At 46.3% G+C, this 72,089-nt stretch overlaps 1 long non-coding RNA gene across 2 annotated transcripts; it reads left to right on the top strand.

Annotated features, from left to right (window-relative positions):
- Window positions 1–31,728: 31,728 nt before the first annotated feature.
- On the top strand, window positions 31,729–38,263 carry LOC111093005. Of its 2 annotated transcripts, none has more exons than XR_005380620.1 (3): window positions 31,729–32,470; window positions 35,381–35,484; window positions 38,112–38,263. It is a non-coding gene; the product is annotated as an uncharacterized LOC111093005 (long non-coding RNA). The 2 variants fall into 2 exon arrangements; XR_005380621.1 differs by lacking the exon at window positions 38,112–38,263 and adding an exon at window positions 37,732–38,095.
- The last annotated feature ends 33,826 nt before the right edge of the window (window positions 38,264–72,089 follow it).

The following is a 72,089-nucleotide window of genomic DNA, read 5'->3' as shown; positions in this document are numbered from 1 at the left end:
GCCCCTGCATACATTCTCTTTTGCTTCCAAAACCACCATATGGAATAGGCGGTATGACTACATTTCACAGATAATCAGGCTGAGGTTCAGGAAGAGTTGGTACATTTTTCACCCCAGTCCCAGAGCTGGGGGTCCGCCCACTGTGCCCCTCCTGAAAGCTAGCATTTCTCGAGTTCATAAACTGCACCCTGAACACTTCGTCTAACTTTCTTCATTTCCTCTTTATAAACAATCGTTCTATTATATGGATCAAGAAACTGAAGCAGAGAAAGCTCAGTAATTTGCCCAAATGGGTGGCAGAGGCGAGATCTGAACTCGATTCCAGCCGGGCCCCCCATCAGACAATCTGCCCAGGGGCCCTCCTAAGTTCTCCCCGAGCCCCTCCCTGGATAGCCCGGCGGTGGCCGGTGGCTGAGGTCGGCTGCGCTGCTCCCTGACACGTGTGGCCCTCCCCACGCGGCCTGGGCTTCTCCACCTGCCCCCGCTGGTCCCCCCCCACACTCTCCTCGGACCCACGACGGCTGTCAGGCGAGCAGATGACATTGCTGACACGCACCTCCCGCCGCTCAGACAGGTGTGCTTTGTCAGCTCTAAGATCACACAGCTGGTAATTGGCAGAGCTGGGCCTTGAACGTGGGTTCTCTCCACAGAACCTCGTTGCATCTCTAAGAGATTTGCAACGGGAGCCTCTGAAAGCCCGAAAAGCCCTCGGGTGAAAAGAAATGAGTAGCAAAAAGGGGAGAATTTGAGGCAGGATGACAGGCCACACGGGTGGAAACGCTCCAACATCTCAAACCCCCGGAGGTTGCCCGGCCCCAGTCCGCACTCTCAGGGGTCCTGAGAAAACCAGCCCTGTTTCCAGAAACATCAGGGACTGTGTCAAATCAGGTGCCTTGGTGATCACAACAGCACATCCGTGCTGCGTTGGCCTGTTCTCGTTTACTGCCCGCTTGAAATGAGGAGGCGACATTTGGTCGGTGGGCAGGCTCCCTGGGGTGCGGCTGGGACACATGCCTGCAGGAGATGTGGGGGGCAGTGCTCCTCCATCGGCGCCAGAGGGGTGGGAGGGAAGTGGGGAGCAGTCCCCCCCGACGGAGAAGTTGAGCTGAGGTGTAGTCGCAACAGAGGCCTCCGCTCGGCCCCGGGGAGCTGGGGAGTGGGGACGCCCCCAGTGTCTTTCTGAATCCAGACAGGAGGCTGCCAGCAGCTGAGCGAATAAGCACCCCAGTTCTAATGAGGGACCCCGGGGGTGCATCACAGCATCCACTCTAAGTAGCCTTTCGGGATGTGCTTGGTGCAGGCACACAGACACACCCCCAGCTCTACCCCGGCTCCTGCAACCCCACCCCAGCCCCTCAAAATTAAAACTAGCGGGACACCTGGGTTGCTCAGTGGTTGAGCACCTGCCTTTGGCCCAGGGCCTGATCCTGGGGACCCGGGATCGAGTCCCACGTCGGGCTCCCTGCATGGAGCCTGCTTCTCCCTCTGCCTGTGTCTCTGCCTCTCTGTCTCTCTCCATCTCTCTCATGAATAAATAAATAAAATCTTAAAAAAATTAAAAGTTGCAAGAGCACTCTATGAGACATCACCCTTGGAAACAAAATGAGAGACAGAGAGAGAAAGAAAGAAAGGGACAACTCTCCCAAACTCTTGTTCTGCTAACAGCTAAAGTAGAAAAAGCGAGAAAGCAGGGGTCTCCTGAATCTGGAATGGCTTTGGCCTGCCTCACCACCATTATGATGGATTACGTTGTTATTCGATAACATAATAGATGGTTGCCTAATTCACCCAACTGTATATAGATTTTTTTTTAAAAAATCCATTTCCCCCATAAACAAGAGCATAATTTTAACCAGCAAACCACTCAAAATCTTAACCCTGAGCCGCCTTATTTGCATTTTTTCCCGACAGAGCTTACATTTTTTTTTTTATTTCTTTAATTGGACAATTTTAAGCATGAAGCCTGACCACCAGCCGTGCCGGGTGATAACATCCTTATTCTACAGCCGTATTACCCCCTCTCTCCCCATTTCCAGAATTAAAGGAATGTTTCATGGCCTGTGGCCACTTCCAAAGCTAAAAGAATGTTAAAAAGATTTGGGGCTCAGTCTGTTGGGTCCAAAGAGGATACAAATGAGAGTGTAGGTCTCCTGAGCCCCTTCTCGTTGTGGGCATCTGGAATAGTTGCCACAAATGTTGGGGCTCTTAACCTCCACAGGCTTCCTTGCTGGGGTTCTGAGGGCCTCGGCAACCTTTACAGACCATAAGAAAAACAAAGGACAAAGGGAGGTCATCTACTAAAAAAATCCATCAAGTGCCTCCCAAACTGCATCTCCTCCAACTCTCTCCTTCATTTAATTAATTACTCACCTTACAAAAAGGGGCAAATGTGACCCAACATTTCCAGGCCCAACCTGGTCCATTTCCATGTTGACCAGGTGATAAATTCACATGGATGCAGTCATCACAACAAGCATAGATGGCAGATGTACAACAAACCAACTTAAAAATCTTTTTAAAAGATTCTCTGATTGTTCATTTTTCTGAACTTTGGTTGGTTTGTTTTTGTTTTTATTATTACTGCCATTGCTATTTTTAATCTTCTGCATTCTTGAAGAACCCTTCTCTGGGGGCAAGGTCATTGGGGTTCTTTGATGCCAGGGTGGCTTTGCACTTAACTTGCAGCCATGGTACCACTCAAGATCAAAGAGGCAAGGCGGGATTAATGGGAAAGAATTGCTGTTTCTTTGTAAGAATTTCTGGATGTTAACCATCTCTGACCGTGTGTCAACTCCTTCCAACTTCATTCATCAGTAGGCTCTCTTGAAACCTCACGGATCCCCTGGCCTATAATCTTCTTTTGTTTCTGTAATGAGATGAAGGGAAATAAGTTCTACTGAAATAAGTTCCAATTAATTATGCCTCTGAGTAAATCTTTTGGATCACGATAAGTGGCTCACAGTAAGAAGCGCCAACTCTCCTGGAATATATGTGTATGTGCGCACTCGCTTTTTGTTTCTTGTTTCTTTACAGGAAGTAAGGAAATCAGGCGACATTTCAAAACTCAAAAATTGATTGCAGTTAAAGACTTTGGAGGATGATCCATGATTTGGAAGACAAGACGGTTATGCCTTCATACCTTCTGGAAACACTCTTTGGCCAGGAGGAACTGGACTCGTGTTTTTCTTGTTAAATCTAAATCTTACAAAATTATCTGAAATTCTCTACCTGTGGAGATTTCTAGTGGGGATCGGGAGTGGAGGGGTGGGCAGAGGGCCAGGGAATAGGGGATAAGCTGAAACTCACATTGTATTTTTTGATGTCAGATAAAAGTTTGATTATAAGTGTGGATTTTTGCAAGGGGGAAGGTTAATAATTTGTTTTAAAAGTCATTTGATGGCTTTGGATAAAAGTTTATGTAAGCTTCTAAACTGAGATATTATTGGCCACCAAGTAATGATCTGAGATTTATAAAAGTTTCGTATACACAGATTATACAGGAAACCGGCAGTAGAAGATAGTGCACAGCCAGTTGAGCAGTCATTCTCAAAGAAAGGGAGGCCAGAGTAAAAAAAAGAAAAAAAAAGAGAGCTCTGGAGAACACGGTTATTTAAGAGGAGACAGGGTACAGACCCCAGGACAGGTCACTAAATCACAGGAGCCATTCTTAGTGTGTTTTTAGAACCAAGGACTTCTCAACAATAAATATTAACTAGACCCACTTTTCAGACAGTAAGACCAACCCTCAAGGTCAAATACTAGCAAACAAAGAAGCCAGGATTTAAAGCCAGGCTCCACAGTACAAGCTCAAAACCCCTGGACTCTACTGCAGACTGAGGAGAAGGAAATTCTCAGGGACCTGGAGAAGGGAGCAAAAGAGGCAGAAGTTGCAGTGATGCGAAAAATAGCATTTTATCTGAAATATGCAGAATAAGAAGGTTGAAGAATCAAGATCGAATCTGACAAGTAGGAAGTTTTGTTGGTTAATTTTATGTGTCCACTTGATGGGCCACGGGGTGCCCAGATATTTGATCAAACATGATTCTGGACTCTTCAACGGTGAGGGGGGTGAAATTAATATTTAAATCAATAGTCGGAAAAAGCATATTGCCCTGCCTTGTGTGGGTGGGCCTTGTTCGATCAGTTGAAGGCCTAACCAGAGCAAAAAGGCTGACCCTCCACCAAATCAGAGAGTGTTTAAAATTTATCTATGCACAGCAAAGTTTCACTGAATTTAAAAGTAAAAGAGAAAAAGAAAAAAAAATAAAAGTAAAAGAGGACCCACTTACCCCTCCTCAGGTCATTTATTTATGTGTAGGCCCCATCCCACATGGCGGATTTTCTAAAAGATCTGTAGACTCTTGTGATGCCACATGACTGATACAGCCTTGGCCCTCATGTGGCTCACAATCTGGTGTGAGAAGGAAAAAAAATGCATATGAAAATAGCTTTCACGCAGGTCGGCCTTAGAACCAGCTTTGAGCGAAGTGCAGCTTTACAGGGGTACTGTGCTGGGTCACGTGGGAGGAAGAGGAATCCAATGTTGTTCATGCCCCCACTCGGCACCAAGAACCGTATCTCATTTACTCTCAATTCCTTGAAGAAATTCCATCCCCCATGCTTTGAGATGAGAAAACAGAGGCCCAGAGGATATGCAGCAGTAGGAGGGATAGGGAGACAGTGGGCCACAGTGAGGAAGGAACCACTATTCTCTGGAAATGGGGGTTTTATTCTAAAAAGAAGATTTTGAGGAAGTGATATCAGCCCCGTCTAGGAGAGTTCTTGAACACATTAGCACACTGAAGGCTCTGAGAAGTCCCGCAGCAAGACTCTTGCAAGAGCATTCTCCACATTGACTTGACCACTGAGCCATTTTTTCACATGTCGCCTGAGTCCTCTTGGAACCGGGCAACCTCACGCCCCGTTCAGCACTTTCTTCTGAGCAGGAGAGGTGGAACACACGGAGAGCAGCTCAGTGGAGGGGAGCTCATGGAGTCTGGGCAGGTGCAGGAGAGGGGACAGATTACATTGCCCTTTGTGGAAATAGCTGGAACACTCCAGCCAGCCTGCAGAGTGCCCTGAATGAAGCCCCCTGGCCCCCGGCGCAAGTGCGGAGGTCTGAGGACCTGTGAACCTCATCTCCCCGCGGCTGCAAGGATGCTGAAACACGGAGGCCACGCGGAGAGCCCAAGTGACAGCCAAGTCAGTGACAAGTTAATTTCCCCAGTGAGGATTTGAGCCCGTGTGGCCCAAACAGGCACACAATTTGCCTAATTTTCCCTCAAGGGACATGTCTTCCCTCCTCAAGAAAACCACTAAGGAGTTTCTCACTCTCACTTGTAAACAACCGTGGATAATGTCTTCCCATGATCTCTCGGCAGCGCTGGCCTTTGGACGCTCATTTAACCTAAACTGCTGACAGCTTTGCCTGCTCCCTGGAGGCCTACACCCGCTGGAGAGGCAGCCCTCCCCAAGCCCCTGCACATCTTAGCTCACCGAGGGCCTGGGCCGAGGGCGAGCAGACTCCAGCACTCGCCCCCTCTAAGAATGCTCTGTGGATTCGGATATGGGGCTTCTAGGGAGACAGTCGCTGGTTAAGCAAAATTAGGGGAAGTACATCAGCAGGTGCATGTCACACATTTATCCTTATCATCCACGCCCTTGGGGGTCCGCCCTGGGTTTGAATCCTCCTCTGACCTGTACCCGCTGCAGGTATGGACAAGGGACATAAGCTCCCCCAGTCCAAGATCCTTAGCCAAAACCAGGAATGGGGTGAAGTAAGAGGATGGACTTGAAGCACCAGGGACCCAGCCTGGGAAACAGGAGGTCTCCCCACAGCACTGATGATGTGAGTGACTGAAACGTGGACCCTGATTACAAGACTCTCTGTGGCTGGAGAGAAAATGAAACAAATGAAGCCCAGTGCAGGACTTTTCCTCCTAGAACCTCCAGTGCTAACTGCAGATGAGCCCTAAGAAGAAAGGTCCAGGATATCAGCACAGACAAAAGGAAGCTTCCAGAGGACGTGCAGTCTTGAAATAAGGGCATGATCAAGAGGGAAGGAAGGAGAAAAGGAACAGCACGGGCAAAGGGCCAGAGACCACCCAGCGAAGTATGTGTCAGCTGCCCCAGAGGAGAGGACCCCCACCCCCACCCCAGGCAGACAGAGGAGGCCTGGGGCCAGGGAGACCAGGAGGGAGCAGGGAGGGACCACTGTGGGAAGTGCTGAAGGCCAGGCTGGCTCTGCTGACGCCACAGGACACAGAGCCCCCAAGGCTCCTGGGCTCTGGCACAGAGAATTGAAATGGTCCCCGGAAGAGATATATCGGGGCCTGTGTGTAAATGGCCTGAGTGGAGGAGGGAGGATGTCTAGGGACAAGAGAGAACAGGCACAAGGCCAAATCGCAGCAGATTTCACCTGAAATTAATGGAAGCTTTTCTGAGAAGAAGCATGAAAAACGAACAAGCACGCATGCAAATCTCAGCCTCCTCCCCTTGACCATTTGCCACCATCCTTCCAGGACCACTGAGGCGGTGGGGAGAGGGCCCCGGGACCAAGGAGGGGGTGTGGGAGCGCTGCTCCAGCCTTCTGCGTAATGATTTAATTGAACTAATGCATTATTTGTGTAATACAAAATTAATTGAAAAAAAATATCCTAAGGTTTCCGTCATCCCAGCATTCTAAAAGAGGATTCCTCTTAAGGATTCATTTTTTATTTTTGGATGGAGAGTTCCACAAATTAGCCAGATGAAACACCGACATCTCTGGGAGGATTTCTTCCCGAAAGCTGCCTACATGCCCCTCCTCGGTGGCCTGGCCTAAGGGATGGGGGGTGGGGGTGGTATCTTTACAAATGTTTGCTGAAAATGAACCATCAAGGGGGCAGAGCCAGGGGTCTCCTTAGTCTGTTAGCTCAGGACTTATCGACGGCTTCTCTGAGGTTTGTTTCTCCAGCCTGCCTCCTCCAACACCACCTTTCCTTCGAGAAACTGCTTTCTCCGTACAGTGGATGCTTCCGAGCTAAACTAGCAGAGTGGCAAGCTTCCCACTGGGGATGAAGTTTCCTGGTGCATCTTTGGCATCTGGTGGAGACAGGGACGTCCCCAAGCCAGAACCTAGAAAACCAGTTGGAGCCCCATTTTACACTGTTGTCCCCCACTGCCTTGTCAAAGGTCCCTTCTGTCCCCTACCATCATCAGGAGAAAAAAGACAGAAGGCTGTGCTGGCTGGGCAGTGATCAGTGGCATAGAAGGCGCCAAGGGGGAGGAAAATATGCAGCATTAATATTTAATGCCGCTTTTCCATTTTCCCCTAATAAGCTGAGCGCTACGGCGGGGAAAGCTGATTTATTTTGTCAGCAGTGGAAATATTTCAAGTATGATGCATGTCACTGGGTCACACAGAACCCATCACACAAAAACACACACTACAGATGCATCCAAGGGAAGAATCTTCTGGACTTGATCTCAAAGACTTTAGGTTTCGGGAAGTCTTGCAAACAGCAGGGGATTTCAGCAAGAACTTACTGCAGAGCCAACAGTGGGGCAGGCATGAGGCCACATGTCTGTCCCCAAGAGGATTTGATGAACATGGGGGAAGGAGCAAAGGTTTTGGAGGCAAAGAGCATTTGCGTGCCACCCTTGCCCTCGGCCCTTGTCCATTCCTTTGGCTCCAATGGCTTCCTATTAAAAGAACCTGCAACTCGTTGTGTGAGGGTTTCTCCAGCCACCAGAGCTTACTCTGCCCATTGGCAGGGGGGCTGGAAGAGCCAGGGAGTGAGCATTTTGGAAATAGCTTGAGACCAGTATCAGATGGAAGTCAGTGGATACAGAGTAGAGCTTCTCCATCTGACGTGGGCTCTACACCGTCACTCAGAGGTCCCCGTTTGGACGGAAGCCCAGCTGCCTGCACCACTAACCTGCCCATCAGTGCACCTCGTGTTGGCTCCTTCCCCTCCTCATCTCACAGCTCCTCTCTCTTCCCAGTTCTTTCTGGAAGCACTATCCAAATTAACTTGCAGTCGAACTGCTGTCTTAGGGTCAGTTGGTCAAATAATTTTTTTTAAAGATTTTATTTATTTATTCATGAGAGACACAGAGAGAGAGAGAGAAGCAGAGACACAGGCAGAGGGAGAAGCAGGCTCCATGCAGGGAGCCCGACGCGGGACTCAATCCCGGGTCTCCAGGATCATACCATGGGCTGAAGGCGCTGCTAAACCTCTGAGCCACCTGGACTGCCCTGGTCAAACAATTTCATTCTTAATCTTCCTGCATGTAAAAATAGTGGCAGTGGCAGCCCTCCTGCTGGTGGTTTCGAGAGCCAAGTGAAATCACACCTACAATAGCACCTGCGTGGTGGGAAGTCAGTAAGTGCAAGATTAACTCATGGCCAATGAGAATGTGGGTTTCTTGTAAGCCAGGCACCAAAGCCTGATTTAGGTATTTCCATCCTGATGGAAATAGTAATGCAATTCCAGTGGAGTCTTTCGTTATTTCCCACACTTCGTACATTGATGAGAATCAAGAGAATTGGAGAAAGTGCTTAGAAGATGATGGTTGCAAGCACATCTGCCTCTAGGCTGAGCAATGGGCTGAGTTGTAGCCCCCCAAAAGATATGTCCAAGTCTTAACCCCCCATATCAGTGAATGTGATCTCATTTGGGAAAAGGGTCTGGGCAGATATGAATAAGTTAAGGAGGTCAAGATGAGATCATCCTGGATTCACTGGGTGTGGATCCTAAATCCAACGACAAGTATCCTTATAAGAAGAGGAGAAAATACAAAAAGGAGATACAGAGAGGAGGAGCCCAGGCCATGTGGGGACAGAGGCAGATTGGACCGATGGGGCTATAGGCCAACGGATACCTGGCGCCACCAACCACTGGCAGCGGCCAGGAAGGCTTCTCCCTCAGAGCCTTCACAGGGAGCATGGCCCTGCCAGCACTTGGATTCACACCTGGTCTCCAGAGCTGGGAACCAGTTTCTGTTGTTTTAAGCCACATAGTTTGTTACAGCGGCCCCTAGAGACTAACACAGAGTGTGAGGCTGGGTCCTGCCTTCACTACTGAAACTTGGTTGGCTCTGGGTCTCAATGTTCTCATCACTGAGGCAAGAGCTTTGGAAGAGATGGTCTCCAAGGTGTTTTCCCGCTCTAACAGTGAGCAGCCTTTGGCCAGAGGATGCAGGAGAGGCAGGGGGAGAATGCAGTAGTAGGGATTCCTGGTTTCAAACTGCGGAAGCTTAGTGTCTATAGATGTACTTTGTTTCATCGGCTGGCTTGGGCAGAAAATAAATCTGTTGGAAGACTGTCAGAATGTGCCTGTTGGTCTGGAAGGGCTAACTGCTGTAACAAACAACTGGAAATCACAGTGGCTTAGTACATACAACTTCCTCCCATGCATCCCAGCTCAGTGGTCATGCAGGGGTCAGGCTCCTTCCATCTTGCGTGCCTGCCCTCCTCCAAGACCTCCTGGTGCTCTCCCGGTGAGGAGAGACAGCTGGAGGATGACCCAGGAGGGCTTCTTTGTTTTGTTTTGTTCATTGGGTGTAGTAGGTTGGTATGTCCTCCCCGAGCTCCGAAAAGTTGTGTCCAAGTCCTAACCCTCAGCACCTGTGAATGGGACTGTATTTGCAAACAAGATCTTGCAGACACAATGAAGGTTCTTGGAATGACATTATCCTGGATTTAGGGTAGGCACTAAATGTGAAAACTGGTATCCTTATAATAGAAAAGAGGGAGATTTAAGACAGAGACACAAGGAAGTCATAGAAAGATGGAAGCAGAAATTGGAGTGATGCATCTAGAAGCCAAAGGATGCCAAGGATTTCTGGAGCCACCAGACACCAGAAAAGAAGCAAAGAACAGATTCTCCCTCAGAGCCTCCAGGAGGAACCAACTCTGCTGACACCTTGGTTTCTGATTTCTGGTCTCCGGAACTGTGGGAAAATTCACTTCCGTTGTTTCAGCCACCCATTTGTGGTCATGTGTTACAGCAGCCCTAGGAAACCAAGACTTCGGGGAAGGGCAGGAAGTGGGGTGTCTCAGGTCTGCCCACATCCAGGGGCCCCAATTCACCCACATGGCTCCTTGCAACTGCAAGCCCGGGATGCAAAGCCTGGAGGTGTGCCAGGAAAGCACGTGGGTCCGTGAGCCCGACGGTCTCTGCCAGATCCACAGAACCAACTGCCAAGAAGCTGGGCGGCCAGAGCAAGCCAAACTCATGCCAAAGGATGAGCCTGGTTAGGGCACAGCTGCTGCCTCCACGGACACAGATGTGTCCCCACTGGGCACCTCTGTCTTCAACATCAGCTACACATTAGCGTCACCAGAAGGGGTTGCCTTTAAAATACAACTATTGCTCTCGATCCCCAGCGATTCCGATTTAATGGGTGTCAGGTGGGACTCAGACTTCAGTACTTTCTGAAAGCCCCTGCAGTGATTTGAAAATGAAGCCAGGTTTCAGAGTGACTGTCCTAAGCTGTCTTAAGAGCTGGTGTTCTTCGAGAAATAATTTTACTGTAGATTATCTACCCTGGAAACTCCACACAGCCCTAGGAGCAATGATGGGCTCCTGTCATTAGCCCCATTTCACAGATGAGGAAACTAAGACCCCGTGGCGTTATAAGGATTCTTTCATGAGACTCAGTTACCAGGAGCACAGCCGGGATGTGGACTCTGGTCTACAGTGTTAAGTCTGGTGTCCTCACAGCAGAGCTCTTCTAGAACTAGACGGTTGGGTATAAAACTTACCACTCCTTCATTTTAATGAGGCCCTGAGCTGAGGGGGAGGTGTTTGTGAGTCCTGAATTCAAAGCAAAATGACTGTGTCCTTTTAATAACAAATCACTGGCATCTAAATTTTTTTTTTTTTTTTTTTTTATTATTTATGATAGTCACAGAGAGAGAGAGAGGCAGAGACACAGGCAGAGGGAATCACTGGCATCTAAAGAGAGGTTCGTCCAGCCTGACACGACATGTGCCAGGCCTTCATATATGAGGCCATTTTACCCATGAGCTGCTCCAGGCACGGTGCCTGGGGCCCACATTCTTTGCAAGGGCTCACACAGATGCTTGAGATCTGAACTATCATTGGCTCCAAGCCCCTAAAAGCAAAGTGCTGACTAAAGACAAGTAAATGCTTAATTGATATATACAAATGTCATTACTTGTTAAGTGTAGAATGCATTCAAATTTTACAGCATTTGAATGCAATTTGTAGGTTAGGTTTTCTTGCTTTGCCATGCACAATTAGCTTCAAAACCTGAGAAACCATGACTAATTACAAAATAAATGAGTTACTTGGAGCCGTATCATATCAAAAGCAAAATCATAAGAATCTTTTGAAGTTCCTTTATAGCAAAAAATAAATTTTGCTATAATGTGACTGCTTTTAATATTTTTGACGGGATGTAAGGTGGGACCATCAAAATCAGAGAAGGCCAAGGGCAGCGGAGGACTGGGAAGGCCCTGGTACTCACCTCACCCACCTGAACACACACTGTCCACAACTGCTGGGGACAAGACCACTGGGATCATCACCCCACAGCTGGCCTTGCCCATCTGGAGCAACAGATCCCAGGGATCCCCACAGCCCTTGGAGAGACAACAAAACGTGTTCTACAAGTATCACTTCCTTAGCTCTTTATCATAACTGAATGATGGAAGTCCCCACTGGGCATTGATTTTGTCTTGAATATGCCAAATTCTTAAAGTTTTGTTAAAACAGAACAATTTTTAATTTAGTCTTTACACTTTCCTGCCCAGCCTTCCCACTAGTCCCCTTGTGTTACTTACTTCCTGTGCTCTATTAGACCCAACTGGCTTCTTTCAGCCTGGTCTGGGGAGCTCTGATGAGTTGCTCCTTCCCCTCCTTGGAGAGACAACTTCCTTCTCTCTCTTCCTTCTTCCTCCCTCACTTTCTCCCTCCTGCTGTTTTTCCTTCCCTCTCTCTCTCTCCCGTCCTTCCATCTCCCTCCCTGCCTCCTTCCCTTCCTCCTTCCTTCTTTCTTTCTTCCACCTTCCTTCTTTCCTCCTTCCTCCCTCCCTTCCTTTCTTCTCCCCTCCCCTCCCTTCCTTCCTCCCCCCCTTCCTTCCTCCTATTTTCCTCCCTTCCTTCCTTCTTTCCTTCCTTCTTCCCTTCCACCCACTCCCACCACATCCACCCTCTCAGGCTGGTCATATGATAGATACTGGAAATACAGTATTTTAAAAGGCACGGGACCTGCCCTTAAGAAATGGAAATCTAATGGAGAGGGAAGGTGAAGAAAACAGACATGTCAATAAATATTTAGAATTCAGGGACATGAGGATATGCCAGTGGAACCATAGGTGTATACAAGAAGATATAGAAGCAACAGAAAGAAGTTTTAAAAAGTTTTCCCGAAGAGCATTTATGTCCAGGAATGTGATGTCATTCTGATTCCATGTTGTTTGAAGCTGATTTGAGAGAATTGAGGGGAACGAGGCACGAAATGCTGCTGTGTGAAATACTTGTGTGAAGTTCCTGGTCTTTCTGTCAGGTTAGGGAAGATGATCTTATGATGTTGTTCAATATATGTTTATATAGGCACATTTAATAAATTCTTCCAAATACCGAACCCAAGGAAACGCTTACCTTTTCATGATGAATTGGCACCAGACAATGAGAGTGAGATAGTTCAACAGATTTCCCTTTTTCCCTTAGCTGCCAGGAAGCTCAGAGATAAATTCCACAACTATTAGCAGGGATTATCTCCTCCCTAGTCTCTGATGGAAGAGATCACTCATGATAGAAACTGCTATCTTCTGAATTCTTAGCATGGCCCAGCCCACTGGTTGTGCTCATGTCTTGCATAGTGATAAGGCTACATTACCTTTTTTTAGAAAAGAATTATTTTGCTGTATTTAATCACTGAACTATTAGTTCCATGACGTCAGGGACAATGCTGTCTCATGTATCACAATAATACCATTATGAGGGAAGATTTGGCAAAAAGATTGGTGCTCAACAGGTTTTTATTGGGTAACTAAGTAGATGAATAAGTGAATGAGAGAGTCATGGAGAACCACATTTTGAAATGTATATTCACCTAATGTTTTTCCCTGCCACCAGTCACTTGCTGATCCTAGCACCCAGTGATGCCTGATACACTTTTCACATTACACCTCCTTCCACCTCTGCCAACATATACACACATATCACTAAGCCTCATTCCTGAGTTTTCCATGATTCCTCTTTGCCTTTGAAGATTTATTTATTTATTTGTTTTTATGATAGACACACAGAGAGAGAGAGAGAGAGAGAGAGAGAGAGGCAGAAACACAGGAAGAGGGAGAAGGAGGCTCCATGCCTGGAGCCCGACATGGGACCCGATCCCGGGACCCCAGGATCGTGACCCGGGCCAAAGGCAGAAGCTAAACCGCTGAGCCACCCATGGATCCCCTCCCCTTTGCCTTTGAAGTTGAGGTAGTGAACATCTCTTTTTGTGGATCTATTCTGCATTCTTTTCTTCCTTTGGGTACTGAGTCCTTGAGTCCAAACATTTTCTGGTAGGAATCTCAGGCTCACAGTTCTGTTCCCCCACCCCATGAGGTAATTCAGGCTGGTCCCTTGGTGGGCTTATAATCCAAACATGGCACACCAAGATCCTTCGGGGAAATTTATATGGACTCTGGGAGACAGAAGGTGTCCCTCAAACTAGGACAAGTAAGAACTATGTAAGTGTCATTTCTGAGGGCCAGTCTCTCCAACAGAAAGAAAGAATATGCCAGAGAATGAAATCAGCATAGAGAATGTAGGGTAAGAGTTAGAGAGAGAAGAGAGAGAGAGAGACTCCCCCTTAAACACCTGGATCCAGTTATGCCTTAGTTCATCTCAGTTTTGTCAGCTGACCTATGCCTTTTCTTGCTTAAACTACTTGATGGGATGAGCACTGGGTTTTATTCTATATGTTGGCAAATTGAACACCAATAAAAAATAAACTTATAAAAAAAAACTACTTGAATCGGGCAGTTTTTTTCTTGCACCTTTAATAGTCCTGACTAAGGATATTATATGCAAATTCTAACTCTTCTCTTTAATCTCTTAAAAATAAATCTGCAAGGCATTGTAGGCATTCATTGTTCATGAATAAGACCACAGGGTAAATCCCCATGGTCTTGCTTCTCAAACTGTGTGAAGAATCTTATTTAAAATTTTTTTTTATTTTAAAGATTTTGTTTATTCTTGAGAGACACTGAAAGAGAGGCAGAGACATAGGCAGAGGGAGAAGCAGGCTCTATGCAGGGAGCCCAATGTGGGACTCGGTCCTGGGACCCCAGGATCATACCATGAGCCAAAGGCAGATGCTCAACCACTGAGTCACCCCGGCATCCCTTATTTTAAATTTTTAATTCCACCTATTCCATCTATTTTTTGTTCCATATATCCAACAAAAGTACAATATCCAGAATATTGAAATGACTCCTACTCTTCAATAAGAAAAAGATTGAAAATCCAATAGAAACCCAATAGAAAAATGGGCAAAACACTTGAACAGCCACTTTTAAGAAATAAGATACACAAAAGGCCATTAAACATAAGCAAAGGAGCTCCACTTTAGTAGTCATCAAGAAAATGCCAAAAAAAAATTCACAGAATAGATAGTCCTGTTGGAATACACAAATGAGAAAGAGCAGTTGAGTTTAATCATAGACCAATATGTGGCCCTACCCCACAGCACTCATCGCCAGCTCCCACCACATGCAACTTGTCACCCAAGGCAACAATACCTGAATTGGTCAGTTCTCTGTTCACTAAGACAAGCCTTCTGATCACACACTGAGATGCCACTTCATTGTCAGATTGCCATACATGTGTGTAAATATTGAGTCTCAAATTCTGTATCTATCTTGTGTTGAAACTCTACCACGTTATGGTTGACACTGGTCCACAGACCACACTTTGAGTAGCACTGACCTATCACTAATGTTGCCAGGATTTGATGGTCCAGAGTAGGAGGAACTTGGTAAACAGATTTCTTTGCAGAATGAAGGCTTGGCCAGGTTTAATTTAGTGAGGTGGGTGGCATATTAACCAAGAGTTTCCCTCCTTTAAACCAATAAATAAAGAAAAGACTTTTAGTGCAAAATTGCTGAGAAAACTATACGGCAACGGCTGTGCATTTGAGCAAATTAAGAGAGAGCTGCAGTGTACACGGAAGATGATTTTGTACACTTGTGGAAATGTGAGGTGATGTCCCAAAATAACAGGTCTGAGGACTGTTGGCTGCAAAGAGGTCGGCTCCTGTATTGATAGCTCTTCCCATTACTCTAGATCTCTGAAAACATTATTCGTCCCTAGAGAATGAGTTTTTACACTCAGAAGGTGTGTTTCCCTCCTCTGGGGTTGGGAGGTGTTTGTCTTTCTAATTTTCTAATTTCCAACCACCTCTTCTTCTTTTTTTTTTTTTTTAAGATTTATTTATTTGTTTTAGAGGTAGAGTGTGAGCAGGGGTAGGGGCAGAGGGAGACAAACTCAAGTAGGCTCTGTGCTGAGTGTGAAGTCTGACACGGGGTCCTATCTCACAACCCTGAGATCATGACCTGAGCTGAAACCAAGAGTCACATGATGCTTAACTGATTGAGCCACCTAGGTATCCCCTCCAACTGCCTCTTCTGATCATCCTTCCCCAACCTCTTTCCTTAGCCTAGTGATTCTCAATCCTAGCTTCACAACAGAATCACCTGGGAAGTGTCAATAAACACTAATGCCTGGACCTCACTTCCTGAGATTCTAGTTTATTTGTCTACAAAGAGGCACAGATAATTCATAATTTTTAAAAGGTCTCCCAGGAGAATACAATGAGCAGATCTGAGATCCTATGCCTTAACTGAAGGAGCTCACTTGTCCCTCCATGGGCAGTTGAGTGTAATCAACCCATCTATCATCAGCATTTTCTGAACTCCTAGCGTGTTCAGGGGCTGCAGAAGATATATTTACCCTGGGATTCTCCAGATCCATGTTCACAAAGTGTTGTCTCTGGCTCTAAGAATCAGCATCAGCTGGGAGCTTGTTAGCAATGCAGATTCTCAGGCTGTACCCCAGATGGACTGAATCTGAAATCTGGGGAATCAGGGCCAGGAATTTGTGTTTTAATTTCTTAGAGGAAATTGTGTTTCCTCCAGGAGCAGAAAAATTCATAGAGATAGAAAGTAGAATGATGGTTGCTAGGATCAAGGGAAGGAAGAAATGGGAAGTTATTGTTTAAGGGTATAGAATTTCAGCTTTGCAAGATGGAAAATGTTCTGTGGATGGATGATGGTGATAGTTGCACAACCACGAGAATGTACTTAATGCCACTGAACTGTACACTTGAAAATGGTTAAAATGGCAAATTGATGTTATGTATATTTTATCGCAATTTAAAGAATATATATTTACATGTGAATAAATATGTTATATATAATAAATATATATTATTTATTTACTTATTTATCTTTTATTTACTTAAAGTCTATGAGGTGCTTCTCCTACAAACTAAAGTTTGGGGGAAATGTTTGACATCCTGAGGACTGACTATTCATTCATCATCATCATCATCATCCTTTATACCCTCTCTGTGCCAGAAGCTGTGCTAAGCACCAGATGAACATAACCTCTAATCCCTTGGAGCTTTTTTTTCCCCTTGGAGTTTTGAATTCAGTGGAGAGGCAGACACTAAGCAAATAATTGCACAGCTCATTATTTAATTACATTTGAAATTATACCATGAGAGTAACATGAGAGAATGTCACTCTCAGGAGAATGTTGTAGAACCATATAACCTAGCATGAGGGAGGGCATTAAAAATATTCCCTAGGGGCCAGAGGGGAAGAGAGTGGAGGGACAGGTGAAATAGATAAAGGGAATTAAGAGTACACTTACCCTGATGAGCACTGATAACTATATAGAATAGTTGAATTATTATATTGTGCACCTGAAACTAATATAACATTGTATGCTAATTATATTTGAAATAAAAAATATACTCTCTAAGAAAGCTAAAACCTGAAAAATGGTTAGGAATTACCCAGAAGAAAAGTTGTGGATATAGCATGATAGGCACAGAGAACAGCTTGTGCAAATGTCCTGGGATGGAACAAGCCTAGCATGTGTGAGGAACTGAGAGGACAAATGTGATAAAGCAGAGAGCATGGTGGAGAGCAGTGAGAAATGACCTGGAGCAGGAGGCAGGGCCAGAGCATGCTCTGAACCTTATCCCATGTGCAATGAAAGGTGAATGAATATTTTGCAAACAGGAGACACGGGAGGAGAAGTGCCTCCAGCTAATTAATGCTCTGTACATTTCTCAAGTGGGGGAAGTTTACAAGTTTGTCATAGGGTTCTGGCAACTTAAGCTACCAGTGCCAGGGTAAAGGAATGGGTCAAATAGTTTGGTCATTCTCTGTCCTCGAACCTTTTATATACAGGTTGAGAAGACAGAAATTATTATCATGCTTAATAACAGCCTTGATATACTTGTGATATGTATTAGTTAGAATGGGCTATGGTACCTGTGATTTAAAAGAGGGGGGTGGGCGCCTGGTGGCTCAGTTGGTTAAGCATCCAACTATTGATTTTGATTCAAGTCATGATCTCAGGGTTGTGAGATGGAGCCCTGCATCAGACTCCATGCTGAGGATGGAGCCTGCTTAAGATTCCTCTCTCATTCTCTCTCTGCCCCTCCCTCCTCTAAAAATAAATAAATAAAAATTTAATTTTAAAACAAAAAACCTCAGTGGCTTAACATAAGTTTATCTCTTGCTAATGCTACATGTCCAAAGGAGGTCAGTAGAGAAGTCTGGTCCACACAGTCACTCAGGGACCCAGACTGAGGAGCTCTACCATCTGTATGTCTCTTTGGTCACTGCAGGAAAAGAGAGTAGTAGGGAATCAGGTACTAGCTCTTAAATGCTTTGACCCAAAAGTGAGACACTTTTCCTAATGAGAAGTCACTTTGGCCCACAATCCGTTGGCCAGGCTGAGTCACCTGACTAGCCTAACTGTAAGGAAATATAAGGAGTACACTGTAGTTGGTGGACAACAAATGCTTCTATCATATAATAAAACATGCTAAAGACTGAGGATTGTTACAAAGGCAATGCTGAATTACAAATATCCTACTCGTGACCAACCCAGACGAGTGATGAACTGAGCCTGACATGCCCTTGGGAAAATGAGGTATGCCAATGAGGTTCAAGTCTGAGTTTACCTGAGAGCCAGATGCCTCACTGAAGGGTGGGGGTGGAGATGATCCCTCCTGTGTTGAAGGTACACATTCCCTGGACAGACCAGAGGTCCCTCTAGAGCGCCACAAATCATACCACATGAACACTTGGATGGATAAGGCCTTCAAAATCATTTCATCCCACTATCTCATTGTGGTAGAGGCACCAAAAGCCCAAACAGGGGAAGTAACTCGCCCAAAGTAATACAAGTAGTTCATGACCACACTAAGAATCAAGCCCTGTCTCATGGCTCCCAGTCTTCTTAGGTAGGGGTCTTCCTACCCCCAGAAGACAAGACATTTCTAAACTTTAGGGGGGAAAAAATAAGTTGAACCAAACTCAAAAATCCTATCCTAACACACACAAAAGCAAATGACGAACATCAATTTATGGATAGTTGAAAACATGAAATTAAGTGTCAGAAAGAAGTCTAAACATATGCTTGATCTCAATAAATGTGAATGGACAAAATTTTTTTATGGAGAGTCCAAGAATTTCAGATTTTTGAAATCCAGCTTGATGCTGTCTGCGATTCAAACTGGAAACAAATGACACAAAGGTTAAAAATTAAAGGAATGATAAAAATGGAGCAGGTGTGGTCATATTGATATGAGACAAAATAAGAATTTAAAGTTGAAAGAATTAAATAAGATCATCTGACTGGGTGGCGGGGAGGCCTGGCTGTTTTCTTCCCTGAAACAGTCATGTGGTCCTAAAAAGTCAAAACAGATTATCTAAGGAACATCAACATGGCAGAGGTATAATGGAAATATCTATGATGTATGTGTGTATGTTGGGGTGTGTGTGTGTGTAAATGTACATATATGACTGTGTGATCAAAATGCTTCTGGACCCTGCAAATCCATCCCACTTCCTTGGAAACACCTAGCATAGTACTATGCTGGGCTGGGCCTTAGCCCTCTGCCCCCCTAGAGCTGACCATCTAAGCTGGGCACCATGGCACAGGTCCCTATACAGAAGAGCACCCAACCCAACAAGCTAGGAATTCTGCAGGCCAGGAAGCAGCACATGAGAATTTGGTACATGAACCAGTCTTCGGGTCGCGGAAGTCCCTGTAAACACGGAGTGATGACTCCACTCTGTCTGGGGGAGTGGCTCACGGGATTAATATTTGCTCCCAATACCCCAGTCACGGCTGCCAAGTCCTCTCCGAAACCCCCCGAGCTGGTGGTTACCCTCCAGAGAACAAGCGGCTCCCTGGACACCTGGCTGGGTGCTGGGGACCCCTGCTGCTGAAGGGTTTTCACAGACCCTGTCGTGCGGGGCATTTCCAAAGCAAATATCCCCAGGCCCACTAGGCACCCGACTGGGGCAAGTCCTATACCAGTTTGTTAAGAGCCTCACTGAAGGGAAGAAAAGAAACAGCCTCCTCAAGACACCCAACTGGTCCTGCTCTTGCCCATAGTTTTATCACCAAGCAGGGCGGCAGAGTCAGGCCATCTGCTAACAAGGGGGTCCACGCTCTCTGCTGCCACCTGTCACAGCCCCAGGCCACAGCCTTAACGGGGGGCCGTGCTAGATCCTGGGTGTTTATGGCTTGCGCAGCTAGCCATTGCTGGTTCTTTATTTCTAGAAGCATCAGGGAGCCTCAGAGCTGGCTACTCAGGCAGCTCTGAGGGTGGGAGGCCCTGGGGGGTGGGAGAAGAGGAGCTGGAGGTGGAAGTCCATTCCCACGGTGGATGGGTCCCATCGGAGCTGCTGCCACTACGGCTGGTAACTCAACTGGTCGCGACTGGCCCTCCCGGGGCCTCCAGGGGACTGCGGACCGCGCCCCGGCTGGGCCTGCGTTCATTGATCTGCCAGCCAGAGAGCCGCCGTGGAAAGAGGAAACTGTGCCACCCTCGCCCAGGGACAAAGGGGGAAGAAGGCCCCGACTTGGAGGGCTTGGTGTCCAAGAGGGAGCGGCCTCTTTGGGGTGCCAGCAGGCCCTTCCCCGGGTGGCTCTTGGGGTCCCCGCAGCCGGGCTGGGCAGGAGCCCCGGGATGGGGAGCTGGCTGGGGCTGCTCCGGGCTGAGGCTTTGGGCCTGAAACAATCAGGGCCTGTTTTCTGACAGAGATGACAAATGGAGGAAGTGAAAGGGGAGGCGGTGAGCCTAAAGAAAAGCCTGGACAAGGGGAAATACCAAATGCAAATTGCTGTAATGAATCGTGAAGGCGGGTTCTTGAAGGCAGGGGCAAAACGGGAGGAGTGTCCCCAAGCCCGGGCCGGGACCTGCCTTTCCATGCGTGCAGTGTTAGCAAGGGACCATCGGCCTTGGCAAGTGACCATCGTCGTCGTTGTCGTCGTCGTCATCGTGGCTGCGGAGGTGGACAGATGGCTCGGGATCTGGGGAAGCTGCCCCCGGAGCTGGCGGAGGCCGGGAGCCAGGGCTGGGTCCTCTCTGCGTGCTCAGAAAGCCATGGGCTGTGCTCATCCTGGCTGATGTCTGGATCCCAAATATCAAGTATAATAGGGAAAGAGGGGGAAAGGTTGCTATTTATAATACCAAAGAGATTCTTAATGAAAAGAAGGCCCCTTGTTCTGCTGAGTGCCGGGATCAGCTGGAGCACTTCTCCGGAGAGGAGTGGGGGGTAGGGGGAAGCTCAGCTGCTCTGTGCAACGAAGGGAAAGAATCTGGAGCCCCCAGCAGCAAACATAGGGGAGGGGATGGGCGCTGAAATGGAAGGGGCCCGAGGGCAGACCCAAGCTCAGGTCTTCCTGGGGCACCACCCCCCACCTCTGTGAAGTCAGCCAAGCCCACGAGGCACGCCTGGTGAGAATGGGTTCTGGGGAAACCAGTGAACATCTGTAGGCAGATGTGAGGCAAACAGGCCATGTGTGTGCACACGCTGGAGGCACATGAGCCCCGAGAGCAGACCTCATCCAACTGTTTTGCGGGGGGTTGCAAGTCCGCGTCTCCAAAAGGCAGGGAAACCTCACTGACCGCTGTGTCACATGAGGGTCACTCGACAGTGACAGCCCCCACTCTTTGGCCAGAGGCCTCTTCTCAGTTCCCTGTCCACCCACCTGAACACCCAAGTGTTCTTCGTGTCCTACCCCAGCTCTCTCAGTTATAACTTACTAAACACGGTGAAATCCACCGTTCTTAGTGTACAGTTGCACAAGTTTTGATAAATGCTTACTGATGCGTAGTCTTTATCATAACCAAAGTATAGAACATTTCCACCATTCCAGAATGTTCCCTCTTGTGCCTCTGAAAATCAAACCTTTCCCTCACCCCTAACCCCTGATCTGTTTTATGTCCCTACAGTTCTTGCCTTTTCCAGAATGTCGTATAAATGAAATCATACGGTATCTAGCCTTGGAGTCTGGCTTCTCTCACTCAGCCTAATGCACTTGAGACTCATCCAGGTTGTTGTGTATATCAGTTGTTTGTGTCCTTTGATTGGTGAGTACTAGTCCTCTTGATGGGTGTATCACGGTTTGTCAGGTTATTCCCTAGATGAGGAACATTTGGGTTCCTTGTTCACATGTCCCTTTGATCTCATCTTTTGTGGGACATTTTACTGGTGGGAATTATAAAAAGAAGAAAAAAAAAAACCCACGATTATCCTGCCAGACTTGAGTAATTCTTCTCCTTCTCAAGGGATCTCAGCTTCTTTAGGTCTATTTCCTCATTTTAATATCTGCCTCCCAAGCTTGATGTCAATGACTAGTTTTATAACTTACAAAAAAGACTCTGTTTTGGTTTGTTTGGTTTGGTTTTACAGCAGCTTTCCTGAGATAGAATTCCCATACCATCTAATCCAGCCATGCCAAGTGAACAACTCCATAGCTTTTAGGATATTGACCGAGCTGTGCATCTGCCACCTGAGTCAATTTTAGAAGGTTTTCATCACTGTGATTTGTAAAAGTGCACACCCTTTATCGGTCACCTCTAGCCCTGATCAACATTCGGCCTCTGAGGACCTGTCCACTTTGACGTTTCATAAAAACGCGATCCTTCAATAGGTGGTCTTTTTCGTGTCTGGCTTCTTTCACTCAGCATAAGGTTTGCAAGGTTCATCCATGCTGCAGCTCAGAGCATGACTTCATTCCTTTTTTTTACTGAATAATAGTCCATTGTGTAGATATACCGCCAGTTTATTCGTTCATCGGTTGATGGACATTTGGGTTGTTTCCATTTGGGGGGCTATTATGAATAATGCTGCTATGAACATGAACCTATGAGGTTTTGTGCAGGCATATGTTTTCAGTAAATATCTAAGAGTGAAACTGCTGGATTATAAGGTAACTTAGTGTTTAGCCATTTGAGGAACTGCCAAACTTTTTTTCCAAAGCAGCTGCAGCATTTCATATTCTAAAAGGCACTTTGAAAGTGTCAAACACAAATAGGTTACAATTTAATATTATTCATTGAAATGGCAAGAACGATATTTGGTCGTGGTAACAATTTAGACAATACTAAAGTGTCTACAGTAACACTGCTCCCCCCCCCCAGCCCCCAAGTCCCGCTCACCCCCACAGAGAAGCCCTGTAACCACTTGGTATGAGTCATGCAGGCTTTTTGCTTTGCATAACACATATACAAAACTTACTTTCTTTTGTTACAATGAAAATGCATTTTTACTATACACATGACTCTGACTTTCTTTTTAAAAATGATGGTAAAATATACATAACGTAAAATATACCATTTTAGCCATTTTTAAGTGTATATAGCTCAGTGGCATTTAGTACATTCACAATGTTGTGCTACCAGCACCATCATCCATCCACAGAACTTTTTTTCATCTTGCAAAACAAACTCTGTACCCATTAAGCAACAACTCCCTCTCCCCTTTCCCCCAGCCCCTGGCAACCATCACTGTTCTATCTGTTTCTATGAAACTGATCGCTCTCAGCACCGTATATGAGTGGAATCATACAGTATTTGCCCTTTGTGACTGGCTTATATCACTTAGCATAATATCTTCAAGATTCATCCACATTGCACCATGTGCCCAAATTTCCTTCCTTTTTACCACGTTGTGATTATCCGTTCACCCCTGGGTAGACACCTGGGTTGCAGCCCCCTCTGAGCTATTGTGAAGAACAATGCCACTAGGAAGGCGGTTGTACAAATGTCTCCTCACATCCCTGCTTTCAATTATTTTGATTATATAAACTCTAAGCCTTTTTTTTAAGTAGACTTTTTATTGAATTATGTCACTTAAGAAAATCTTCACAATGTCCTAATGTAGGTCTCCTAGGTCGCTGAGTCATCTTCATGCTTTAAATTGCTCAGTTTTCATCCTCAGTCTGGGTATCTCATAGTCGATTTTACCATTTCCCTTCATGATATATTGAATAGGTATTACTCCTGGCTGTTTCCCATGACTGGGCACCAGGCATCGTGCACAGCTCTCCATGGGCACTGAGTGATGGGATCCTCCCCACAATGCTGTGAATTGGATACACTCATTAGGTCCGTCTTAGAGACAAAGAAACTGAGGATAGAGAACATAAGTAATCTGCCCAAGGCTGTTCTGCTGATAAGGGTTAAAGTTAAGAATCACAGTTTGTCCAAACCCCAAGCTTAACATCAGCATCATAACTAATGACATTCCCGAAGGGTCTTATTGGTCAGCCAAGGAGTGGCCTGGAGGGAGCAGGGAGGGGACTTGAATGTACGTGGACATGTGCGCTCCAGGAGCCATGAAACAGACTCTCCAAAGAAAGCAGATCTGCCTTTAGACACTGAGCGTCTCTCTCAGAGGTCAGGTTTCATGGAGCCTCGGAAAACCCGAGTAGCTCCCCACTTCCTAATGAGGGCCGTTGGGTCATGTTGTCTTCTGCTTCCTTTCCTCTTCCTCTTTGACCTCTCACTTGCTCGATCCCACCTTCGCCTCTGACCCTACTCCCACACTGTCGTCTTCCAGGCTAGCCAGGTGCAGGTGACAGAAACCCAGCTCAAATGAGCTCACACAAACAAGAAGAGTTTTTTGACTCATTTAACTAGGAACATAAGGGTGCATCTGGCCTCAATCGTGACTGGATCCAGGGGATCAAGTGAAGTCATCAGGCTCTTTCTCTACTTCCCAACTCTGCTTCTCTCTGGATGATAACCTAGTTCTTTCCTGTGGCGGACAGGCTTTCTCCATGACATAGAAAATGCTAGCCACCAGAAACTCCAAAACTACAGCTTCAAAGCCGAGCTATCGGACCAGAGGGAGGGCCCGTTTCCTGCTCCCAGCATCCATATGTTTGTCTCAGGGAAGGATCCAATTGGCCCTGCTTGAGCCATATGCTAACTATGTAACCAATCATGGCCAGGAAGAGGCAGTATTAGAACTGATGCAGACTTCAGGGCACGGAAGACAGTTTATGACACCAAAAGAGAGAAGAGGAGAAAGCTTATGTGCTAAGCAGAAACAAAACCACTCTCACCCTTTGCCTGCCGTGGCCAAACAGCTCTTCCAACCAGCAATAAACTCCCCACATGCAGCTCCTGCTGTTACTGCCAGCCATCACCCTACCCCTCCACGGCCAGAGCAGATCCTGAGCACTCTGTTTCTAGAATGCAAACCTCACGTCAATGAAGGTATCCAACCCACTCAGCCCCGTTTCCCCCATGCTGGAGGAGACACTGCTCTATCCAAACATTTTCATCATCCTCAGCTCCTTCCAACTCACTCCCCAGGCTTAGCTCATCTTTCAGCAAGCCTTGTTTCCTTCCCTGCTCTAAGGTACAAGAACATGAGGTGCCCAGATGTATTGGCTGTTTACATTGCACGGAGCATGAGGCTATGCGTGTGTGGCTCCCTGCTCATCCCTGGACGCTTTCTCACTGCAGGCCTAGGTTCTGATGATTGCTCTGGACACTTTCTCGCTGCAGGCCTAGGCTCTGATGATTGCTATAAGCCAAATGGTCATGCTCAAGCCCGGTCATTACGCTGCCTCTTCTCCTTGACTCAATGCAGACCCGACTACATGAAATATTTGGTTTCTTCATCATAAGGAGGCCTAATGTTTTTTCACCACTTGATTGACTGTTAAATGAAAGCCAGGCCCTCTTGTTTGGTGTGTGTGTTGGGGAGGAGGGGAGTTGTTTGTTTGGTTTCTTCAAGCATGTCATGATTAATTCATCCCTGGCCTGACTCATGGATAAACTACAACACTTGGCACTTTCATCTTCCTCTCCTTTGTCTCCTCTCCCCTACCTACATCCCACCTTGGTGAAAAGGTTGTCTTCCCCCTGATGTCATCAGATACTCTTGCTGATAGTGAACTTGGACCAATATTGCAAAGTACTAGAGTCTAGGGCTTTCAGAAACAGTAACACTGGATGTTTCAAACAGTGGGACGCTCCTGATCCATCGACCCATGTTAAATTGAGAAATCAATCACAAAATACAAGCCAAAAAAACAGGACCACAATACTTTCAATGCCAAACGAGTTACCTACAAGCAAAGGGCACGTTAGCAGAATAAGCAACTGGCGTTGCCACTACTCTGGTTTGGTGAGGGCGGCACTCCTGTTCTAAAAGCACTTTCCCTTTTACCAGCTCATTTCATTCTCCATCACCATATAAAAAGGAAGCAGGAGAGGGATTGCTCTTATTTCCATTCAGCAAGTGGAGAAATAGCAGATCGATTCCCTGGGGTGGGCCTCCACAGGGAGCTTTCTGGAATGAGATCCCTAGCATACTTCCTGAGAACTCTAGAGTCAAGAAATGGAAGATCAGGTGTGAGGCTGGTATCAGAGAAAACGAGAGCTGCTGGCTTGCCAGCTCCTCTTCCCTCCTTTGCACATATTCCTAGTGCACCACACAAGAGCCACTGATGCAAGGCAAAATTCCTCAAAAATCCTAACCTTGAAGCCAGCTTAGCAGAGAGTAGAACCCCATTTTTTTGGCTGAATAAGCTGAAGCAGGAAGGGTCACTCAATGGCTGGTATAAATCATACAAAGAGCTGGCCAGGATAGAAATAGAAACTAAGTTTTGCCCAAACTGCTTGTCATTCTTCTTCATAGCTAGACTATAGGAATATCTTCCTTTTGCCTGGTTGACAAGAATGTAACTCCTATGAGAAGAAACGAGAATTGCACATTCCCTCGACCTGGTCCCACTGTCTCTCTGGAAAGCTAAGAATATAAATATACGGATTATTATTCCTATGCTAGGATTATGGGCTTGAGTTGAGAAATTCACAGAATCTATTTGTTCTGCTCTGAGCTTTGTATTTTTACTTCCCTCAAGTCAACAGGGAAATTAATGTGGTTCTCTCACCGAATCCTTACGGTTGTGGCTTATTCTGGATGGACACCCTGAGGATAAGACAACCGGAAGAGATATGGTAAAAGGACAAGGATCCTTCAGAACAATGCAGAAGACAGGGGCTATCTGTCTAGATACTGAAAAATTAAAAAAAAGAGGGGATCCCTGAGTGGCTCAGTGCTTTGGCGCCTGCCTTCGGTCCAGGGCATGATCCTGGAGTCCCGGGATCGAGTCCCATGTCGCACTCCCTGCATGGAGCCTGCTTCTCCCTCCCCCTGCCTGTGTCTCTGCCTCTCTCTCTCTCTCTCTCTCTCTCATGAATAAATAAATAAAATCTTTAAAAAAAAAGATATGTCACTGACAATTACCACCCATTCGTCCAATCACTAGTGCAATAGCCATCCATCAGTATTCTCAGCTGGCTAGAGGTTCTTGTGAAGATTAAAATGAGATCATTCATGTGTAGGAGGCACCCAGCACGAAGCCCATAGCATGATGGGCCTGCAGTCCATGCTGGGTCTGTTTGTTCCCAGGGCTCTAGCTCTGCGCCATCTAGAAGCAAAAATATAAGTGGTATCTGTACGGGGGTCTGCAGTAGGCAGGATGGAAGACAGACGTGGGCATGAGGCTCAAGCTGGAGTGGGCAAGGGCCTTCCTCCACGCCTCCAGAAAAGACTGCTGTGCCCCACATGGTCCTGGGCTCTGTGGACACACCACTTCACACAGTCTCACCAAGTCCCCGCTGTGTGGCTGAGGTGACTTGCTTTGGTGAGATTAAATACCCTCTGAGGAGCTCACGGTAGGCAAGGGGCAGAACCAGGACTCCAATCCAGGTCTGTGTGAACCGAAAGACTACTGCTGAACTCACCAGCTAAAGAGACATCGAGGAGAGCCCTGGCTAAGAGATCAGCAGAAAGAAAGAGCTGGAAGCCAGACAAGCCTATTGGGGACACAGCCCACATGCAAACCTTAAGGTTGGTGGTCACTGCACTGGGCTAAGATGCTGCCTTCTGGCCATTTCCTGGCCCACTGAGAGAGAGGCATCCATCAGCCCACCGTGGCCCAGGTGTCCCAAAGACTCAGGCCCGGGACATCAGCCCCAATTTCTTTCTATCTTTCTTTTTTTTTTTTTTTTTTTAGATTTTATTTATTGATTGATGAGAGACACAGAGAGAGAGAAAGAGGCAGAGACACAGGCAGAGGGAGAAGCAGGCTCCATGCAGGGAGCCCAACGTGGGACTCGATCCCGGGTCTCCAGGATCACGCCCCTGGCTGAAGGTGGCGCTAAACCTCTGAGCCACCGGGGCTGCCCTCAGACCCAATTTCTAACTCATAAGGATGGCCACCATGTGCTTTTGTTCAAAATGCACCTTGTATGAGTGCACTCGGACAAGAGAGGAGGTGCTTCACCGCAACCCGTGAGCCCAGAGGCTTCTGTTTGTGCAGGGGGTGACCTTTCCCACTCACGTGAAGATGCCGTAGCAGAGAGCTATGGCCCTACTTTAAGAAACCCCTTTTCTGGATTTCTACACTTATTTACTCCATGAATTCTTGCTACATACCAGGCCATTCAAAGATGAGGGAGACACAGCTTCCGCTCACTGTTAAGGAGCTGAAGGTCTCGGGGTGGGGAGGGGGGCGGTCACAAGCACAGACTATGGGAAAGCACACTTCAGGGGCACAGAGAGCCCAGGCAAGGGACCCCGGGTCTGCACTCTGGAGTCTCTCCTGGCTAATCAGCTCTCTAGGCTCTCCTGTTCCTTGTCCCCTCACTGGCAAATCAGAACTCAGCGAGGCAGACCCCCACTCCCATCCCACCAGCTGCTCCCGCATATCTGATCCAGGCTGACTCTGACCTGGGCTGGTCACCCTTCACCCCCAGGTGTAGTCAAAAGGTCCTTTGTCTCCGGGGACTCTGGGAAATTCCTTCCTTCCTCCCAGCTTGGGGACTTGCCACTCTTAATAGGTTCAATATTTGATTGTCAACAGATGGAAGGTCAATTCGCAAAAAACAAGGGCTTTGGGTCTGAATTGTTTCTTTAAGTCTCTCCAACTCTCCACAGGATCTCAGGCCAAGATGTTAGGCTGAACCTAAAATCAATCAGGCCCCAGGCTACAGAAAAAGTGGCTCAAAATACAAAACGTGCTCTCTAACACATGGTGCGATGCTTTCTTCTCCAGAGCACGGATGCTCTTAGTCTCTGAGCAGTCTAGAGAACAACACAGACACCAGTCTGAGATGGCCAGAGCCTGTTAAGGATGCTTAAAAATGACAACAGTGATAATAAAAGGGCATCTCACTTAACATTTTCAGGCAACCACTTATCGATATCCTGTTTTCCAGAAATCTCCCTCATTTATGAAATGTTGTCGTGGCCACATTGGCCTCACCTTCCCCTGGCTTGCAGTCTCTTAGGGAAGCCAGGGACTTCCAGTAGAAGTCTTCCAGAGAAAGTCTTCCAGAGAAAGAGAGACCCAGCGGCCTGTATGAAGCTCGTTGTGGTGTGGCCTTTCCAGAAAGCCACCAAAGAAAGATCCACCTGGATCTTTCTCCTTCCTGGATCCACCTCCTTCCTGTCAAACAACAACTGACCAAGGTTTGGCAGGACCATGACATGTCCATATTCCCACCAACAGAGGCCACGAGTGGATCCGAGACTGGAATCGAGACTCTAATTCACTCAGTAAGGACTATTTCTCACAAAGAGGAGTACCTGGTACTTACCTAACCTTAACTCCCAGGAACCTCAGTTGTGAAAAACCACCGATGGGAGCCATTCTTCCTGTGTGCTGGAAAGGAGACATCACTTTGACTTAAAAGGAAGCAGACATTGAACATCCTAACAGCTTAGATCCTAAGAGCCACACATCTTTCTCCCGGGAAAGACCCTGAGCCTCCAAGCAAAGATGCCTGTCCTCCCCATCTCTGACTCCTTGTATGACACGAGGGCAGAGTGGCCAAAGGCAGACGGCAGACAGAAACGCCCACGTTAGGGAAGCACTCATTATATAAAAGGCAAGCGGGTGGCATTCCAGGATATACGCAAGTCATGGGCAAGTCCCCGTGAGAGTTCTTACTCTCTTAAATCTTTTATGAGCACTGAACAACTGACTTGCTTCATGAAGTAGGAATATTAATAATGCCTCCTGTTTATTGAGCACCTACTATACATCTAACCTGGAAAAGCAGAGTGCTCAGGGAGAGATTCGGGGAGGAGGCTTTGGAAGAGAGTAGGACACAGGAGTGGGAATGGTGCTCCTGGCAAGGGAGGGCGAGGGCAAAGCCCCAGCGGGAGGAATGCATCCTGAGCAGGACTCCGACAGGACCTTTCTGGGGAAGGTGGATCGGTTGCAGGTCAAGCTTTCACCTGGCACATCTGCACCCCACTCCGAGGAACGGCCAAGTTTTAGCAGTGACCTCCTTGCAACGGGTCTCTTTACGGGACTATGGGGCCCAGCGCTGAGCGAGGCAGAAAGGTTTTGACAGTCTCATTTTATTTTGTTCTAAACAAGAGATAATATGAAATAGGCACCTGGGAGTGGTTTGAATTAACAGCCCAAACCAAATGCACAGCTGCATCCCAGAGAGGCGGGGGGAAATGTTTCCTGCTTTTGGTCATATTTCCTTTCAGCAACATTACATTAACACTTATGAAATACAGCCGAAAAGTCAGGCAGTATTTAAGAGGAAGAGAAACGTAGTTCCATACTCTGTGCAAAATGTACGGCCAATTAATTGGCCGTGTAAGCCTGGGTTTTCAACTCATCTGCAGAAGTCTCGAGGTTAATGAAACCATTACGTATGCACGGATGTTGTGGAGGGGGAAACAGGGAAGGAATAATTGACAATGCCCTCCATCTAGCTTTGTGGTGTGGGCTATTCTTATCTGACAGTGCTTATCAAAGTCAGGTACGTGGGTGGAATGGGTCTGAGTGTGCGTGCATGGGTATGCGTGTGTGTGTGTGTGTGTGTGTGTATACGTGTAACCATGTTAATGAGAACAATTATATTTCTCCATCTGGAATCCATTAGCTGTGATTATGATGATGGACTCTCCTACCCTTATTACTATCAGGATTAGCTAACCCCATTATTACCCAGGCCACCTTTCTCAATCTGCTGCACGGAGCAGAGGAGACGGTTTCCTGTCATCTAAGCCGGCTCCCTCTCTCCCACTCCGGAGCCGTTGTAAACTCCCTCACCCCATCTCAATTACAAGAGCCCTAATAGGCCCTCCTGTCCCAAGTGACAGGCCTCTGCAGGTGTGCAGGAGGCGGGGGCAGGACGGCCAGCTGATCCGTGTGGCCAGGAGTCTTAGGCTCGCTCCACCATGCTCATGGCACCAGGCCTGAGTCTTGCAGGTGTGCAGCAATTATCTTGGCCCAGTTACCTCATCGTTGCTTAGGGTGGATGGAAAAAATAAATAAGGCGCACTGAAAAGGCTGTTATTGCAAAATAGGAAAAGCCTGAGAGACAGGCAGGCCCCCCAAATGGAATGCTTGATTCCTTCATCCTCAAGATGTCCTGTCCACACTTCAATCAAGCCAGTGGCTTCAAGAACTGGCCCCCCAAGACCGGAGGCAAGGAGAGGAGACAGGGGTGCCTTCGGGATGATAAAGCTGATCAAGTTGGTAAGATCCATGGACTTTGGCCTCCCCTCCTCTCTAGCAGCCGTGCTTTTCCCCTCCCCAAAGGACTTCAATTCCTGGCCACCCCACCCCACCCCCACCAACAGGCGGCAACAGCAAACAGGGACTTCATTTTAAAAATCTGCTAGAATTTGAGATTTCCCAAGAAATCTTCATCAAAGAAGTCACCACAGTGAAGGCAGAGCATTGATCGGATTATCTCACCCTTATCTCATGTTCAGTAGAGTCTGTTTATTTGGAGTGTTAGTGTGAGGTGTGCGCCATATTGTCAGGACTCGGGTCCTCTGTGGCAAAGCATCCCCTTGGGGTGCATGAGCTAGCAATATCCTCAGCCTTCAAGGCAGCCGGAGCCCCCAAGGTGGTGCCTCCAGCTCAGAGAAGCCTCCCCCATTTACTCCAGAGGGACAGTTCATAGTAGTATTGTCATGTAAGCATCAACACATGAAAAGAGTTGGGAAGCATTGCTCTAAAGATCTCATTTCCTCTTGCTCTGCATCTTCCCCCAAACCTCCTTATCCTCCTTGAACAACCAAAGCTATAAGGATCCTTCCATTGGCCAACAATGTCCTCTGTTGGACACTGGGGATTATGAGGCCCCAAGGGTTCCATGATTTACCTGAATTCATACAGGTAGAGGTGCCATGGTGCCAGAGCTAGGACTGGAACCCAGGCCTCCTAGCTCCCAGTTGAGGTCAGCTCTAACTGCTCTCTGGCTTGGAGCAGACATTTTCCTGGTCTCCTGTACTCTGGAACTTTCTTCCAACCCCTTGTCTGTCTTGCTGCTTTCTGCCCTGCTGACCAGGTGCTGATTTGAACTTCCAGGCTACTGATCTCAACAACCAGAGCCTCAGGAATACATCCAATAAGAACTCACAACTTTCATGTCTCTTGACTCAGAGGGGAAGGTGGCGGAACCTTTGCTCTAAACTGCTGTTCCTGGCTTCAGTCAGAGAGGAACAACAAGGTATTCTCAAGAAGGCCACCACAGGACAGCCCTGTGTGTCCCACACGGACATAGACCGCTAGCAGCTGCAGCAGGCTTTGGCTCACGTCCACTCCGGGAAAGCTTATTCTGAGTTTTCATCCTTTTCACAGCGCACTGGTGCTGGGGTCACCATGGCACCCAAGAGTCATCAGTTCAGAGAGGGCTTCAATGCAGGCGCCTGGGGGGACTGTGGGATGCCACAAATATCCTTTCTCCAAGCAATTCCAAAGTCTGGAAATAGAGGAACTTCTGTGAAGATGAGCAAACTCTACAACCCTTGTCAGACCCTACTTGACCCCACTCAAAACCCCATCTGAGCATCTGTCCCCATCTGTTTAGAGACGTGAGGGTTATTTTCGGCACTGTCTGAATGAATGTTCATCCTTCTGTAAGTAAAGGGCTTCCCACCCCAGTTAGGGATGGCTTAACCTGACCGGTCTCCAGGGGGTACCAGGAGATGATGGATGTGTTCTAATTCTTCATCAGGGCAGGGGCAGGATGATTCTTACTCTAAATGCTTATCCTCCAGGTCAATAAAATGAATAGTTCCCACATAAGATGTCCTGCCCACACCTCAGAAAATTGACACAACATATCATTTCATCCAAACTATAGCTCACAACCATTTGGAGATTGGGTAGAAAATGATAAGGTAGTAATATGAGTTGTCGAAAGAAGTTCAAGATTTATTAAAATAAAACCAATAGCAATATATAGTGGTGACAGGAAGCTGAGAAGTGGAACAACTTTTCTGAATGGCAGTTTGACAAACATACACTAAATCTCTTAAAAAGGCATCACTTGACTCAGTAATTCTAAGGATTTTACCCCTAAGGAACTAATCAGAAATGTGTACAAAGATATATGTATGTAAATTTTCATCACAGGAATTCTGTGTAGTAGGGAAAAATAAAAATAGCTTAAGTGCTTAATAATGAGGAATCATGGGGGGGATGAATAAATAATGATATATTGCAACATAGCCATCGAAATAGGGAATTAAAAATTTGCATTAAAATAAGAAACTTTGGGGGCACTTGGGTGGCTCAGTCAGTTAAGTGTCTGCCTTTAGCTCAGGTCATGATCTCGGGGTCCTGGGATCAAGCCCTGCGGCAGGCTCCCTGCTCAGTGGGGAGTCTGCTTTTTCCTCTCCCTCTGCCCCAACCCCTGGCTCATGCACACACACACATTCTCTCTCTCTCAAATAAATAAAATCTTTCAAAATTAAGTAATTAATTAATTAATTTTTAAACTGAGGAAGTCTTTCCTAATATAATCGCAGATAAAACAAAGTCAGGCTACAAAACAATTTATCCAGTATTATTTCAGTTTTATAAAAATCTTTGTATGTGACTATACATGAGTGTGTGTGTGTGTGTGTGTGTGTGTGTGTGTGTGTGTGTTGATTAGAACAAATATTTGAAGGCTACACCCAAAGTTTTCCATAAGGAGTGTATATTGCTTTTAAAATCAGAAATGCAAATGTTAAGGAAATGAAATTGATTCCTGCAGCTAAGAAATAGGACAGTGGAGTAAACCATATCTTTTCTTACTACTGATCAAACCACCTCAGCCCTACTCTCAGCTCTCAAATAGAAATTTTCTCAGATATCAGATCTTGTCCAATCAATACCCTGAATCAGCTAAACTCATCTAAGGCATGAACTTAGTTTTATTACATATACTTTGCATTGTGTAATTTTATAGGTAAAATTAAATATTCCTCACCCCTTTCACTTGTGAGAAAATACATGCCTTTGCATGTCTAATGTTTAAGACAAATATTTTCCTAAACTTAAGGGTCTGGGACTTTCCCTGCCCATATCACTGCCCTCACTTCCTTTCCGTAGAGCATCATGCCAAGAGGTCCACCAAGGCAGAGCTTTCCTGTGAATGGCCTCATATTAAACCTATAAATTACTTGACTTTCCAAAGCCAGAGAGATCCTGGGGATTGTAGCCCCAATATTAAGAAGGTGATACCTACAGGAAGACAGACCACAAAAGATAAGCCAAATGGTAATTTTGCTTAAGAAGTCCCCTTGTGGAATGTGAACTGGTGCAGCCGCTCTGGAAAACTGTGTGGAGGTTCCTCAAAGAGTTAAAAATAGACCTGCCCTACGACCCAGCAATTGCACTGCTGGGGATTTACCCCAAAGATACTGATGCAGTGAAATGCCGGGATACCTGCACCCCAATGCTTATAGCAGCAATGTCCACAATAGCCAAACTGTGGAAGGAGCCTCAGTGTCCATCAAAAGATGAATGGATAAAGAAGATGTGGTCTATGTATACAATGGACTATTACTCAGCCATTAGAAATTACAAATACCCACCATTTGCTTCAACGTGGATGGAACTGGAGGGTATTATGCTGAGTGAAGTAACTCAGTTGGAGAAGGACAAACATTATATGGTCTCATTCATTTGAGGAGTATAAAAAATAGTGAAAGGGAATAAAGGAGAAAGGAGAGAAAATGAGTGGGAAATATCAGTGAGGGAGACCGAACATGAGAGACACCCAGCTCTGGAAAATGAACAAGGGGTAGTGGAATGCGTTGGGGTGACTGGGTGACGGGCACTGAGGGGGGCACTTGACAGGATGAGCACTGGGTGTTATGCTATATGTTGGCAAATCGAACTACAATAAAAAATATACAAAAAAATTTTAAAAAATAAATCTAAAAAAAAAAAAGAAGTCCCCTTGTGTAAGTCTGAGAAACCATAAAACGAACTTAGAGAGGACTTACTCTCACTGGTAGGAATTAGCCATCATAATTGAAAGGACTCAGAAAGATTTGTAGTGGCATAAAGGGTGGTTTTTGCCACAATGCAGGTCCTGGGAACCACTACAACTTAGCTATGCTTTATCTTTCACATCCACCAGCACATGCCTCTCTCTCTCTGCCTGCTGTTGCCTCTGGCTATCCAGGGAGTAGCATCTAGAATTTAGGTTCTCCAGGTACGTCCAGGTGACCAGATTCACTCCTTTCTCCTACCAAGCTCCTAAAACTGCTATTCCTTCAAGAATGGCTGATTAGAGGCACTGATAGGAAAGCAATCTGATTGAATTATTCACATTAAGATATAAACTGACCATAGTCGTAGGTCTCCCTATGGGTATCTAATTCACGTGTTTGGGAACTATAGTCTTTGAACCATCTGCATTAGGGTCACCCAGGTGCTTCTTGAAATGATGGGTTTCTGGGTGCCACTCCTTTCAGAATGAGAATCACTCCTGGTAGACTCCATGGATCTGCATTTTAAACAAGCCCCTTTGATTCTTATGCACCCTACAGCATGGTAACAGGTGGAATATGGAGAGTTGATGTCTTGGTCTACAAAAGCCTTTACAGAGATGACACACTTTCCACTCCAGGAGCACCCACATCAAAAAACAAGGGTGAGTAATTCCATTAACACTAAATGCTTCTTATGCAGCAGATGCTGTTATCATCTGCATTTTCACAATGCAGAAACTGAGGATCATAATGATTAGGGAACTATGCTGAGGTCACACAGCTCTTAAACGTGGGATCGAGCTTTCGAACTCCAGCAGCCTTAAGAAAGACTCCTGAGGACCTACTTCAAATATCAAGTTATAGCCCATCTCAGTCAGAGCTTCTCCAACTTAGCTAAGACAGACAGCAGTGCCCAAACTTGAAAGGTTGTGAGGACATCCCTAAAAGGAGAGAGAGAGAAACAAAACAAACGCCCGACTTAAGTGGTGAATTACTTAGAACACTACATTATGTGTCAATTCTCACTGAACATCTTGGACACCAGTTTAGGCTGGTTGATGTATTATAGTTTTGCCTAAGAAGGCTCAGAACTTTGAAACTGTTCCCTTTTGTGCTTTGATTACACATTCGTTCTGACTTGAAAAAGGATTATGTTGTGAGGAGCCCCACGCTCCCTCTCGCAGAGGCCGGTTGTAGCTATTTCCATCTGTAATGATTGTTTAATGACTCTTTAAGAAAGTGCTGCCTGAGGTTCTCTAATCACCGAATTTTTATTAAGCATTCAAGGAAATCACACAGGTGCAGGATTTCCTCAAGGACAGGCAAGCTATGACTTGTGCAGAGGAGGAAAAGCAGTGCCGATGGCAACGTGACCCCTACCCCACCACCAATGCAGGAAACCTGTACGAACACAGATGGAACAGCACCTTGGTGCTCCCAAAGGGAGAAAGAGGGATTTAAGAGACAAGATAGACAGGAGCAAGAGATGGGAACCAGGAGCAATAAATACTTTTAAAAAGACAGGAGTGAGGTCTAGAAAGATCATGAAAGGAAGAGGGGTCAGAGACTCTCATCTCCCCTTACATTGTAAGCATCCTGGAGACCCAAGACCCTTCACATCAGGGACTGTGGAAATCTTCAACTCCACTTAGAATGAACTTTGGAGCTGAGTACTTCAACAGTGACTGGTGAGCCAGCCATTGTATGAGCTGCTTATGGTGAATGAAGCACAGTTTTTATCTGTGAGAAGCATAGAGTCAGGGTTGGGGGGTGGGAGTCGATGGGGAGACACAGGTGATACTGCAATAGTACCTACCATTTATTTAACCTCTGATGCACCATGCATGGCTGAGTGGTTTGCAAACATAATTAAAGGACATTTTTCCCATCTCCAGATGAGAAAAACTGAGACAAAGTAGTGAGGCTCCTTACTCCAAATCACATAGCTAATAAGTGACCAAACCAGCATCTGCACTGAAGTCTGGCTCCAAAGCCCATGCTCCTAACCCCTCTCCTAGACAAAGCATTGATCTTGGAATTACTGTGTATGTGGAGAGCAAGATGTGTCCAGGACGTGACGAAAGCCCAGAGAAAGGATGCTTAGCCCAACTTGGATTCAAATTCTGGCTCTAGCCCTTACTAAATGTGAGACCTTGGGCAAAGAAGTTACTCCTTTTCAGCTTTAGTTTTTCCATCTCTGAAATGGGTCCAATTATATCAAGCCTGTGAGATCATCTTAGAAAGAAAGGTGATAATTACATAAAGCATCCAACACAGCACCATCTAGCAGGTTACATAGTACATGCTGAGTTAATGTTGCTTTCCATCCCCTTTCTGGCTGCTTTGCAGCTGGGAAATGGTGGGGGCCAGCAGCCCAAAGCTGAAACAGGCACAAAGTGCACTGCTGGTGGTGGTATAGACAGGGAAGCCTCTGTGCGGAGTTCTCCAGCACTACCTAATGAAAACTAAGAAAATGCAAGGAGGTCCTTGAATGGGACAGACATGGGCTATTCATCACAACATTGTCTTTAACAGTGGGGAGTGGGAAGCAATCTAGGTGTCCATCACTTAGAAATGAGTCAGGAGATTAGGGGGGTTGTCTATTTTGGAATACATTATAGGAGTCAGGGGTATTGTTCTATCCATATATAAAACATGGATAAAAAAAAAAAAAACATGGATAGAACCTAAAAACATAGTTAGGGAGTAAAATGTAAGAGTCAGAAAGAGATCCACAGCCCAGTTCCATTCATATAAACAAAGACTACTTGCAGACTCAAAATAACATTGTGTATTTTGTAATGATGCCCAGGGTACCTAATATATGTATCTCAGTGAACTATGACCCCCAAAGATGTCCACATCCAAATCCCTAGAATCTGTGACTATGTCATGTTCTATGTCAAAAGGGAGTGAAGGTTGCCAATCAGCTGACCTGGAGCTGAGCAGCGTCATGGATTATCCAGGTGGTCCCAATGTAATCACTGAGGCCCTTGCAAGTGAAAGACGCAGCAGGAGAGTGACTGTATGAGGCATACAGGTGAGACTAGACCGGCCAATCCTGGCTTTGAGGATAGAAGAGGGCTGGGAGCCAAAGAATGCAGGCAGCTTCTAGAAGCTGGAAAAGGCAAGAAAACAGATTCTTCCCTTGAGCCCCCAGAAGGAACACGGCCCTGCCAACAAATGAGTTTAGTCCAGGGAGACCCATTTTGAGCTTCTGACTTCCAGAATGGTAAGATAATAAATTTGTGTTGTTTTAAGCCACCTTATTTGTGCTAATTTGTTACAGCAATGATAGGAAAGAAAAAGGATGCCAGACACATTAGCATGAGCCCTGGCTGTGGAGGAGGAATGGTGGGAAGATCAGAAAGGAAGGGGCTGCTGCCATGACATTATGCCCCATGCAGAGGAAGACTCCAAACTCAACACTGCCTGAGGTGAAGGACAAGAGGGAGAGAAAGGAGAGAGAGGAAGTGAGGTTGGGGGTGAAGGGGTGGGGCGGGGGGGACAGAGGGTGGAAACCCAATGGAGCTGGTTGGGTAGGTGGCACATGTTGCATGGTGAGCCCTGTGCAGCACGTGCTCCAGGTGCACTGAGTGAATCAAGGAGTGGGTGAGGACTGACAACCCCAAAGGGGGTGCACAGTAAAGGAGAAATCATATTCAGGGGGATCAGATTCAAATAGCTTCTAGAGTGAGCTGGAACCTAGTCTGGGTTTTCCATGAGTTCAGAGTGGGATACTAAGCTATCTTCCCAACCACACTTAAACAAAAACTACTTCTGAGGGAGCCTGGGTGCCTCAGCTGGTTGAGGGTCTGATTCTTGATTTTGGCTCAGGTTGTGATCTCAGGATCCTGAGATCGAGCCCCTCGTGAGGTTTTGCACTCAGTGGGGAGTCTGCTGCTCTCCTTCTCCCTCTCTGCACACACTCTCTCTCTCAAATAAATAAGTCTTAAAAAAAAAAAAACTACTTCTGAGTTGGGTATAGAAAATTAACTTTAAAAAGCCAGCTTTGCCTTTATGGTATATTAAACCACTATAGCAATACCAAGTTTTCAGAATCTCTTCTAGAAAATGGAAGAATATGGAATATTTCCTAACTCATTTTATGAGGCTAATATTATCCTGATGCTAAAACCAGATAAAGACAGGACAAATAAGCTACAAATATCCCCCTTGTGCTTAGTCCAAACATCCTCAACCAAGTATTAGCATATCGAATCCAGCAATGTATAAAAAGAATTAGATACTACAACCAAGTGGAATTTATTCCAGGTATGCAAGGCTGGTTCAACATTCAAAAATCAATCCACTGTATCTACAGACTAAAGAAGAAAAAAATCAAGTGATATTAATTGATGCAGAAAAGGCATTTGACAAAATCCAACACCCAATCGTGGTAAAAATTTCTCAGCAAAGCAAAGCTCCTCAGCTTGACAAACAGCATCTACAAAACACCCGCAACTACCATCATGTTTAACAGTGGAAGTCTGAATGCTTTCCACCTGAGATCAGGACCGGTCAAGGATGCCTCTTCTCACTAGTCTTATTCCAAATAATACAGGTGGAAAGGTGTGCTTACTGGGCCTCCCTGGGTTCCCCCAACAATAGGACCTCCAGCTCACCCCAAGGCAGATGAGACCTCCAGGAGGCAGCACGCACCCCTCCCCATGCCTCCATGGCACCAAGTCAGTCTGAGGTCCCTCCCACTGCCCTCTCTCACGACACGCTTTCATTCTTTTTTTAATAAAAAAAAATTCCTCTCCACATCGGTTATTTGATGCCAGCCCTCACTGCCTCCTCTCGCTCTTTTGAGTTTCCCAAGTTACCGTCAATCCAGTCCAAGCTAAGAGAGAAGAATCCAGATGGCATGCTGTTTCGTAACACCTGAAATCAGAATAAGAGCTTACCTTTTATAACCCTCCACACACACAGCGAAACGCTTTCTTGTTCATTAGCTCAGCAGCTCTGAACCTCTTTTCTCGGCCCTGTGCCTTTCCTTGGCGCCCCGCTGCTGGAATGAATTGCTCCCTCCTCTGAGATCCCATAGCGCTTTGTCCATGCACCTGTTCCACACCGGACACTTTCTATTCCAGCCCTCGTTCAGGTCTCTCCGGTCCCCTGCCAGCCCAGAAGGGACCACACAGTGATCGGCTTAGCATCTTCTCCCCAGCACCAACCCTGCGCTCCAAAAACGCAGTTTGGGTGTCGTTCAGTGAAAGAGAAAGGTATTATTGGCACGTGGAAGGGACTCGGTCACTGGTGGCTGGTGGGATGTCGGACAGATGAAGGCGCTAAGGCTTTGGACACACTGAAGGACTCCATCAAGGTTACACAGCTAGACGGTGGCGGAGCGGGGCTTTGACACAGATCTCCTGGCTTTCATTTGGATAAACAGACACTTTTCACCCACTGATGTCCTGCCCTGTGGCTCTGGAGGGACCATCCCCCAGGAAAGCAGCTGATGGTTTAATTCATTCCTGGGCCTGGAAGCTAAAGGGAAAGAAAGAGCCTCGCTCCTGCCGAGCGGAGGCCGCACAGAAACAGAAAAAAAATAAAAATAAAAAATAAAAAAAAACTGCCGGGACTCTCAGAGCCTCTGGAAACAGAATGCAAACCGCAGAGCCCAGCCTATCACAAGTTCAACAAAGTTTTTCCGTGTTGAACTCTGAACTTTGAGAAGTCTGGAATCTTTAGCAATTGCTTATTGCCTGCAGGATAGATGCAGTTAGGCCCGTGCCTTCTGGGCATGCCCTTAGCTGCAATCCTCATTGAAGTTCCTGTGCTGCTGCTTTCAAAACTGCTCAAATTCCTTCACTCAAGTGTTCTTAGCACTTATGTTGATAGGGAATACTTCAAAGGGTACATCTTTACTTTATCAAATCTGATCTAATTTTGCAGATGGAATCAAAGAGGTTCATTTTGAGTCTGGTCGAGTTTGCCAACCGGCCCGAGGAGGAGGCGTCGATGCCTTGTCCTCCGTGTAATTAACCTAAACCGAGAAGCCCCGGGAGATGGGGGGGGGGGGCTGGGGGGCCGTGGGGGAACCTTGGGCCGCGCAGACCCCAGGCCCCCGGGGAGGACGCGAGGGGGACACGAGGAGGGGAAGGACGGCTCCCCTGCAGCCGGGCGCTCGAGGACGGCATGGGTGCTGTGGGGTGGTTCTCTAAAGAGAGAGACTAGAAGGAGCTTCGGGGTGCCTGGCGATCTTGCGAGGTGCTGCGTGGGGTAGGGGAGCCCCGGACCGGGCAGCCAAGGCCCGGAGTATTAACCTTCACCCTCAGCTGCAGGTACAGTTACGCTTCTCTTCCTCCCAACCTGGCACTTTCTATAAAATCCAAAACTTGATGTCGGCTGCTAATTTGCCCCTGATACCTGTGTTTGAAGCCGGATCCGGGCATAGATTCAGCTGCCTAGCCAGACGGTAATTTCCAGCCGAGCTATTATAATTGTTACAGTAAAATGTCTGTCTGCATGCAACACCCCGGGCTGGGGGAGGGAGGGAGGGGGCAGAGGCATTGATTTGGGCGTTCAGAAAAGTTCTCCGTGGCTCAGAAGAGACAGTTCTGGCTGCTTTTACTTTATTTTGGATAAATACATACATACATATATATATATTCATTGAAATCGAACACAAAAGCGAAAGGGGCTTCAGTTTTCAATGTCCTAAGCTCTGGGGTCCCCCTTTTTTAAAAAGCTTTTCAGAAACTCCCACACACAACCTGCCCCCACCTCCTTGGCTTTGGACACTGGAGGGAGTCACGCTCATCCAGCAGCCTCTCTCGTGGAGCCTTTGTGTGAGGCCCATGCAAATTGGCCATGAAAAGGCTCCCAGGCCGAGTTCTCTGCCCACAAATTCTGGTCGTCATGTGGGTGGGTGTCACAGTCCCTTTCCCACACCGGGGAAAACCAGGCCAGCCCTGGGAAGGAGGAGGACCCGCCTGAGCCTCCAGGACTCCCTAGATTGCGGGGCCTCTCACCCCCTCATAGGAGCCCACCCAGCTGTCTCTCCCCAAATGCTTCTCTACCCAGCAGGGACCCTCTGGAAACAGATCTATAAAGACAGAATCCTAACCTGGTCTTTGAGGGCCCTATGACCTGTTCCAGCTCCCTCCCCAGCCTTCTCTCTGGCTGGGGCTAGCTTCATGGGCATGTGATAATGTGATATCTGCAGCCATATAGGGTCCCACGTTCTCACTGCTTTGTGATTTTTAAAAATATTTTATTTATTTATTCATGAGAGACACAGAGAGAGAGAGGCAGATACACAGGCAGAGGAGGAAGCAGGCTCCCTGTCGGGAGCCCAATGTGGGACTCAATCCCAGGACGCCAGGATCACACCTGAGCCAAAGGCAGACGCTCAAACACTGAGCCACCCAGATGCCCCACTGCTTTGTAATTCTTAATAGTTTTTTAATAAGAGACCCACATTTTCATTTTGCCCGGAGCCCTGCAAATAGTATAGCCAGGTCTGCCTTCCACCATGCTCTGCACACCTTTCTGTGCTTCCTCCTGCCAGGAGGCTCCACACTTGCAATTCCCTCTGTGCAGAGTGCTCCTGCACACCCCATCCCCACCATTGACACCACCCTCTACTTACCTCACTCCTACCCATCCCTTGTATCTCGGCTGAATTGCCACTTCCTCCAGGAAGTCCTCCTTGCCATCCAACTGGGTCAAGTCCATAGGCTCACAGAGCACCATGCTCCTTTCCTCCATAAACTCTTTCTACGGTTGCAATTCTACATTTATCATATATTTACACACATTGACTTATAGTCTATCTTCCCACCTGGAATAGAAGTTGAAGAGAACAGAAACCACATCTGATTTTTTGCTCACCACTATAGCCTCTGTGCCTAACACACCACTGGATATGTAAACGATATTCCATAAATATGTGTTGGACCAACGACATAATGTAAAAAGAGGAAGAAGTTGAGCTTGGTGGTTGGGAGGCTGCCTGGCTTCATAGCTGCTTCTGCTGTTGGCCGTGCAATCTCAGGTGAATTCCCTGACCCCCTGAATTTAATTTCTCTCATTAGGAGAAAGGGGATAAAGTGAGCTATTTGCAGAACAATTGTGACCTTTAGATGCAACGATGCGCATGGAGGAGTTGGGACCCACCTGACACAGAGCACCCCAAATGTCCAGCACTGTTATTATAGGATGGCTGGTGTGTACTGCACATGAACGTTTAGCATTTCATTTGCCTTCAGAACAACTGCACATGGCAGGAATCGGTATATCTAGGGTGGCACATCTAGCAAGTATCCGAGTAAGACTAGAAGCCAGTGCAATCCATCTCCTTGGCCTGTGGCTGCACCAAAGATGTCATAGCTCAGAAGGGACAACAGATTGCTTCCCAGGGAGTTGTGAAACTTCAGGTTCCAGTTCTGATTCCATTTCTCACTATTTATATGTTCCTGACCACTTTTCTTAGCATTCTTCTTAATTCCATCATCTATAAAACATGAATAATAAGAGATGCATCTCAGAGAGTTGCTATATTAAGTGAGAAAAACTGCATGAAGCGCTTGGCACAGGGCATGGATTGTAGCAAGCATTCTGGATACCTTAACTCTCAGCTACGAGTAATCCCACCTGCTGGAGCGGCTCCCGTTTGCTAGAAGGAGCCGAGTGCCGCCTCACACTTCTGCACTGCCTTGCTCCCACTTTGCAGCCAGCAACATTTCTAAAGAGGATTCAGATCACTTGTACAAGGAAGGGCAACTCTGAGGTCTAGGATTCCCTCAACCTCCAGCATTCTCTAGGTGAACTGTAGTAGCAGCAACACAACCCCTCTGCTTTCCAAAGCAAGGGATGCTATTCCCCAGCATGCAGGGTTTTCCCAGACCAAAGGCCTGGGCACAGACCTCCTCTTGCTCCTGCTCTCCATCCACTGCACCTTGGGGAAGACAAAGGCCAGCACAGCAAAGGGCTAATCCTTTATGTCTCCACAAATCAGCAGAAGGGACAACCTCATGCAGCCAGGATGGCTAGAATGTGCTTATCTAGGATGGAAGGAGAAATCCAGTGCTTTCCAAGTGATCAATAACCTAAAGCTTCAAGGAAAGGAAAGATCACACCATACTCCATCCAGCCCACTGCAGACCCCTCAGCCCACAGGAAAAACGCTGTCTACCTGCTGAGGGTATGAACTCAGAGATCATCCCTTCTTGTCCTGCACTCAGAGTAAGTTTAGGCAGATGGCGAGGGGAAGTCAGGTGTAGCCAGGGGCCTTCGCTGCCATTCAAAGTCATGTCCCCCCATAAGCTGGGGTACCCTGGAGTGATGCCTTGAAGAGGCTGATGGGGGGCAGAGGGGTCCCTCTACCATTTCCAACAGAAAGCTTCAGGTTTGTCTCATAAATGTACACAAGAGAAAGCTGAAACCTATATAATGCCCTAAGACATCTCGGCACAGACAGTTATCAGCCAAGGAGAGGCCAGAGGTCAAGCCTCCCAGTGCCATGCCAGCCTGCACACTCCACCCCAGCACTGGGGCTAACAATGATGGATCTGGACAGTGAGGTCTTCACAGAAAAATGATTTTTGAAGAAGAGAAAAATCACTGAGCCAGAGAAGCCTTGAGAAAAGGTTTTCCTGTCCTATTTTAGGAAAGATAGAACCAAACACAACTGTGTGGCCCCTCCCCAGGTCCCTCCAGCTCCCATAGTGAGGCAGAAGAAGATCCTCTCTGCAGGAGAAAAGTGAGGCCACACCCATTCCTGGAGACCTCCCGGTGTGTTCCTTCTCACCAGGAGCCTCCTGAGCCTGCCAAGCACCAGCCATCAGCATCAGAAGCACATCTGTGAGTAGGTGTTAGCTCTAGAGAGCCAAGGCCAGCAGGCTTGGCTTTGGGTGGATATTGTTGGGTGCTCGTCCCTCAATTCTTTTGAGTCTGGTCTCATGGCTTCGGAGCCCCAGGCTAATTAGCTGGCCCTGAAGATGTTACCAATTGAAGGAAAATGTCCTGGCAGAGGGCCCTGGAACCTGCTCAGGTGGGTCATGAAATCCAAAAGATTTGGATTAGGAAGAACATGAAAAGTTACCTAGACTGACTTGACTCTACAGATGATAATGCTGCTAGTTCAGAAAGAAAAGGTAACTTGCTCAAGTTAAGAAATGTACAAATATATAATAATAGAGCTATGCCTCTGGGGTAGAAGAGAGGAACTGTTGTGTCTCATCACTCCCCAAAATGGAACTGCCTCAACTCAGCCCAAGTGCCTCCTCTTTCTTGAGCCTCAAGACCCTCTCTGCTCGGTCTTCCACTTGCCCCCATGCTCAAAATCTTATTCTAAAAAATCACTGTCCCATTGTTAGGAAGGCCTAGCTTCTGGGTGAGTTATAATACCCTTCCATCTACCACCCCAGTTGACTGAGCCAGCCATATAGGGAACATTTTCAGGAATCGTTGGCCCATCATAATGGAAGTACTAACCCACTGAACTGAATGAAGTCAGTGAGGTCAGGATTCTTGACACTGGGGCAGCCCATATCTCATGGCCCCTAGAAGGACTCCACTTAGCTTTGTCTTACCCAAGCTTTCCTTCCAAGACAGTGGATCAGATTAACAAGAACCAACCTGGAGAAAGTGGGTCGTGTTAACCAAGACTATTAAAAAGGGTTTTCATTTAATTGGGGGGACATCAAGGTCCGGGCACTGCCCCTCCACTCAGATATGAGGAATCAACCAGGAATGGACCCCATTTTTCAAATCACAGAGCAGATAGAAAATCAACCTGCAGCTAAGGAATATTTGCCCTGGTCAATCGAAATAAGAAACTGGTGACAATGACAAATCAGCTTCCTATCTTGATGGGTAACATTCCTGGCTCATTAGTTGCCTTTGCTCTCATCACTTCCATCCATTTCTTTCCAATTCTTAAAATGTTTTAATTTTTATGTTCATTTATTCATTCCTTCAAAAAAAAAAAAAAAGTGTCAAGGTCCAGATGTTGACCAAACCTTCACCGCCACTCGACACACTGTCTCTGCTCCCCCCACCCCCTCCCAGCCAGCCTCTCCTCCAAAATGAGCCCACGATGAAAGTACAGCAGGCTCCGTGCATTTTAAAGAGTTAGCCTATTTTCAACTATAAAATAATATGTGGCATAGAAAACAGCATGTAGGATGAAAAAAGATCCTGTTTAGTTTCAGTGTGACATTTGCCTGGGGGAAGAAGTGCAGAGCTCATTGGCAAGCCGATTGTTGAAGCCCTGACCAGTCAGTTACAAAGTGTCACCATTTAATATGCCAGTCAGCTCTGCCTTTTCGAGGCCAATCACTCCTTTTGTGCTGGGGACAGAGTGGGGGCGGGGGGCAGAGGAGAAACTGAGTAAGAGGGGATGGGAGGCGCAGAATGAAGGAGGTAAGGGGCACTCGAGAATGGACGGTCACAGGGGGGTTTCATTGTTCAGTCTCCCACCACCGCCACATGAGCCTCACCGGTGCCCACGGGGGCCGGAGCCCAGTGGCTCTTGGTCATGGTAGCTGCCCAGGTGAGGCACCGTCAACGGAGGACCCCAGACCCACCCAAAGTCAGACAGGGGTAGGGTGGGGTCCCAGGGTCCCAGAGCTCACATATGTCCCTAGAGCTGGGGTCATCTTCTGGTCCCAGGTGCCACTGGAAATACCAGCTTCCAAAGCGATGGGCAAAAAGGTCAACACATCTGAACCTATTACCGCCTCCTGCAAGCTCGACACATTGCTGTGTTTAGACATCAGTGCAAGATCCTGGCTCCCTTTCATGACTCTGAGCTTTGTATCCAACTTACCATTAACAGGGTTCAGGTAAGGCAGGGCTTTGGACGCCCCCCCACCCCCGCCGCCACCACGGCCCCCTCTGCAGTCTGTCAGCCTTTTCTTCATCAACTATATTTGTTACAATCCAGTTCTGTCAACTGTCACAGCTTACATACAGACTGCCAGTAAATATGTCTTTCCACTCATTAGACATTCCTCCCAGTCACCTTGGGATTTCTATCTTGTCTATCTCACTCCAAAAAACTTTTGTTCAGAAGTATGAGACACCCACTGAGCAATGTCAGCTTGCGGCCATTACCTCAGGAAGTGACAGGATACACCCAACTGTCACTCATTAAGATCCATTTTTTCCAGAGTTGATGTAAGTCAGACTTTGCCCCCAAAACGAATCATGATTTATTTAATATATTTGCTTCTACAAGTGTCAGCTCATCAGCTTAAAATGTTCCTCCTTTAACTCTATTGAGGAACTGTACAGAAAGTTTTCTTTGAAACCTAGTTTTTGCTTTAAGGCTTAATAATTAAAACAGAACCAAGAACAGTCAAGACTCTGCTCTATAGGTGCACTTTGGTGGCCCCTGGTTTTATAATTATATGTACAAAGCAGTCGTGTTGGAATTATCGCTGGACACGCTGGGAAAATTGCCTCCCACTGAGCAAGCTGGCTTTTTCTGCCGGGCGCACCAGGCTGGGGCAAGATGAAATGAAAACCTGGGATGGTTTGAAAGCGGCGACAAAAATAACAATTAGGGAAGCGAGGAGGAGAAAAATGCAGTTTCTTAATTGCTCGGCCTCTGTGCCAGCGGGCAGCTCCCCGCCACACTGCAGGAGCGCGGGGACCCAGGAGGACCCGACGCTGTCCAGAGGCCCCCGGAACGCGGGCAAAGGTGCATCAGCCACAGCTTTTCGGGAAAGATGCCTGAGGCCTGGCTTTGACCTGGATTTCAGGAGAGATCAAAGCCAAAGAGGAAGGTGATTTGACGGGCTGATGGCTTCCTATGGGGACCTCCAGCCCAAGGTCATTTCCAGCCATGCTCCCCTCTGCTTCACATTCACTCTGGTTGGTCCTTTCTCCTGGGAGAAGAGAAGGTCAGGCACCTTGGGAGGCACCACTTGGAGAATGAGAGCAGTGCCCAGCGACTTGGCGTCCTCCTCAGCCTGACAGCAGGACTACAGCTAATTCTCACCCAGTACTGAGGCTTGCTTGCCTCCAGCCCAGGGCCCAGGGCCCCAGGTCCATCCTGGGGTCAGCCCCACCAAAAGAACTTAGTCCCCCGACCCAGATAGGCAGCCACGGAAGGGTTGGTGCTGGACAGCTGGAACAGCAGGGCAGAGTCCAAAAGAAAGGAGAAAATCCATGTGAATTGCCCAAGAGGAGATCAGTGGTCTGGGGAGAAAGTGAGGCTCTCATCGTCAAACCTGTTTATACTCGACACCCACGTGTCGGAGCGTGGCACGGGAGACCCAAGCCTCACTCGGGCATCTGGACTCAAAAGAATTCAAAGCCCCTTGTAGTTGAAGAGCTTAAAATTTCAAGACTACAATATTTTGTCAGGTGTTACTTTTTTGTTTGTTTCTGTATTATCAGGACACAGTGGGTCTCCACCCTCAAAATTCCTCCTACTAGAGGCTGAGGGCTCAAATTTTACCCCCACCTGTGGGTTAGGGCATCTGTCCCTGGTAGATACACATGCCCTCGGGCAGCAGGGGGAGCTGGGAGTCTGAAGGAAGAGTCTGGAAGTAGGCAATGGAGCAAAGGCACCCAGGAGATGGAGGTGTCCCCACCCTCGTCTAGACAACCTCATTGCTCACTTAAATCACTACGTTGACTTTCCTGTTTCCATGTATCCTTTCTCCAACAGAAACCACTGATGATCTTAAAATTCAGATTGATCACAAAATCTCCTGATTGCACTCACAACCCCCCTCATTTAAAACCTTCCAGTGGCTTCCCGTTGCTCACAGGATAAAAGGAAAACTTTGTTAGAGAGCAAGCAAGGCCCTGCCAGGTCAGTTCCATGCCTTGCTGGCCTCACCCTAATCCCGGTCCCACCTGTCTCATCCTAAGATCTAAGTGTCTCTGGGGCTTTGTGCCAACTTGGGTCACCTGAGACAAGGGACACAAAACCGGTTTTGAGCCAGGTGCATCTGGAGGTAAACAACAACACACGGCCACCCCGGAGAGGGACAGGAAGAAGGAGAAGAAAGGGGAAGAGCAGTAGGGTGGCTGCCACTTGGCCACAGCACCCTACAGTTACCACCGGGGTTTCCCAACAGGTGAGTCTGATTGACTAAACCAGTCACGTGCCCTTGACCTAGCTGCGAGAAGACTGAGGAGTGGGCACAGTCCCCTTTCACCGCTACCCCCTCCAAGGACTCCTAGGGCAGAGAGTTCCCCAAACATAAGAAGGAGTCGCAGATGCTGGCCTCGGATAAAAGAAAATGTCTTCTCTCAATTCAGCTCATTGCCAAGGTATAGCTTTCCCAGGGAAACTGGCAAAAATCCTCCAACTAGGCCTTGTGGGGTGAGGGTGGGGGGACATGTTCCATCTCTCTAGCTCCCCAAATACCAGAACAAGGCCATCTACCACCAAGCACCAGCCACATCCCTATCCTGCTCCCCGACCTGGCATGACAGGCAAAACTCAGAGAGGAAAAAAAACTCACATTGAAAGTCAGCCTGCAAATGGAACTCTTTCATGTTGGCCAGGATCCACAGCTCGGAAGGTAAGATCAGATATGGAAGTGTTTGATGAGGTTAAGTCCATTTCCAACCCTTCATTCTGGCGTTTAAAGCCATCATCTGTTTTAAGAAGTGAAGAGCTTTAATGTGTGGGGGGTTACAGAGGAACTGGGCTCCTGCTCCGCATAGAGCACCAGGAGGCAGGGGCTGTGGAAAGTTGTGGAACCTTTTTTCCTCCAGCCCCATAAGGGAGAGAAGCCCCTACCTGCTGATCTCTAAAAATGGCTGCTAATGACATACAGCTATGTTGAAATAGGGACCTGTGTTCATTATAAATCAAGGTGGGAAATGTTCGAAATAGATACATCGCCTTAGAGGCACTGAGCCCGAGGAGGGTCCCTTCCCCAACAGGAAGAAAAGGAAATGGATGTATTTTCTTCCTCTGTTGGAAGGCTTGCCCCAGAGTGTCAGTAAAATCCTATTTCTTTCATGAATGCATTACTGATGAGTGACTCCTTGTTCTTGAACTATTAGTGCATCTGTTGTCTACACCACTGGCTTCACATAGTATAAGATCATTCATTCATTTGTTCATTCATGCACCAAACCCTCATTAAGCCAGCTGTGGGCTACTCAGATGGTTTGACAGAGAAGGCAGTTTGAAGATCTTCTCTTAACAGACAAAGAAACTGAGACCACTCTGGGCATGGGGTTCATGGTGTGCATGGGGAATGACTTGCCCAAGGTAACACCTGCCTTAGTGGAAGCTCTGAGCTCCCATAGCTCCCAACAACTGGTCCCCGTTGACAGTTTAATGTCCTCCACCTGGGCTATGTTCTTTCAAACACAGCTAGCACCATGCACTTCAATCTGTTGACATGTCTCTCCACCCCATCAGAACTATTAGCTTCTAGATCAGTGATTCTCAACCTTGGCTGCATATTGGAATAAGGAGAGCTTTTAAAAATGCTGATGCCAGGGCATTACCCCAGAGATTCTGATTTAATTAAGATCATAGGGCATGGCCTGGGCATTGGGATTTTTAATCCCACCACCACTACCCCTGGGTGGTTCTAATGAGTCTCAAAGACTGAAAAGCACCACTCCAGAGCACTATTTCTCAAAATTGAGTGAGCATACACATCACATAGTGGTGACCGGGCTAAAATGGAAATTTCAATTCAGTAGGTCTTGGCTAGAGCCCAAGATTCTGCATTTCTAACAAGCATTCAGATGATATGAATACTACTCGTCTGTGAATGATACCTTGAGTAGGAAGGTTCTAGAACAGGGTTTCCTAACCTCAGAACTACTTGACATTTTGGGCTGTATAATTCTTAGTTTGGGGTAGGAAAGATACAGAGGGGATTTTCTCATACATTACAGAATATTTAGCAACATACCTCCACCCAGTAGATGCCAGTAGCACCATCTCCAGTTGTGACAACCGAAATGTCTCCAGACACTGCCAAATATCCCTTTGGTTGGGGGAGTTTAGTCACTCTAGTTGAGAACCACTGTTCTAGAGGGCACATGTTGAAGCTAGCATCTTGAATCCTCTATCTCTTGATTGAAAGCCCTTTCACTGTACCACATTGCCCTGTGTACTCTCTTTTTCCACTCATCTTGTTTCCTAAATTTGTAAGTTATTAAATGTAAAGATTATATCCCGTTCATTAATCGGTCAGTGATGCAGCAAATACTTGGTGAATGCCAAGCAATGTGCTAAGCCTTCACATAATAACAAAGGTACCTGAAAGCTATGATGCAATATCGCTTCAATCCTCAACATAGTCCTTGGAATTGAGTCCTGGGGTTAGCTCCATACTATACATAAGATAACCGAGGTTAGAAAAATTAGGTAACTTGCTCCGAAACACATAAGTTATAGAAACAAAATGATGCAAAGATAAATAGGATACAGAGCTTCCTCAGTGGAGTTCACGATCATGCAGTCAATACAGACATCTATGCTCCTGATTCTACTTTGATGTGGAAAACACTAGATCAGCAACCTGGGCAGAGGGGTCACTCAAAGAGAACAGTCAGTTCTACTCAAGGAGCGGGAGGGAAGGAAAAGACCTCACACAGTAAGTGATCATTGAGTTAGACCCTCAAGGATGAGAATTTCACAATCATCCATTTACTTATCTATCCTCTACATTCATTCAGCAGACTGTGAGCCTCTTAAGGGTAGGGACAGACTTTACTTTTCTATCTTCAATTCCTGGCATGGTGCAAAGTGCACAACAGGTGTTCAATAAATGTTGGGTGAATAAGTAAACCAACAAAGTAGGTGGAAAACAGTGACATCCTGGGGAGAACAGCATGAGCAAAAATAAGGAGGTGTGTGAGAGTGCTGTGTGCCAGAAGAGGGGTAAAGGGGTCAGAGGCATGGGCATTGGGGGAGGAGGTGGGCAAGAGATACACAGGTCTCTAACATTCTGATTCCTGAACAGAGCAGTTTGAATCCCTCTCACTGTGCTCTGAGGAAAGGCAGGCTCCAGAGTGTCTCCAAGCCTGCTGGGTTCCTTTTCTAAAGAACAGAAGCCCCTGTCTCAGGACAAGGCAAGTTTCTAATGAGTGCAGGGAAGTGAGATAAAGAAGTGTGACTTCATTTAATATATGAGGAAGGAATCTTGTATGTGTTTGGTTGTTTTTGGTTTTTTTTTTTTAATTCCCACCATCCCTCATGAAATGATGGATTCAAGCCTTGGTGTCAGAAGCTGCTAAAAAAAGGGGGGGAGACATAATTGGACATCTAATGTCTCCTGATGGAAGGACACAATACACCTATGAATCTGATCACATCCCTAGATGGAGCTACCAATGGGCAAGCAACAGAGAAGACAGAAGAACATGTTAAACTTCACCATCAGGATGCGAACAGCAAAGTCCAGACTGTCGGAAATCAGTGGGACAAACGACTGGGTTTCTTCAACAGATGAATTTAGAAGGGGCGGGGGGGGAGAAACAGAGAGAACTTATAGATTACATTTTTAAATGTGCTAATGGTTTTGCCATTATAGTTTTTTTTTTTTAAGTGGCCTTATCTCTTACAGGTAGAGACTGAAATACCAAAGAGATTACTGTTTGAGAGAAGGGTGAAAATACAGGATAGGATACCATTGGCTTTCAGCTGGGACTGAAGTTTTGAGCAGTGGCACCTATGTTTTGTCACACTATTCTTTTTTCTCTTTTTTTTTTTTTTCAGTTTTACTGAAGTATAATTTCCATACCATACAATTCACTCATTTAATGTTATAATTCAAGGATTTTTAGTGTAGTCAGAGTTGTGCATCCATCAGCACAATATTATAATATATTCATCACCCCAAAAAGAAACCTTGCACCCCTCCACCATAATCACCCAACTCTACCCACTCTTAGCCCTAGACAACCACCAATCTGTTTTCTGTCTTTATAGATTCACCTGTTCTGAACATTTCATATAAAAGGAATCCCACAACATGAGATCCTCTGCAACTGGCTTGTCCGTGGTGTAGCACATATAAGACTTTCATTTTTTTAGGGCCAAATAATATTCCATCATGTAGATAGACCCAATTTTATTTATCCATTCATCAGTTGATGGGCATTTAGGTTGCTTCCATTTTGGGGTTATTATGAATAATGCCACTATGAACCCTCATTACAAGGTTTTGTGTGGACTGTATTTTCATTTCTCTCGGGCATATACCTAGGAGTGGAATTGCTGGGTCATATGGCAGCTCTCTGTTTAACCACCTAAATTATCAAACTGTTTTCCAAAGCAGCTGTATCATTTTATATCCCCACCTGCAGTGTTCTGTCTCTTTTGTGTATATGTTTGAAATATTCCATAACAAAAAAAAATAGTTTTAAACCTACCCTCACAGGCTGAAAACAGCCATCACATCCTTACCATCTTGGACACTGTGGCTTTTCCTAACATGTCTGTTACCTTTACTCACACGGGCACTCTGGGATAAGATCACGACCCCTTGTAATTTTTTAATACCTTCTTATTTGTTAGTTTTTTAGACATGTGCCTTCCCCTTTCATTTTGGGAATGCAGTCTCTGAAGAAACCAAAAAGATTAGAGTCAGTAAATGGCCTAAAATGAGTTCTCAGAGTGGAGGGAATCAGAGGCAGAAGTCCCTTCCAGCAGCACAGCTAAGTAAACACAAATGTGATGACTGCCCCCAACATAATTACATAAAATGTAGGCCACAAAGGAAAGAATTGCTGTGGTAAGATGAGGGGAGGGGACTGTGTCTATGGAGCCCCAAGGTTAAATGCTGGGGCATAAAGAGATGTAAACAAGAGAAATCTTCCAGCACAACAATTTGGGCTGTAATGGCGCACAGAGTCCCATTCTGCAGGTGTACAGCAAGCACTTGGCTGCATTATTCCATCCCAGATCCCATTTTCTCCTGTCAAGAGGTCTTTGACTAAAGACACAATTGTCTTCCAAAGAAAGGCTGAAATGCCATGTGAATGACTTGAGTGATAGGCCGTAGCATCTTGGATGCTCAAGAAAAAGCAATGCTAATGGATTTGTACACTAAATAACATAGAAAGGGGGAGGGAGAAATGCCCCCCTAAGGCAATGCAACAGAACATCCCAGAGCCTTCTTCTGAGGCACTGGTAGGGAACCAAGGCACTGGGACCCCCTTCCAGTGAGGACAAAGGATGCCTGGGCTTCAGGGAGTCCGGGCCTGACTCTGCCTTCCCCTCATATTTGGCTGGAGCTGAGCTCTCTTTCTTAAATCCTCAAAGAATTAGCAGGTGTTCCCTCTCAAATCTGGGGCATGTAGCTCCCTGCCCAGTCTCCCACAAAAACGTCTCTGACCCAGGCCCAGGGCAGCCAGCCCTCTCGTGCACACCTGACAGCAAAGCCTCCTGGGAGATTTCCCAGCCCACCCAGCAAAATAGTCCAGCCCTTCCTAGAAGTTAATCAGTGCACCAGAATGCTCAAATGAGCACCGTCACAGGATAACGAGGTGAAAGAACTAGAGGACACAGGCACAGGAAAGGATCTCGGGGTCCGCCAGATGCAACACCCTCTTTTCACAAACAAGAACGCTGAGAACCAGAGAAGGTAAGCAACACTACAAGGTCACATTATCAGCTCAGGTCAAGACACATAATTCCACTCCTCTCCCCCCGCAGAAGGTGGAGAGTCACTGGAGTAGAAAAATGAAAGAATATCCCTCAAGAATTTTATCTCTAACATGTCTAGCTCTGGGAATGAGACAGGACAAGGAGACTTAAAATTTTCATATTCTAATATTTTAGGTAACCATGACCTAGAAACCACAGCTCAGGAGTTCCTTTTGAAGATGACAATGGCCTTTTAATGCCCGTTCAGCTGTCCCTGCCAGTGAATGTCAGCAAGAGGAAATTGGATAATGCACACCATGTAAATCCATCTGTCTTTATATGAATGAGGGACCTGAGGCCCTGAGAGGGCCTGAGATTTCCCAAGGTCACAGGGCTCATCCTCCTCTGGTGTTTCAATACAAATACGGTATTCTAGCCATAGCCAACTCCCCTCCCCTGGAACTTTCGGATGGACCACCCTGTATCCAGTAATTAAAGGAGTAAGGTCTAGCATGCCACTTGGATAATCGTGGTTAAAAATTTTGAGTGTCACTCCAGTCTGCAATTAGTAAGCACTTGAATAATAGTAGAGCTCATATTTCCACCTCAATCTACTTCTTAATTATTCTTTCTGCTTTGTTCTGCTGCCCGCCTCCCCTTCACCCCATTGGCATAAAGTGCTTGCTCTGCAAGCTCTAGAAGGTGGTGTCATCATATCCATGTCTGGGTCCTTCTGAACGTCCCCACTCCCCACTTTAAGGCCTCACAAGCAGGCAGCAGGCATCTTCCTACCTTAACACTGAAATCCATGGCATATGGTTGCCGCCAAAAGCAAAGGCATGCGGATAAACTTTCCCCACCTTCTGCCAAAACTCTCTAGGAAATCCCCACTTCAGCAGAACCCACAGGATTCCAGGAAACCCTTCCGAAAGGGGGAGACGACCTGGGTGTCAACTCTTTACCAGCCAGTCTTCCATCTAAAGGATCAAAGAGAAAAAGGGAAGACCTTTCTTCCATCAAAGAAGACATTCAATTGTAATCATTTCTTGATTCTCCGGCCACTGTCACCGTGGTGGGCTTTTTAACTTCTGGATGCTGAAAAGGTGGTGCCTTTCTTAGCTTGGGTTTTCCCTAGAGTGGACCCTAAGGAAAATATTTGGGCATAAGCACTTTATTTAAGAGCTAAGCCAAGAAAGCACTAGGAGGGAGAAGCATGTGGCACCAATAAAGGGTGTGCTGGTGAACAGGCTACTTCCATGGGCTACTGGGGCTCAGTCTCACAATAGACCCTGACAGACAGAGTAGCATGCTTCTGAATTATCTGTGGGAGAGGCAAGGAAGCTGGGGTGCTGATCCACCAATTCCCATCCCTCATTGGTTGAGGATCTCTCGGGGCATTCATTCTCTTGCACTTCCCCTTGCCCCGGGATATCTGGGTGAACAGTCAGGAGGCCAAAAGATGCCTCAGGCCAAGAGACCACAAGGCCAGGAGAGAGTCTGGGCACTGTCTGCTGGTGACCTCACTGAGGGGTATGTGTGTGCAGGGGCCCACATAGCATCTGCTATGGTTTTCAAATGCTTTCAAGGCATTTGAAATGCTTTGAAAGGCATTTCAAATGCTTTCAAAACCACTGTATATAAGCCCCTAAGGAAGCTGCACTTTGAGCAGTGTGGTACAGCAGGAAGAGCTTTGGCTTCGGAATCCAAGTCTTGGGTTTGAATCTCTTCTCTGCCGCTTACCAGCTGGGCCACCGGCAAGTGAACCTCTCTGAACCTCACTCTTTTTTTAATCTGTGATGATTATAGTAAAGATTAAAATAAGTGCTCTGTATTAAGTAATTGGCACGATGCTGGGCACCTTATTGGTGATACTTAGCATAATAACAATAATTACTATTTCAAAAAAATAATTGCTCTTGGGAGTTTCATGATCTAGGAGGCTAACCAGACAGAAGGTGCAGGAAATTAATGTCTTCTTAATTTTAACCCTGGGTTCTCTTCAATTCACTCATCTGTTTGTTCATGCAACAAATATTTTGGGGAACACATTTCAATTACCTCGTCAGCAAGGAGGAGGGTTAGCGATAATTGCTACAATGGCTACTTCTCAGATACCTTCTAGCATTTACCACCTTTCAGTCCACAATGATTCTCTGCAGGAAGACAGCTTCCTGTAATGAAAAAAGGAAGTTGTAATGATATCGCGGTGTCTAGATACACGACTTTGAGTAAGTTTAAATAACTCTTCTATTCTTCTCCATCTGTGAAATGGGCATAAGAACGCTCACCCTCACAGGGCTACTGCAAAACTTAAAAGAGATGGCATCCCACAAGTGTCCTACGGTGCCAGGCACATGATAGGAACCTGAGACTGCTGATTGCTCCTCATCCTGTCATCTCTGGGGTGTGCATGATTTAGTAGCTTAATGTCAAGGGGCATTGAGAGGAGAAGCATTTCAGACCCTTGGGTGAAGGTGAGAGCGACACAGCAGGTCATAAGTAAGCTGAGCCCATCAGCGACACTTCCGTGTTACCTTCAAGGACAAGCGCTCCTACACTGGGACTCCCAAGACAGAGTCTCATTCAGCCGATCATTCCCCCCAGCCCCCCAAACCCAGCTCAGTACCTGCAAATAGTAGTGAATCTGTTGATACTTGCTGATAAACAAAGGAAACAAATCCAGCCTGTTTTTCTAAACAGCACAGCAAAAATACTTCAAAGAAGACTCCATACACAAAACTAAGACCCTTGAGGACAAGGAGGGTGGCATTTCTTGGTACCCAGGGACAAACCTGCTTTGTCCTGGGCTGAATAACATTCTCTCCAAGTGGAATAGGATGTCTCAGAGAACCAGGGTCCCAGGGTCCACCTGCACTGTAAATACAGAGCACTGTGCTACGAGTCCCCGTTCCAAGGAGACCCACTTAGGACCCTAATCACGTCAACTATATAGAGTTTAATCTAAAAGGCAGACATGTGAGCAACTGCAAATGGAAAACCACTGTCCTCTGTCCCCAAGTGTGCTTCACCCCACAGCATGAAAAGTGGGATCGCAGGCCCCACCCCAGACCTGCCGGATCAGAGTCCGCATTGTATGAGCTGCCCACGTGATTCTGGAGTGTGAGCCACATTGGCATGGCTTTTCTAGTTTGGCTGCACATCATCTGGAGAGCTTTCAAAACTATGATGCCTGGTTTCTGCCCCCAAAATGCTTGCTGATTGTTTGGTCGGGAACACAGCTTGGGCAAAGTGATTATAAATAATAACAATAATAATAATAATAATGAGAATAATGAGGATCCTCTGGGGAACGTAGCCCAGGTGGGGAGCGCTGTGCAGACTTCCACGGGACAGCAAACACAGCATAAGGACCCGTTCTGCCTCATAGAGAATTATTTCCCTGAGTTCTGCGTGGCCGTTGGGGAGAAGGCTCTAAGGGCATCTGAGAGCCAGGCCGGCCCCACTACCAGGCCTCCAGCTACCGAGAGAAGAAAGAGTTAACCCCAAATCCAGCCTTCCCTCTCCTGCTTCCACATGTCCACCCACCGCTGAGCCTTGCTCACGTTCACGGCAGCTTGTAGCCTGTACATCTGGTTCCGTTCCTTGGAAATGTCTCCCCTTTGCATTGCTTCCCCCCCCCTCGGGACAGCTTTCCCGTTCCTGCCCAGAAGAACGACCTGAGGCCAGGGGATCTGGCCTGGGAATGTCCCCACTGCCTGCTCCCCAGGCCAGACCTCCAGGTGGGGTTTTGAAGTGATTACATCAGCCGTGGCCGGGGCAGCACGTTCATCAGAAATGCTCCAATCCTCCCAAGAGCCTTCCTGGGACAAGCACAAGGTTCTGGCTAATTTTAAATGTAATTAAAAGATTTTCTTCCTTTCTTTCTTTCAAGGCATGATCAATTTCCATAGCTCCCCCTTCTTGGAATACTGTTCCTCTGAGGTCTTCTTTTTTTTATTTTCCAGATTTTTCTCCCCAAATGAGAACACTTACAACAGATGCAGATCCTTTGCTTATTTGGCCTCGCGTATCAGCAGACAGTATTTTTACAATGCAGAAAGGTTTGTAATGGGACGTGGAAAAGGTCTTTTCTCCCAAAACACTAATAATAATAATAAAAAAAATCCTTTTTAAAAAAATTTTCTTCAAATTGCTTTTTATAACCCATTCAGCATTTTCAGGGACATAATTAAAACATCAAAGAGTTTTCCTGCCGGTTATGCTAAAATTTGAATACTTGAGGCAGCAACTATTATTAGATATTAAAATGGACTTGAGTATTTATTTAAAAGATCCTCTTAAGTAACTATTCATTTGGGTTTGCTCTGTTTAATAAAAAGACAAGCCCCATAATGTGAAAATACCTGTTTCTAATAAAGACCATAATTGGTAGCAGGAGGATTTTTTTTTAAATATAAAATATGTATTTTGTTCACTATTTTTCCAGCTTAATGTGACTAATTTCCCCATTCAACTTTATCCCTAAGGAAAACTATCGAAAGAAAGGCCATTACCAATACATGAAGCTCACTAGTTTGCTTTCGTAGGATGTAATTGCTATCAAGAAGGCTAGTAGCCGGGTAATTTTAGATTAAATGAGTACATAGCCTGAAAAAGGATAAATTAACCTCCTTAGAACTGAAATTAGATTCCGGTGAATGATTGTTCTAGCTCCACACACACCGAGCCCAAGGCTGGGGACATTGTTGCCCAGGAGGAAAAGCCAGTGAAATGCTGAATGCCCGTTCGAGGCGTGGGGAGGACAGGGCAGCCAATTCAGGAGGGAGAGGATGGGGCAGAAATGGAAACAGAGAGCATTTGTTTCTCTTGCTTTTCCAGGGCTTCATAGCCACTTTCCAGATAAATAAGAGTTTTCCCTCTTCACAAAACCCCAGCAGGCTTCTCAGAGACCAAGGCAGACCAGCTCAATTCACTGGACACACCATTATTGACTCTTCTGACATGATAGAGCCGTGCCTGATACACAAAGGAAAATGTTGGAACAAATGTGGGAACACCATGTGAGAAACAACCCTGGTCTCTCTGGGGCTTATTGAGGACAGTGAGATGGGTATGCAAACCTAGAACCCTAGAACACAAAACCATGTGCACTGCCTTCTGCATGGCACAGACATTGGGAGCCTAGCGCAGAGTCGCTACTTTGGTTCAGAACAAGATGGAAGGCTTCTCGGCAGACGTAGCGTTGGCTGGACCTTGCCAAACATGTCAGCTAGAGAAATCATGTCCTGTTAAGTTCGCCCTTCCAGAAACACCTGCCAACGCTGGAGTGTGTTGAAACCCCTAGAACTGGAATACCTGTGTGGCTCAGTGGTTGAGCATCTGCCTTTGGCTCAGGTCATGAGCCTGGGGTCCTAGGATCGAGTCCCACATCAGACTCCCCGTGGGGAGCATGAAATGTGTAGGAAAAGCAAGATGTAGCCCCTGCTTCTCCCTCTGCCTATGTCTCTCTCTCTCTCTGTCTCTCAAAAATAAATAAGTAAATAAAATCTTAAAAAAAGAAATCCCTAGAATTAATTTCATACCTATGACTCTCTTACATGAAGTCGTATCAATGGGTTCAGTCCTTGCTTTCTTTGCAAGATGGAGAACGAGGGTCACGGGAACGGCAGACATTCACTGGATGTCAACCCCAGCAAGGCCCCGTTAGATACTGTTGAAAAAAATTTTTTTAATTAAAAAAAAAGAGAAGAAGTAGTAAAATTAACATCTTCATCTGGCCATGTACTTAAAGATCAGATGTATCTGATCTACCCTGCCCACCAAACCAAGCGAGTGTAGGCGGTACGCAATAGGCACCAGCTGAGTGTCACGGTTCTTGATTCTGTGGAAGGGAAGGGCAGTATAGACGCCGCAGGTGCTGGCAGCTGGGGAGTCTAGCTTAAGAACAGAAGACTGGAGATCCCTGGGTGGCTCAGTGGTTTGGCGCCTGCCTTCAGCCCAGGGCGTGATCCTGGAGTCTCAGGATCGAGTCCCACATCGGGCTCGCTGCATGGAGCCTGCTTCTCCCTCTGCCTGTGTCTCTGCCTCTCTGTGTGTGTGTGTGTCTCTCATGAATAAATAAACAAAATCTTTAAAAAAAAAAAAAAAAGAACAGAACAGAAGACTGGAACTTATGGCTAATACACCAAAGGGAAGCACGAGAATCGTGAAACACAGCAGGCAGGGAGGAAAGGCGAATGCATTCCTTGGCTGGGACGCTACTGGCACTTTCCAACCAGAGAACAGATAGTTTCAATCAGGAGGGAGAGATTCCCCCAAGAGAACCTTCCTTCCCCCTCTCTCTGCTCCCTCTGTCCTTTCTGAGCACATCCCGGTCCCCCAGCCCTCATCGAATTCGATGAGGCTGGCTGGCCAGCGTTATTCTGGGAGGGACAAGGGCTGGGAGAGGCTCCATTGCCAAATTCTTCTTGATGAAAGGCTTTTTCGTTCTGGGCTCCATAACCCCCACCCACTCAGAGGAACGGCGCAAAGCCCGGGCCCCAAGGTGAAGGACCCTGCTCTGCAGGTGGGGAGCGCACCTGGGAATGCCACGGCCCTTCCCATGGCCTCCCAGACGGAGTCGTGATGGATGGTAAACACACAAGAAGGGAGAGAACTCTGCGGAGCCGGCGCCCAACACGTAGCTAAAGCCAAAGAATTTTGTTTCACGACCCTCTGTTGAAGCAAAAACAGCTCCAAGAGTATTCCCTGGAGTGTGAAACGGTTCTCTCATCATACAGGGTTCAAAGACACTGCGAGGCGTGTAGCGTAGCTGAAAGTGTCTGTATATAATAATGCCTTTATGATGTTGTTTTGTTTCTGGCTTGCCTTTACCTGAATTATCTGAAGACATTGTTTGAGGCAATGAAAAAATATGAATAATATTAGGCCTTGAGATCAAAAATCATTTTTTATTTCCACGGTTGTTAGCCGCCAATATCCCACGCACGCCTCTCAATTTCCAAAGCAGCAGTGAAATGCTGGGGAGATCAGGTGAGGTGGCTGGTTCTTTTTTTTTCTTCTTCTTCTTCTTCTTCTATTTCTTTATCTTGTTTTTATTTTTGTTGTTATACACTGGTCTTGAAGCTGTCGAAAGCTGTTTGAAATGGCAAAACTAATCATGGGAAGAAACCGCAATTTAAACGTGAGATAAAAGGGAGCCACGTTGTGCGCGCCTGCATAAGGAGTGCTGGACACCTTGCAGGAGGGCCCCGTGCGCTCCAGCACCCCAGGGTGCCTTGCCACGGCACGCCACCCAAGCCGGCGGGCAGCTCTGACTGGAGACCCGAAGAGGGCCTTCCAGGTGAGGAGATCACAGCTCTTTGGCCTACCATTTGAAACGGCAAACATACCCCTTTTTGCCTCTTTCCCTTCTCTGCTTGCAAAGAACCAGTTTGAGAAACTAAATCAGAAGTCTCATGTTTTTACACTTGTTACCTAATCTGCGGACAGCACCCAAGCCACGTCCTGCCAGGCAAAGGAGGGCCCATGCCACAGCTGACAGACGTTCACCTCAGGCTGACCTACTTTCAGGCGTGGGCTCCGAGATCTGACACTGGATGGCTCACATTCACCACGTTAAGGGTATTTTGACGTGTGAAGGCAGAGGATCCGGGTCCTGGCATTGCCTCACCTCTCACGAGGTCACAGATTTGGACAACTCACTGTCCCTGCCAGGCCTCAATTTTTTTTACTCTCTCTCCATCCTCCCAGGGAGTAAACCTCAAAATCACAGGCCTGTGGCGGCCTCAATCTTCACTGGCCATCGTCCCAAAGAGCTTCTGAGTCAGAGTCACAGCCTCCAACCACTCTGTCTTCCTCACCAGAGCTGCCCTGCCCTAGTTTCCTAACTCATCTCCCCTCTCCCTTCCTGCGCTCCACCCTAACACCCGCCCTCCGACTCCCCACCATCAACGCTTCCCATTCTGTCCTTACCCTGGTCACAGCTGTCAGCGCCTCCCCATTGACTCCTGGTCAATGTCTACCAGTTACAGACTAACCTCCGGGCCTGCTGCTTGCCTCAATGCACCTCCTTCCAGCCAAAGGGCACATCTTGCTTTTCCTACACACTTTTGTGCTTTGCACCTCCAGACACTTGCTCACACTGACTCTTCTTCCCGGAATGCCCTCTACCCGCTACACCCCACCCTCACGCCTAGGCTCTGCATAGCAAAACTTTTTCTCTTTATGTGTAAGAAGATGCAGCAAAACTATGTGAGAAAATGGAAACAAGCTAGAAGTCTAATTGGACTAAAATGGCTAAATCAATTATGGGACAAGTAACAAATGACTTTATAAGCCATGGCTTTAAAGAACACTTATTTTTTATTTTTATCTTTTAAAGATTTTATTTATTTATTCGTGAGAGATACAGAGAGAGAGAGAGAAGCAGAGACACAGGCAGAGGGAGAAGCAGGTTCCATGCAGGGAGCCTGATGTGGGACTCGATCCCAGGACTCCAGGATCATGCCCTGGGCTGAAGGCAGGCGCTAACCTGCTGAGCCACCCAGGCACCCCTTTAAAAAACATTTAATGTATGTGAAAACTCATTATTCTGTTAAGTGAGTAGACCCCAAAAATATGTATTCAGTATAAGCCCAACTTGTGAACTCTGTGTGTGTATGTGTGTATGAATATACAGACCTATATACATAGAGAAAAGTCTGGAAGGAATACACCAAAATGTTACTTCTGTTTTCTTCAGGGTGCTGAGATTCTGAGCACATTCCTTTTCATTTTCTTCTTTACACTTTTAATATTTTCTTATAATTATGTATTGTTTTTAAATTTTAAGATACATATGTAAACATTAGCCACAAAACAGTAAACAAAAGAAATCCTACTGTTTCTCAAGTGTCATCTCAAACATTATTCTGTCCTCAAAGGTCTTCTTGATGGCATGCCTCATGCCCCCAGCCACTGACCTCCACTGACCGGATGGATGTGACTTTTTCTGCATTTGAGCCGCTGCCATGGCACGTGGCCTATTCTGCTTCATGCCGGAGTTACCACGTGCATCCCTTACCCCTCCTCTCTGGCTGTAAACTGCCTGGGAGTAAGGACTCTGTGTCAATCTGCCTCCTTTCTCAGTCCAGACACACAGCAGAGCCTCCATGAGTGCTTTCTACTTGAATTGGCCACACTCGGGCTCTAGACCCAAAAGGGTCACTGACAGGATAGTCTACACTTCCACATCAGCCATCCGAGACATTTCAGCACATCTTTTTTTGTAGCTCTGCAGGGAGCTAGTTTGAAGAAAAGGAGATCAAAAAACCCTTATTTATTCATTTCTTCAGAAAAGAAAAGGACGCCAACTCCAACTCACCTCTGGTCTCTTCTTGTTAACTCGCGCAAGAGACACTTGGCAGCACGAACCCTGCAATACAAAGACTGTGTGTTCAAGGTTTCCTAGTGAGCGTCCCTAAAAACAAAGAGCATCCTCGTTCTTGAAAACCTAAGAAGTAGATGTATAGCCATAACTCAAACCTATAGATGTATAGCCATTGTTCAAATTTTTTACCTCTTGGTTCCTGAGCTAGGAAGTGTCAGATACTATAGACTGAGACCCACGTGGCCAGTAATGTCACATTGATCTCTGGTAAGAGATTTCCCCGAGAGTCGTCCTCAACTCGGACCTCAGACCAGGATTCTGAAGAGTCACAGAGCCTCAACTGCAAGGACTTTCTCATCTGGCCTCTGGAGGTCTTGGTAACAGGAGTTCTTCGGCAGCTCCCATCATTTTGTTCTCCCTCAAGCCAGAAAAAGGCAATTCTCTGACCTCATAGGAGGGACCGATGGAAATTACCCAGTCAGGCAGTGGCTCAACCCTCAGGGAGACTGGGATACATTCCCTACTTTTGAGGAGAATTGATATATGAAGGAATGATTTAAGAGTTACCACAAACCAACCTCCAAGCATGCCCTCTTCTCTGAGTCCTCTTCATCCTTCAAATCCTGCTCAACCCCAGCCCTAAAGAAGACCATCTGAGACTATCCATCCACAGTCACTCTCTCCCTGGACCCCCACAGCCTATGCAATACCTACCTCACGAAGTTTTATGGAAATCATTGACAATGTAAATAGAGAATCCAACACAGAGATGAATACGTAGTAGGTGTTCAATCATTATCATTAATAAGCCATCATATAGTTTTTATTAGTGCTTATCTGTTCAATGCCATGTCAGCCCCTTGAAGATAGGGATCAGGTCTTCAGAAGTAAAGCTTTAACTGTTCATCCTTGTTGGGAAAGGGATTGTTGTAGATCTCGGGAATTTCTTGGAGAGCTGAGAGTACAACTCTTTGAGTATGACACACAGATATTCTTAGAGGCTACCATTCAGACCACTGTCCTACAACCCCCTGCGCCCCAAACCCTCACACAGAGCATTCCAGGTGGTCGGAGTCAGGGTCCTCGAGGACCCTGAAGATGTGCGAGGCTTCCCGTATTCCTTACCACAGAACAACCCCACGTCATTCCCTTCTTCACTGACTTCTGCCTCGGCTGTTTGGGAGTCTCTTCATCATCACATCTAATCCTCCCACAGCCAGTGTGCTTGCTTCGACGCTACCACTCTCTCTCTTTCTACTTCTCTCTTCCCTCTGCTCTCACTCTTTCCCCTTTTGCCTCCTCTCAACCATCTTGGTCTTGGGTAGAAATGGGCGGCCTCCTTAGGCATTGCCCGGTGTTCCTCTCGGGCCTGCCCCAGCATCAGGGGTCCTCCCTGCCTGGGCCCACCCATCACCGCTGCCACACTTACTCCCCAAGGAGGCCCCCTTTCTCATTACATCCAGGCCAGTTATCATTCTGGATGATGAAAATGAACCCCCAGGTCATAGAGGCTTTTACCCCCCCTTCTCAATGCCCCCTGCTCCCGGTAGAGAGTTGAAGATGTCCGATTTTCAATAAAAACTGGTTGAATCAGTGAAGTCGTCACCGAACAAGAAATCCCAGGCTCAGAGCTGTCTTCAGCCTCAGCCTAGAAAGGATGAGCGTGATCCACGCAAACTTCCCAGGGCCATCCACGGCTCTGCTGAGTTTTGAGAGGCCTAGAAAGTTTGAGGTGAGTTAGTGTGATTTTTGTAATTTCCTAAAGACATTTGACATCAGAAGCTTCTCGGGCTCCAGACATCCCGGTCTCTGTGGCATGACCCAGCGTGAGGCAAGACGCCGGGAGAACAGACACCGCCTGGCTCTGCGGCCCTCTGCAGATAATTAGCGCGGCTCAGGAGCAAACAAATTCATGCCTACCGCTCTGTCTCCGCGGCGCTCGGAGAGGTCTGGGGGAGAGGGACTTCTCCCTCCTCAGCCGAGGCTCGTGGAGGTGACTGGGGAGAGCCGCGCCGAAGATGAAAACCCTGCCTCGTGAAGCAACACCGCCACGCGCTCTGTGAACTGCTTCTGATTTGCAAATGAAATTTCTCCCACAGACAATGCAGGCAGCGCCAGGCCCTGATTGAAGACACAACTCATGAAAGTCTCCAAGTCAGAGTCGGAAAAACCTCCAGCCACTGAAGGCAGGAGGCAGCGCTGGAAATAATGAACCACATTAACTAAGAAGTCGCAAAAGCCATCTCTATTAGACAGCTGTGCGGGTCAAAAGGAAACCAGACAGGAGACATCAAGAGGAAACTCAGGCTCCCCAGGATAATTGCAGTGCAATTAATACGGGGTGAGTCACTGCCCTTGGTGGAAGTGGGCTCCTGCTGCAGCGGAGAGCAGAGGGCTCTCAGACCAGCCGTTCCCCTTCCTCCCCATCTGTGGAACCCAAGGAAACATCCTCAGGAAATAGGTCAATAAGATGACGTCGCCATTTAAAAAATCAACTCCAGAATCCACAAGTATCAACACAGAAAGTGCATCTCCTAGAAACCCGCAAATAGATCTTAAAAGATGTGTGTCGCAGTCTGTAGGCCCCGCCGGGTCTCCGATAGTAAGTCAAGGGGGCAGGTACCAAGAGAGAAAGAAAGAGGAAGATCAGGTGAAAGGCACCAAATCGCTGCAGCGTACTGGCTGCTGGGTTCGATGGGGTCCTCCCCATTACCCTGTGGGATCATCTTTCTGTCCCCCGTTTCATAGATTTGGAAACTGAGTCAAAGAGATTAAAGAAAACACAAGAAAGCAGAGATAGAGGTTGAGGGTGGGAGGCAAGAGGAGAAAGAACACTAACTCATCGATGAACAATCCCTCACATTCTCCTCTCATCTCCTTACCCCTTGGCCCGTCCCTCTTGGAATGCTAGACCTCACACAAAGCAGAGATGACCGTGTTGTGAAAACACCCCAGGGCTCTTCCGAGAGCCACCTGCAAGTCACAGGCAGGACAGAGCAACCCGTCCTCCCTACTTCTGCACACAGCACAGGCACCAAACCAGCGGGGGAGACTGGCGGTGCTCAGGACATGGTGCGCACCCATCAGCCGGGGAGTGTGTTGTAAATGCAGGCTTTGGGCAGGCGCCAGATCAGTAGGTGATTCTGAGGAGGGGAAGTGGCCATAAACAATGCTTTAAAAAAATACAATTGTAGAAGTTCAATTTTTTGAATTAAAGGTCTGCCAGGTGGTGCTATGGAGCATTTCCCCTCCCCACTTAGGAGTTCCTATAGAGTCTGAAAACTTTCAGGGATGCAGAAGGGCAGAGGCAGCCCAGTCAAGTGCCCTGACTACCACTCCTGTCATCTCAGCAGGCCCGTGTGAAAGCAAATTAGTTGGGACTTTTTAGTTGCAGACAGTGCTATGCTGGAGCTGGCAGGTACCTGCTCACAAAAGCCCATTGTTAACTATTCAGAAATGGGCAAGCTGCTCATTATACCTTGGCAGCTTAAAATCTGCCGCAGGGAGGCATTTACACCACTGTAATTGGCAAACATGAAAAATCAAGGCTTTTTTCAGTGTCTCTTTTCCCCAGACAGCTAGTTTACCAGTATACCACTAGTTGCAAGTGACAGGCTACTCAAACCAGGTTAAGTAAGAAGGGGTATTTACTAGCTATTCCTGGGAAGTTTAGGGGTAGAACTGTCTTTAGAGCTAGCTGGATCTAAAAGCTCAAAAGCTACTTTTCTTCGTGTTGGTTTTAATGTGCAGATTTCCTCTGTGTGGCAAGGAATACGGCAGGCACCTGCCCCATATTCACATTCACCCAACTTACAAGACCCAAAGGAAAGGGATTATCCTCCTTCTGTTAGCTCTACAGAGAAGTCCTGAGAGGGTTCTGATTAGCTTTGGGTCACGGGGCCATCCTTGAGCCAATCGGGGAGCTGAAAGAGAAGGGGGACTACACCTGGCCAACAAGGATCATGTGACCTGCCCTGAGATGGGGATGTAGCCATTTATGGTTGACATTTGGGGTTTTTTAAAAGCTTAGGGGGGACAACAGACAAGACCTTCTGAAATTAAAGGTTTTGCTCAGGCTAACAGTGCATTGGATAGCAGAACAGCTTTAAGAAGTCAGTGGAAATCAGGCAGTGAGGAAAGCTCACATAAAAGAACTTAATAATTGTCAAAGTAGGCAGACCGGGTGGTTCAGTGGTTTAGCACCCCCTTCAGTCCAGGGCATGATCCCAGGGAACCCAGGATTGAGTCCCACGTCAGGCTCCCTGCATGGAGAGTGCTTCTCCCTCTGCCTGTGTCTCTGCCTCTCTCTCTCTCTCTGTGTATCTCTATGAATAAATAAATAAAATCTTTTAAAAAAAAATAATTGTCAAAGTAATCAGATGGCAAAATGGCAAGCATAGGGTCTCAGAACCAGAAAGCCCTGTGCAGCAGTCACTATTTCCCCATGAATGGTTGTGAGGAGTACACGAGATCTGTGTGAACAGGGGAAGGCAGATGCCAGCCATATGGCAAATGCTCAATAGATAGAAGTCATCATTATTATTATTACCTTTATGTATTTATGTGGCCTCAGATTCCTCACCTATCAAAGGAAAATAATGATAATGAGCCCTGCTTTGTGGGGTTTCTGAGAGGTTATGAGATACCGTAGCACAGGCCCGGCCTATCACAGCTACTCCATGTAAATCATAACTATCCCTATCAGGTAGAAGCATCATTTTCCAAGGTTCCCTTGCTCTTGCCTCAGCGCCTTCTTTAAATCATCAGAATAACCACTTGACATTCTCCTTCCTTTCCTCTGAGCACATCAAGAAATAGTCAAGGAAATAAGACAACCATTTTGTCTCCAAAAAGAACCTTCTGGAAATATGTTTTTCTGGCAGTTTTTCCAGAGCAGGTGGATTTGGTCGAAGGGAAGTCAGATGTTAGCAAATATTTTCTCTCATGCTGATTTCCTGAGAAAATTGTACAAGTTACTGAAAGGTTAAAAAAAAAAATCCTCCATCTCTCCAACTTCAAAAAAGACATGGAAGGGGGTATCACTGAAGTACACAAGATCTTTAGCAGAGTGGATAATATCAATGCATGTTGCTACTTTTGATACCGCCTCGATGACAGGAGTGGGGGCAGAAGTGGAAGTTCAAAAAAAACAAATTCAGAAGAGATAGATGGGAAGAGCTTTGTCACTCAAAGAATAATAAATGTTTGCAATGGCCTACTGGGCAAGGCTGTTGAGGTAAAGACAGTGGGTTTGTTCAAGTAGCAATTAGATGCTATCCTGGGGGAAAGACCGTATTACAAGAGAGAAGCATCAATGTGCTGAATGGCTTTTCACGATCCGAACACTGCCTATGTTCTTTTCGTACTCTTAAGGGTCTGCAGTCCCAGCAGAATATGTGAGCACAGAAATTAGGCCCAGCGGTATGCCCTGGGAAACTGGGCCAAGAGAAATAATGCTGTTCAGGCAGGACCACAATTTGCAATGTTTGGCTATAGCATTCATTTCATTTCCATTGTTTCTTAGGTCTTGGGAAACATAGATGATGCTAGGGCAGAGAGTGGGAGACAGCCAGGTCTTCAGGTCCCCACAAGTTAAACTCAGCTGTGCCCAATTATGCACACAAAGCCTGCTACCTTCCTGGGTTGGTGAATTCAACATCGTATATGAATGGCACATTATAGTACATGATGATCCTAAATAAGAAAGGCCCTTGGCCAAAGCACAGAGCTTTTCTTCTTGGAAGTCCATCCTGATCTTTGCATTTCCTGCTCTTGGGGATTCTCATTTCTCCACATTTTCCCAACATGGGGAAAATCTGTATTTTCAGATATTTTTAAGACACGATTTCTAGACTCTTTTTGGACAGTAGTGTTTCACACATCTATTGTTAAGGTCTCTTAAGCTTCATGTCAAAGACATAATTTAAGTGTACAGTATAACTTCCATATTTGACCATAGTGATAAAGTATTAGCATAGTGGCCTCCCAAATCTTGCTCTCAAGTCATATTTAAAAGGAATAGGCAGACACACCCAGAATCTTGAACATAAAAGGAGAGAGACCATTGAGAAAGAACAAACATTTGAGAGGTGCTCATTTCAAACATGAGAACTAAACTAAGGCACCAATTTACTCAGGCAACAGAAAAAAAAAACTTTAGAATTTGTATGATTAATATCCCCCCCCCCAAAAAAAAACAATCAAATTAAAATCATGGAAATTAAAATTTTGGGCCACAAAAAATTAATAAGTGGGCTGGAAAACAGCATAAAAGAGCTGGAGAGTAATTTAATCATGGAGAAAACTGAGAGGAGGCATTCATGCAAAATACAATTTAAAACAACAGTAAAATTAAAATATAACAAAGACAGTTGAGATGTGGAGTCTAGATTCTGTTTTTCCCAAGTTCATCTAAAAGGATTCCTAGTTGGAAAGAATAGAGGAAATAGAGCAGAGAAAACAAATTGTTTTATTTTAGTAGAAAACAAATTTTTTATAGAGCTGATCATTCATATTGATGGGACCCACTAAGTTCCCAGAAAAAGAAGATGATTTTAAGCTAAACCTACCATTAAAGCTTTATAAAACTTAGGATAAAGTGAAAAAAATCCTATAAAATTTCCAGGCAGAAAAGAATCATTCATTTACAAAAGAACAATAAAATTGGAATCAGAATTCTCAATAGCATACTGTTAGAAAAATAGTAAAGAAATAATGTTCAAAAGTGTGAGTAAATGATTTTCCACCTATAATCTCATATTCATTCCAGTTACACTTAATTGAGAATACAAAATAAATATTTTTCTGACATTCAGAAAATTAAAGCCTTTACCATGCTTATATTCTCTGAAAGAATGACTTGGAAAAGGTAAAACAAGTAAGGAGTAGATGAGGAATTCAAGACATGGTTTATTTAATGTATAGTTAAATGCAAATAATTCTGATGCACAAAGAAATGTATGAAAATTAATATTTGGAAAATATCAAATGATGTCAACATGAGAACATGAGAAGATAGGAAGGAGGGAAAGTAAAAGCAATTTAAGATTTATTGTGTGTGTGTGTGTGTGCGCGCGCGCGCGCAAATGCAGAAAAGTAAAAGATAAAATATGTGCTGAAAGAGTACAGGGAAAACCTCTAGTAATGATAGAGTAGCTTCTATTGGTACAAACTTTCCTCGGGTACCAACTGTAAACTTTGGACAAAACATATAAAATATATATATTGAAAGACATTAAGAGTAACCAAAACCAGGCAGAAACTGGAAGGGAGCCAATACTTGGAAGAAGGGAACAGCAATTAGTGAATTTCTCATTTGTATCACTCTTCACCTAAGAACACATGGTGTCTGGTAGGTCAACTGAAACTTGGATAGAAACAGACAGTCTCACTGGCTTGAGGATCCACTAAGGCAGAATTTGTGATGACCACAGGAGCTAAAGAGTGAGAGACAACGTCTCAGAAAGGAGAGAATCAGAAGAGGGGAGCATTGATTTCAAAAACAAATTGTACTGGGGTACTTGGGTGGCTCCACTGGTTAAATGTCTGCCTTCAGCTCAGGTCATGATCCTGGGTTCCTGGGATAGAGCTCTGTCTTGGGCTCCCTGCTAAGTGGGGAGCCTGCCGATCTCTCTCCCTCTGCCCTCCACTCAAACTCTCTCTCTCATACACACTCTATTTCAAATAAATAAATGAAATCTTAAAAAAGAGAGAGAAAGAAATTGTGCTAACTCCTGAATTATTCTTGTATGAGGCAGACTTCAAGCAGTCCGGCTAAGCCAACAACTACAGAAGACTTCGAGTTTGAAGTTTGAGTCTGACTGAGTAAAATGACTGCTAAAGCAAAAATATCTACACTCTTTAAAAGATTATAACAGAATCTTTAAATTCTTTAAAATGTATCATTCAAAATGTCCAAGACACAATCCAAAATTACTAGACATGTGAGGAAACAGGAAAGTATGATTCATCCCCAAAAGAAAAAGGAATCATTGGAGACTTATCGCTGGATGAACAGGATGCAGAAATTAGCAGACAAGGATATTAGAGCAGCTATTGCAACTATGCTCATATCAATATGATTAAGCAAAAGGAAGAAATATCAGGGTGCCTGGGTGGCTCAGCATCTGAGTGTCTGCCTTTGGCTCAGGCCATGATTCTGGATCCTGGGTCCAGGGACTGAGCCCCACACTGGGCTCCCCGCAAGCAGTCTGCTTCTCCCTCTGCCTGTCTCTGCCTCTCCTTCTGTGTCTCTCAGGAATAAACAAATAAAATAGTTTTTTTTTAAAAAAAGGAAGAAATATCAGCAGAGAAATAAAAATATTTAAAAATAATAAAAATTTTATAACTAAAAACACCTAAAATTTCTCAAATAGATTTAACAGCAGATTGGATAT

The sequence above is a fragment of the Canis lupus genome, chromosome 28, assembly GCF_011100685.1.
Source record: "Canis lupus familiaris isolate Mischka breed German Shepherd chromosome 28, alternate assembly UU_Cfam_GSD_1.0, whole genome shotgun sequence".
NCBI lineage: Eukaryota > Metazoa > Chordata > Mammalia > Carnivora > Canidae > Canis > Canis lupus.
Note: the sequence above shows the minus strand (reverse complement) of the source record. Positions and strands in the feature narration are given on the sequence as shown.